Source organism: Carettochelys insculpta, chromosome 2 (genome assembly GCF_033958435.1).
Source record: "Carettochelys insculpta isolate YL-2023 chromosome 2, ASM3395843v1, whole genome shotgun sequence".
Lineage (NCBI taxonomy): Eukaryota > Metazoa > Chordata > Testudines > Carettochelyidae > Carettochelys > Carettochelys insculpta.
This window is the reverse complement of record NC_134138.1, coordinates 123530930-123603018: the sequence shown is the minus strand read 5'-3', so window position 1 is coordinate 123603018 and position 72089 is coordinate 123530930. Positions and strand designations below refer to the sequence as shown.

Below are 72089 nucleotides of genomic sequence, written 5' to 3'. Positions count from 1 at the left end.
GTAAAACGTAGACTTTCAGGTCATTAACAGAATAGCCCACTCCATTAAAGTGCTGGCTGACAGGTTTGTGAATCATGAGTGTTTTTATGTCTGTTTTATGCCCATTAATTCTTTGTCTAAGAGAGTTTGAAGTCTGTCCAATATACAGAGCATTTGGGCATTGTTGGCACGTGATGACATATATGATGTTCGTTGAGGAATATGAGAATGTGCCTGTGATTCTGTGACTAACCTGGTTAGGTCCAGTGATGGTATCCCCAGAATAGATATGTGGACAAAGCTGGCAGTGAGCTTTGTTGCAAGGAAAAGTTCCAGGACTGGTGTTCTTGCGGTATAGACTGTGGCTGTGGGTGAGAATCCTTATAAGGTTGGGAGGTTGTCTGTAAGAGAGAACAGGCCTGTCACCTAGGGCCTTCTGGAGTGTGGCATCCTGATTAAGGATAGGTTGTAGGTCTTTAATAATGCGTTGCAGTGGTTTGAGTTGGAGGCTGTAGGTAATGACCAGTGGTGTTCTGTTCTTGGCTTTTTTGGGCCTGTCTTGGAGTAGCTGGTCTCTGGGTATTCGTCTGGCCCTGTCAATTTGTTTTTTTATTTCTCCTGTTGGGTAATTCAGGTTTATGAATATCTGGTAGAGATCTTGTAGTTTTCAGTCTCTGTCAGTCAGATCAGAGCAAATGTGATTGTACCTAAGGGCTTGACTGTAAACAATGGATCTAGTTGTGTGTGCAGGATGGAATCTAGAAGCATGTAGGTAAGTACAGCGATCAGTGGGTTTCTGGTAGAGTGTGGTACTGATCAGGCCATCCTTGATTTGTACTGTAGTGTCCAGGAAATGTCTCTCATGCGTGGAGTAGTCAAGGCATAAATTGATGTGGGGTGCAGATTGTTAAAACGTCTGTGGAATTCTTCCAGAGTCTCTATACCACGGGTCCAATCATAAAGATATCATCAATGTATCTTAAGTAGAGGAGGGGTAACAGGGGACAAGAGCTGAGGAATCGTTGTTGCAGGTCAGCCATAAATATATTAGCATATTGTGGGGCCATGCGGGTGCCCATAGCAGTTCCACTAATCTGGAGGTATAAACTGTCCCCAAATCAGAAAAAATTGTGGGTGAGAACAAAGTTACAGAGGTCAGACACCAGAGTGCCTGTGGTGACATCAGAGATGATATTCCTGATTGCTTGTAACCTGTCTTTGTGTGGAATATTAGTGTACAGAGCCTCTACATCCATGGTGGCAAGGATGGTGGTGTCAGGAACTTTTCCGATGTTTTGTAATTTCCTCAGGAAGTCAGTGGTATCTTGGAGATAGCTGGGAGTGTTGGTGGCATAGGGTTTGAGGAGGAAGTCCACACATCTGGATTGTCTGGTGGTAAAGGTGCCAATACCCGAAATGATAGGGCATCTAGGGTTTCCAGGTTAGTGGATTTTGGGAAATAAATAGAATAATCCAGGTTGGGGCTCAGATGGTGTGTCTGAATGAATAAGGTCCCAAGTAGCAGCAGGTTGTTCTTTAAGTAGTTGTAATTTCTTTTGCAATTCCAAAGTGGGATCAGCGGAGAGAAGTCTGTAAAATGTGGTGTTGGAGAGTTGTCTGGCTGCCTCTTGTTCATGGTCTGACTTATTCATGACGACAGCAGCACCCCCTTTGTCAGCTGGTTTGATTATAATGTCTGGGTTATTTCTGAGACTCTGGACAGCGTAGCGTTCAGCATAGTTGAGATTGTGTCTCATTTGGTATTGTTTGCATATAATGTCAGCCTGAGCATGGTTGTGGAAGCATTGTACGTTGTCTCATAAAGTTTGTTTACAGCCACCAGTCCCGGCTTTCAGTGTTCTGTGCTGTTATTTAGCTGTAATTTACCCCAAATGTCACTTAAGAGCCCAGTAAGCAATGGAAGCGTTGGTAAAGAGCTAGACAATATTGATCTCCCATCATCCAGTAAATTCTGTCATCTGGCACTGGTCAGGTCCTGAGGGTGCCAGACGAGAGAGGTTCAACATGTGTTCCGTACTGATTTCCAGTTCCTCAAAGGAAATTTGTGGAAGTTAGCAGCCTGAATACCTTTGAAGATCTGGGTCTAACTCACCACAAGACAACGGAAGGGGTGACAGCCTCACCAGGCCTCTGGAGGAAGGCTGGGGAACCTGCTTCATGTACCTGGAAAGGGTGGGGCCTCAGGCAGAAGGGACAGGGCTGGAGCTAGGCAGCCCTCAGATTACCCAGACTGCAATGCCCCCCCGCGCCCTCAGTGCTGCCCAAAGCACAGCGCTCCAGCAGGAGCTGACAGTGTACAAATATCACAAAACAACATCAACGGTTCCATAGATGTAGTTCCTTAGTCCACACTTTAAAGGAGAAAAGAGGTTGGGTTCTTTTTTCATTTGTATTTTGTTTAAATTCTGGCATAAATATATTAAAGCTGACAAAAGAAGTCAGGGCGAGCTACAGCACTTCCTCAGACCAAAAATGTACAAAACATCAGCCTCTAACTAGACATAACATAATACTGGTCATCACAGTTGGACATTTAGTAACTGTGTGTCTCAGAGTGTTGTACTGAAGGTTAATAAAAAATAGCTTCTCTTGCCATCTTCCAGTTCAGGTTACTTCGGTCATAGAGGCAGAGTGATTCTGTGCACTCAAAGTCTCCAGGGGACTTTCCACTCTTGGGAAAGCCATGAGGGGCATCCCTCGGGGATCTTCAGGCTTCGGTTTAGAAGGAGCTCCACGTGTTCCTTTAAAATTATGGACAACACACATTCCCAGAAACAACGCTACTGCGCTTCCCAAGATGAAGCCGGCGATCACATCCGAACAGTGGTTTCGATACTCAGAAACTCGATTGAGCCTGGTGAGGAAGGCAGCACAGAGGGTCCCCAAATACAGCACAGGCTTTGCTAGTCTTCTGCTCTTTGTTTTAATTGTGCTTGTGATGTACATCTTGGCATAAAGGACGAGTAGATGCTCAAAGCAGCATGTTTGGAGGGAAAGGATCTCCTGGCCTTTTCAATCGCCTCCAGGTCCCCAGTGCAGATATTCCCGTTGTTTATGAACTGGTGGTGGGCTCGGCAGTCGCTCCCTGTGTAGTGGCAGCAGCTAGGAACTCCAGGCTTTTTGTATTACCAGGCTTCAGGGCAACTGCCTCTTTCCCCTTCACCCCCACATTGGCGGGCTTGCAAGGGAACACTCTTACTGTGTACTGACTGTGCTTTTGTATGCAACAAAACTGGACCTCTGAGTGCAGAGTCAGAGTGTCCACACGGATAGCTAAAGCATAGCAGCTATTTCACAGCCACTTTGTTTAGACAAGCCCTGAGCTGGTGTCAAGGCTCTGATCTGCAGGTGATCCTCTCCGCAAAATAAGGTCATGATTTCTGCGGACAATGTTATGTTCTAGGGCTGATTGGAGACTGTCTGTACTTAGGTTGCTGCCACTAGGGTACAGGTGTAGAAGACACATTTTTTGTCTTTATGACAGGGGCAGAGGTTTAAACATTCCTTATATATCTGAACACATTTCCCAAAATCATTCATCAAATTTTCTCCTTTACCAATTTTTCTCTCTTTACGATCATTCAAGCAGCCTGGTGAACAGGTGATAGTGTAACAAAAGTGCAGTCATGTCGCACTTTAAAGACTAACACAATGATTTATTAGGTGATGAGCTTTCGTGGAACAGACCCACGTCTTCAGACCTGAAGAAGTGGGTCTATCCCATTAAAGCTCATCACCTAATAAATCATTTTGTTAGTCTTTAAAGTGCTACATGACTGCAGTTTTGTTTTGCTAGACTATAGACTAACATGGCTACCTCTCTGTTACTATTCTAGGTTGGTAATGAGACAATGTGTTTCAGTGAAAAGGTGCCAACAGCAGAAATCAGGGCATGACTGTAGCTTTTCATTATCTCTTCTGCTCCTTTGCATCTTTCCAATAGACTCTGCAAATTAAGTACATTGCATGTTATTACTTAAGGAACTAAATTTCATGCAAAACATTATGGGCAGTTGTCACCTTAGCTAAGACGCTGGCAGGCAGCTAAAACAATAGAAAAGCTGCCTTTAAAACACTTTTATCTTTGGCAGTTCTTTTGCACCTCTGTAATGTCTTCCATGTGAATCTCTTGGGGTGCATCTACATTTGCATTCCTCTTTTGAAAGAGAAGCGTCTACACTGGCTTTCTTTTGAAAGCTCTTTCAAAATTAGAATATGCAAATGAGGTGCCAAATATGCAAATTTATACCTTGTTTGCATTTTCAATTTACATCATTTGCATACCTCTTTCGAAAGAGGAATGCAAGTGTGGATGCACCCTGGATGTTTTTTCAAATATTAATGAGTTAACCCTCAAAAGTAATCCTTTCTCAGTTTTGTGAACGTGAAAACTGGCACAGAGATACTAAGAGTCAGATTTTCATACCTTTGCTCTCTCTGAGTAATATCTTAGAGACCACCCCCCCAAGTGAACAGGGCCACTCACAAATGAAAATACTATTCAAGTGAATTAAGGGCATCAGAATCTGACCCTGTCTGATTTGCATAACGACACACAGGGAGTCAGTGACTAATTTAGAAACAGATCCCAGATCTTCTGACTCTCAGTCTTATGTTTAAATCAAGTGTCATCTGTCCTTCCCCCTTCTTTAAAAAAAAGTACAATTATTCTTTAAATGTGGATTTATTCTGTCAGACTTCTTATGTTTTCCACTCACGAATGATCACACTGTTTGCATGAAATTTTAAGTGTGTAAGGGCACATCTATATTTACCGGAATATTGATATGCTGGTGGTTGATCTTCTGTGGTTCGATTTTGACACGCCTAGTAGGACCATGCTAAATTGATCAATCAGGGTGCTGCTGTCAACCTTGTTACTCCTCGCAGTCATAAGGTATAAAGGAAGACAACAGAATATGACTTCTCCTGTCGACATCCCACTGTGGGGATGGTTACAAAAATTGTTTTAAAATATGTCGACTCCAGCTATGCAATTCTCATAGCTAGGGTTGTGCATCTTAAATTGATTTTTTTTCCCCTAGTGTTGACCTGGCTTAGGGGCCTGATCTTAACCCAGTTTTTGATCTGCCTTATCCATTTCAGTTAAGGTGTGTCTACACGGGCACAAATCTTTGAAATGGCCATGTTAATGGCCATTTCGAAGATTACTAATAAGGCACTGAATTGACTATTCAGTGCCTCATTAGCATTAGGACGCTTCTGGCTGCAGCATTTCGAAAGCATGCGGCTTGGCGCGGCTACACAGGGGTCCTTTTCAAAAGGACCCCACGCCTTTTGAAATCCCCTTATTCTGATCAGAGTGGGATAAGGGAATTTCGAAAGGTGTGGGGTCCTTTTGAAAAGGACCCCCGTGTAGTCGCGCCAAGCTGCATGCTTTCGAAAGCGGCGCTTTCAAAGCGCCGCGGCCAGAAGCATCCTAATGCTAATGAGGCACTGAATATTCAATTCATCGCCTCATTAGTAATCTTTGAAATATGGCTATTTCAAAGATTTGTGCCTGTGTAGACACAGCCTTAGGGAAAAGGAGGAGTATCTTCTTTCCTTTGCTGACCCACCTTCCCGACAAAAATCCAGTAACAGCAGTTCCATTTCTCCGTTGTAGATACAGCTGAACTGGTGTTAAGATACCTTGTACTGTAAATGTATGAGAATAAGTTATACTGACATAAGAATATAGTTATTACTGCCTCCACGCTAGGTATGTGGTCCACATGACTATACCAGTTTCAAATGCATTTAGGTCTTGTCCACACACAGGCCCAGCCTTAGTGCAAGGCAGTTGCCTTGGGCCCTGTACTGTAATTGACTATAGTATCTACTGCCCATGGTTAAGGCCCTACCTGCCAGCTGGGCTCTGTTTGGCTGGCTCTGTCTATACAAGAAACCTTCACTGGTATAAATTAAGATGTGGTTTTAAACAGATATGCTTAAAATGGTGTGAAAGAGTGAGCTGATGCTCTCATTTTGATGTAAGGATGGATTATTTTGGTTTATTTTAAGCTGATGAGGAACACATTTAACTAAAGCAAAGAAAGCCTGCTTATTAAACTGAAATAAGAATGATCGTACATCCTTCTGCACAGATTTAACTATATTCTGTTAGCGAGGGATTTAAATTGAACTGGCACAATTTTCTCATTAGACAAGTTGTATTTAAACCGTGTTTACAAGCCCTTACGTGACTATACTCCTGCATCATACAGATGCTCTTGAAAACCCCATCTTTTTGCACATTAATCAGCCTAAGTACCTAATTAAAAATTTTGGCTCCTCTTTCCTTAAGTATAATTAGCTTATCTAATTACAGCAGTGGTTTTCAACCTATGCACTGTGAGAACTGTCCAAGTGTGCTGTGAAATTTTGTCAATTTCCCCTCACTGTGGCAAGGCTTCCTGAGTCCCAGCTGGTGTTGGCTTTGTCAATTCCCTGCAACCTCTGCAAAGGCTCTTTGCAGAGCCACCATGAGGGGAAAAGCTGACCCTGCAGGATCCCGTTCACTCAGAGAGATAGCTGAAATACTGCTTCATGGTCTGAAGAAGCTGGTGGGGAGCCCGTCCGACTTCTTTCTTTGGCAAGTGGGGATGGAGGTGGCCAGGAGCCTGTTGGAGCTGAGACGGTTTAAATGCCATGTCCTGACTTCAACAGGCTGGCAGGGAGGGGAGCCTGCTTTCAGTGGTTACTTGTTTACTCAACATCCCTAGCATGTCATTGAGCAGATTTTGAAAATGTGTCTCTGCTCACTGTCTAAGATGGTGTATTCTGTGGTGGATTTGAAACATTAACTCATTTGATCCTTGTTTAGCTCCTTTTAGGTGCAACTATGTTCCAAACCTCTCTAGGAACCACAGTAAATGCAAGTAAGCAAATGTAAGTAAATGTGACATTTATGAGCAATTGATTCAGGTGAAAAAAGTGGGTGAGCCATGGAATTGTTTGTCTCATTGAAGTGTGCCGTATTACTGAAAAAGGTTAGGAACCACTGAATTACAGTGCTAATGAGGATCAGTGCGTTCTCCCACCACCACTCACACCACTACTATCTACAGTCAAAAGTAGCTTTGAGGTGTACCTCTACACTTATGGGAAGATCAATGCGCTGGCAGTTGCTCTTCCTGAGTTTGATTTACTGTGCATAGCGAGGATGTGCTAAATCAAACTGTCATGACATTGCCTTTGACCCCAGTACTCGCGGCAGTCATGAGAAGTAAAGAACATCAATGGCAGAGTTTCTCACATCACCCTCCCACTATGTGGACGGCAGCTAAAATCAATCTTAGATAAGTCAGCTCCACCTGTGCAATTCTCGTAGCTGGTTTTGCATATCTAATATCGACTTTTCCTCCCAGCATAGATCAGACCTTAGATACTCCTGTTCCATTTAATCTATAGTTCAAACCAGCAATGTAAACACATTGGATAACTATGCCTTATAGAAATATTATCTCCACGATGGCTATCTAAATCAATTAAGAGGAACAAACAAGAAAAGATTAGATCATGCCTGCAGGAAGAAAGAAAATAAGGAATTACAGGAATTCAGAGGCATGTTAAAACAGTTATATTGTTAGGAATTCAAATGAAAATGTACTCCAGTCTGAACTCAATAAAATATGTGAAATATGGCTCCAAAGCGTTTTAGCTTATCAGTAAATTAAAATCAAGATGTGTCCTAAAGATTGTAGAACAGCATGGTATTTAGGGGAGAAAATGAAATCAATAAAGAGAAACAGAAAATATCAGCATGATGAGACTGAATGTTCTCTAAATCTAATGGAGAAAACAACGTACAAGTATTTCATTTGAAACATACCAGAAGCAGTGTGCTGGATGACCACAGGTTATTTATATCAGCATTGCAAACATATTTGGGAAATTAAAAACAACAGCCCAAGAATAGATGAAATTAGACTATGACCCAGAGGGAAAAAATCTGCATCAATAGTTACTAGTACGTTACAAAGAGCTTGTTAGTACATTTTAGATCCACAAACTTAACACAATTACATAGAAGAAAATAAAACTATGATGAAATCAGATTGCAAATATACTGTTCTGCTATTTAGGGTTGGACATAAAGTCCATTGAAATCTATTAGGTCTCCTACTGAGTTCAGTGAGGTTTGATTCAGGCACCTAGGCTGTAGTAGGTTGGCAGTAGCATGTGGGGAAAAGGTCAAGAAATAAAGGAGAAACAGAGGAAGAGCAGATTTAAAATCAACAGTATCAGACGTATAGCAATCTGTTGTGTACAGTCCATTTTCAAACACGCTGTGCTAGAAACACTGGTAAGTCAACTTACCAACTTTGTGATGCTCAAGTTTCATTTGCTGTATGCTCAGTTTGTGAGAGAGCCAAGAGGAATAGAAATAGGCATAAGAAAGAGCCTCTACTTAAGAAAATACTTAAATATCCCTGTTCTAGAAAGCATGCAAATGTGTACTAAACCTTGTCTGTTGACTTCAGTTGAATTCAAATATGTGCTGAAATTTAAGCAAATACTTATATGTTTTTTTTTTTTCTGAACAGGAGCACTTTCCTGAATGGGAGCCCTAGTTGACGTAAATATATTTACAAAACAAACGTTCAGATGCCTTGCACTTTTGATGCAAAAAGAGCTCTGTAAATTATACAGCTTTAGTTCCCAATTCAGGAAACAACTTCCATTCAGGACACCACTGAAGCACATACGTCAATTCTGCTGGAGTCAAATGGACATTAGCACATTCTGAAAAAGTTAAGCATGTACTTATGTATTTTCCTGAATAAGGTTCCAAATGACCTCTCTCATATTCAAGCAGATCAGAAGAGTGTAAGAAGTTTGCTATAAACACAGGGCCTGAACCTCAATTCTTGTATGCACACAAGCTTTCTGCTGCAGTTAATGGGCCTTATAATGTACAAGATGGCTACTTTGACACTGTTTTTGGAGGAAGTTGTTTTTGATTTTTTTTTTGGTAACTTCTGCCTTTTTTGTAAAAAAAAGAAAAAAAAGAAAGAAAAAAAGAAAAGGAGATAGAGAGATGCTAGTACTTGGCCAGCTCCCTTCACCTCCCTCTCAGCCAATCCCAAGGCTGCCAAAGTGGCAAGTGGCAAGTACCAGCACAAAAAACCCACTGTTTGTCCATACATGTACAGAGAGAGAGAGAGCTTTAAAATTCTAGGGGAAGGACATGTTCACAAATATTAGAAGTATTTTCATTCTATAAAAGTGAAAGAATGACATTAAAAATAAGAGACTCCTTTTGCCTATTTAAATTCTAGGAGGATATTATCTATAGTTACACAGTTTCCAAGTAGAAGCAGTTTCTGTACATATGTGTGTAGGGAGATGATTAATAGAAAGAGCTCCATCTACTGGCAAGTCTTCTAATGTACACTATGAAAGGTAAAGACTATACTAACAAAGTGCTACTGGACTGCTTTTTTGTTTTTAATGTACAGTATGTTTCATCTGCTAACACAGTTTTCTAAGTTTAACAAGCATTTATGAATGTTCTTTTGGTGTTTTCATGTAACTTGTGAAATTGTTATGATATTGCTTCACTTTCTTCCTCCCCTGAATGACTGTCCAAACCTCTTCCTCTATGATCATGAACAAAGGTCTGAGCTCACTTGCAGGCTTTTGGAGAACAGATGTTAAAGAGAGAAAACAATCTTAAAATGACTCTCAAATCACAGCTGACTGTTACCACAAATTCTTTGAGTGCGTACGATTACGACATTACATATAGTGATAGTCTTACCTTACACCAGCTACACAAAAAGACTGTAAATCTATTACAGTCAGACCCCGAGATACACCCATTCGAGTTATGAGAATTCGACTTTACGAGGAGTTTCATTTAATACCCCTATTTCAGCTTACAAGACATTTCTTTGCATTTACGAGGACCGATTTGGAAGCTGGCAGCTCGAGTAGGCAAGCACCGAGGGGATGGAGTCGGCTGCATTGGTCGTGACGAAGAGGCCGTGCGGGGGGCGGTGGTGCCCTGCGAGAGGGCGGCAGTCTGCTGCGGGGAGGTAGAATTGTCCGAGTCCCAGCAGTAGATCACGCCGCTCTGCGAGACGTGGATGCTGGGCATGCAGCCCATCCCAGCCCCGCTGCTGCCGCTCACCCCCTGGGAGGCTAGGGGGCCACCACCGCCTGCCCTGTGCAGCTGTACCTCGGGCGCCGCTCGCTATCTGTGGCGCTCCCTCCCATTTAGCACCTGGCTCGCCCACCGCTGCCGCCTCGGCTGCCGCCGGTGGGGCCTCTCTGCTGTGCAGCCCCGCACGAGAGAGGCATTGCCCTTCACCAACCAGGGGCCCACTGTACTTGGCCAGCTCCCTTCACCTCCCTCTCAGCCAATCCCAAGGCTGCCAAAGTGGCAAGTGGCAAGTACCAGCACAAAAAACCCACTGGCCTAGCTCCCCACGCGGCCAGCCCCTGGCAGCGCCGCATCCCCACTTAACCTGAGCTGCGCTCAGGCCGGGCTGCCTCCCCATGCCCTGCTCAGCCCTGCCTGCCCCCTTGCACCGGATCTAATGGGATTTGGTGTTGTTTTAGCATACATGGGTGCACATTTTGGGGCTCAGGAATGCATAAAATTTTTTCCCATTGAAATTAATGGTAATTACATTTTCGACTTATGAGAATTCGCCCTAAGAGGGGTTTTTCAGGAACGAATTACCCTTATAAGGTGGGGGAAGACTGTATTTACAGTAACATTTCTTACAGACTTTTATAGGACATTCACTTTTTGACTATATTTGGATTAGATTGTCTTGTAACCATATTGAATCTCAGGCTAAATGATGACAAAATTCTATTTAGCTGCTCAGATAGCCCTAAACCCCTCTACTTCAAATAAAGCTATGGGCTGTTTCCAACTGATCATCTAGTTTGAACCTCATTCCATGTACAGTAGCTATCTTCGTAACCTTAGTGTAGCAGGAAAGCGCATTAGCAGAGCTGGAAGAAGTTAAAACTTTGTTTTGTGAAGGACTTCAAGCTTTTGAAATCTGACTTATTTCAAATTAAAATGAAGCCTGAAAATTTTTAAATCCTTAGTAAAGGAAAATCCTGGTTAATAAAAAAAAACATTTTGGATCAACTGAAATATTTTGTATAAACAATCAATATATTTTTATTTGATTTCAATTTCTGCATTTTATATTATAGTATATAATACAAAAGTTAAAAAAAGTAAAACCAAACATAGTCTCAAAACAAAAAATCAGAGGCTGTGGCTACACTGCCCCTTCCTTTCAGAAAGGGCATGTAAATGTGGCTGATAGGAAATGCAAATGAGGTGCAAATTTAAATATCTCACTCCTAATTTGCATATTTGTGCACAATCTCGATTCCAGAAGAGCTGACATCAAAAGCCAAAACACCCATGTACATGGGGTTCATTTGAAAGGAAACCCTGCTTTTGAAAGCATCCTTCTTCCTGATTTTTTTCAGAAAGAAGGGTGCTTTCAAAACCCAGGTTTCCTTTCGAATGAACCCAGTCTGAACAGCTGTTTTGAAATCAGCTCTTCCAGAATCAAGATCCCATGCAGGTATGCAAATGAGGTGTGAGATATTTAAATCCATACCTCATTTGCATTTCCAATTGGCTGCATTTTCATGCCCCTTCTGAAAGTGAGGGGCAGTGTAGCCACAGCCAGAATGTTTTGATTAAAAAACGTCAAAATGGAATATTTTGGCATTGTCTGAATTTGGGGTGTGGTGGGGAGTGTCTAAAATAAAAATTGCCACAATTTCAAGAAGCATTTTGATTGCCATGGAATTATATTTTCCAAAGGAAAATGATTTCATTAAAAATTTTCCCATGATCTCTATTCAGTAAGTCTATTAGCAATTGAAGAAATTATGAAGGATTTACACAATATAATTTGACATTTCACAATTGTTTTTTGGACAGATCATTTTTAATATTTTGAGAATGTTTAAGAAAAAACAGATTGGGGCATATCTCTTATTTTAATGTGAATTTCATGAAAGAAAGAAATAAAATAATAACTGGCTCTTTCATAATGACAAGGAAGGGGAGATAATATTTTCGGACTAACTTCTGTTGATGAAGGAGACAAGCTATTGAGCTACACAAAGGTCTTCTTCAGACTGAAAACTACTCAATTTCAATATCCGATATTAGTCCAACAGAATATTGTATTTCACCAATCTTTTCCTTCTCATATCCCGGGGTCAACATGATTCTTTTACATTGACTTGCACCCTTCAGAGAGAGAGTTGTTGTTAATCCCATCTACTGATATTGGTACAGTAATCCCTCAAAATACACGATTTTGAGTCGCACTTAATTCGCATCAACATAAGTTAGGCACGACTCAAAATCCCGCTACCCCCAGCCCTGGTTCAATCTCCCCCTGGCTCCTTGCACCCCCGGTTCAAACCCCTCTCCTCCCCATGCGGCCCTAGTTCCACCCCGCCCCTCCACATGGCCCCAGTTCACCCCCCCCATGTAGCCCTCGTTCAACACCTCCATGCGTGACTCCACTTCAGACCTCCCCGGTCCTGGTTCAAACCCCCCTTGCGACACCAGCTCAACCCCCAGCAGGGTCACGTGGCCCCATCTCAACTCCACCCCCTGCCCCTCCTCCAGCCCTAACCATCCCCAGGCTTAAAACCCCCTGCCCCACTCCCATGTCCCCAGCCCATCGCCAGGCTTAACCCTCCCCAACTGCCACCCCCAGTCCCAGGACTTATCTTTCAAAAGGAGCTCCAGGTGCTCCTGCTGCTTCTCTGGCTGCAGAACATGCATTCTGCCAGGAAAAAAGGCTGCATAATGTGCCTTGACCCCAAACCAATAAAAGGATGCACTGAACATGCTACCAGGCAGCTTGCGTGCAGTGACGGTCCTGGTGCCACTGATGAGAAGTTTCCCTCTGTGGCTAAAGATATTCAGTGGCTGTCACCCACGCAGGGAAAGTCTCCGGTGGCTGAGATATTTGGGTGTTGGCAGCTATTGGAGGAAGTCTCCCTCAGTGCCTAATATTTGCGGGCTCTCAGCTGCTCGGGAAAAGTCTCCGGTGGCTGTGGTATTTGGGGATCTTGCAGCTGCACGGGGGAAGTCTCCCTGGGCAGCTAATATTCAGGGGCTGGCTAAAGATCATCAACTGCCCGGAGGCAGGGGCTGGTTCCAGACTTGCCCTCCAATGGATCATCATTAAAGTGTACTCAGTCCAATGTGGCAGCCGTTTTTTGGGCTCCCTCTCTGTAATTAACCCCTGGTTCCCCATTACCTGTGGGCACAGAATGTGCCATTGAAAGTTGATTGGGTGGACATTCAGTGTAACGTCCATGTGTGCTTATATGTACATTTCTAGATTATGGATTGGGTGTGAGGGTGCAAACTATTGCTCTGAGGATCTTCTTTGTCAGGCGGTCTAAATAAAGAGCCAAGACTTTCCTGTGGGTCCGCTGAGAATTGGGGCAGGTGGTGGGTCCTGCCACAAGGTTTCATGGGCTCCAGCACAACGACCTCCCACAGCCTAGCTGCCATGTGGTGCAGGGGTGCAGCGGCTGGCACCAGGCAGCACAGAAACAAAGACAGCTAGCAGAAGTAGATGCAGAACCACAGACCCCACAGCCGTGCTAATAGCAAAGAAAGAAAGAAGATTTTTCAGCTTCTCATACAAGCATGACCCCACAGCCATAGTCTTCCAGGTGCCGAATTGAAACAGTCTTCCTGTTGCCTAATTCTTGTGCACCTGAGAGCAGTGCCGATGGAAGAGACCAGAGCGGAGAACTGTGGGGCACTGTGGGGCTCATACTGGACATTGGAGGCTAATGAATTAAATTTAAAGACATGCTGCTTCCTCACTGCCTTTCATTCAGAATTTTAGATTTGACCTGAACACTACACCCATCAGGTTATGATGATATTATGATATCAATATTATTTTGATTTTAGTGCTCCATAAATTGAGCTAATGAAATTTACAGTAAGGTCAGGCACTCAGTAAAATTGGGCTAAATGCCTTAAAATTGAGATTATCTTGTAGTGTAAATGCAGCCTTAAAGACTAACATGTAGTTGATGGATTTTCAGTCGAAACAGCTAAATGTAGTGCCTTGCATGGTTAGGATGAGCATATCTCCATGTACCAAATAGAGGACAGGGAGATATGGGGGGAGGGGTGGCTCTTCCTGGCTCCACAAGCCTTGGGGAGCCAGGAGGGAGGCAGAAACCACCAGCACTCTTCAAGAGCCCCGGGGAAGTGAAAGCCACCAGTGTTCCTTGAGTCCCAGGGAAACGGCAGGGACACCGCAGCTCCCCACACTCCTGCCACTTCCCTGAGGCTCAGGGAAGTGACTCCCACCAGCAGCTGCACCTGCACAGCTGCTGGCAGAAAAGGTCAGTGGGGGAGGGCCCAAGTACGGGACAATGAGTCATTTTTAAAAAAATAAGTAGGGACGCCTTTTTGGCATCCCCAGTATGGGACCATCCCACCCAATATGGGACGGATGGTCACGCAGTGCATGGTGAATTGTCACAGAGAGGTAGCCGTGTTAGTCTGTATCTTCACAAAAAGATACCGACTATCATGGCTACCTCTCTGTGGCTACGTCTACGCTATGAGATAAATCCAAATGTAAGGCAATTAGCTTGATATTACAACATCACTGTCTTCACTGAAAACACCATTAAGCTCGATTTAGTGGGCACTAATTTCGATATTATAACATCATCAAAACCAGCTGTGTGCAACATCAAGTTCAAATTTAAAAGTCTGAATGAAGGCCTGTGTGGAAGCGCCATGTCCTAAAATTGAATTTATTAGTTTCTGCAAGTGTCCCATATGTACACCACAAAGTGACAGGGTTACCTGATATGTATGGCCTCTTCCATCTCTGCTGCTGTCCAGGTGTTCAGGTTGTAGGTCACAGGAAGCCCATGAATTTGAATTCCTTTCCAGGAAGCCTAGGAAATATAAGTGGTGCCCAGAAGCTAAACTTTCGTTTGCCCATCACATCGCACTGCATCGGTAGCAGTTACACTGCATAGGTAGCCATTGCCTCGGTAGCCATCTCTTGCAATCCTGAGCACTCAGGGTAGCAGTGTGCTTAGTTCCCAGGGTCAGAAGAGAACTCCAGCATGGAGCTGTCAGTAGGTTCTAGATCTTGCAGTGTAAGGAGATGTGCAATGCTGGGTGAAGGCGAAAGAACGCGGGCAGGCCTATCACAAAGGCCGGGAAGCCAGCTGGTGGTCCACATCATCCCCAAAGACCTGCCACTATTACAAACAGCTGCATATGCTGCTTGGGGTTGGGGGTGGAGGGACCTGACCACATTGCCCATCCAGGAGCTTTCTGTGCAGACCAGAATTCCTGAAGATGTGAACATCGTGAACCTTCCCCAACCATCCCGCGTTGATGTCGGTGAAATGACCTTTGTGATATACTAATGCCTGCAACACCATCAGGAAGTACCCCTTTCTGTTCATGTACTCAGAGGCCAGGAGGTCTGGGACCATGATGGGGATGTGTGTGCCATCTATTGCCCCACCGCAGTTAGAAAATCCCATAGCAGCAAAGCCATCCACTATGGCCTGTACATCTCCCAGCATCATGATCTTCCTCGGGACACACAAAGCTGATTGCATTAATTGCCTGCATCACCATGGGCCTCACTGTAAATCAGCACAACCCAAATTGATTTGCCACTGACTGGTAACTGTCAGGTATTGCGAACTTCCACAGAGCGATTGCCACTCACTTCTGAGCCATTAAAGCCGGCCTCATTCTTGTGTTGCTGATCTTCAGGGTGGGGCCCAACAAATCACAAAGTTCCATAAAAGTGTGAATGTTCTGCACCCACTGCTGGTCATCCCAGCAGTGTGCTGGTTTCATGAGTCCAAAGCTACTGCTACACTCTCAGCAATGCATCCACAGGCAGTCAGCATTTCTGCGTTCTTGACTGTTGCATGGAGTCCAGGACATACATTCCCCTGTGGGAGCTCCAGGTTGGGAATGTCACCATGCTCCTCAGCATGCGGGGGAGACACCGCCTAACTCCTGCAGCCCTGACTGATGTGGCCGTACACTGGCCTCCCTGACCACACCCTTGTCTGTCGCAGTGTCCGGAACACGGGGTAGTGGCAAGGTGTCCTGAAGCCCCAGAAGTCTCCAGGACTCTCGATAGAAGGGCCAGGTTGTGGGATCTGCCCCAACCAGCTGGCTGCGTCATGGGCCTGAGCGTAGCCCTGCCAGAGCTCCTTCACCTTGCTCCTGACCTGCTCCTGGGTGCAGGCAGGGTGTCCCTGTGTGGTCAGTCCAGTAGCAAGGTGGGTGAAGGTGGCCACATTCTGCCACTTGCCACCGATCTCCTGCAGGACCTCTTCTTCCTTCCGCAGCCCAAGAAGTTCACTGAACTTTGGCTCAGTCCAAAAGGGTGCCCATTTTTGCGGGAGCTGTCCAGGGTCCTGTGAGGGCTGTGAAGGGTGGTCCTGGAGCTCCTGAGGTGGCTGGCTGCTGGCCATTGCTGTTTAGAGATGTTCTGGTGGTGGCTGTGAGGGTGTGCTCCAAGCAGCTCGTGCCTTTGCTGCTAGCAGGCTCTCAGCTTCCTGCTATGGAATTTCTGGGTCCATGGATCTTTAAACACAGCCAGACACAGGGAGTATAGCGCTCTGCTGCCACTAGCCAGGGAATCTCCACAGCCCAGCTGGCCAGCACCATGGTGGACTCCTCTTTCAAAAGAATGGCCTGTGGAGCATCTACACACATTTTCATTCAAAAGACTCTTTTGGAAGAGGATTATCTTCCTATTACAGGACCAGAGGCATGCTTTCAAAAGCAGTGCTGTGTTCTTTCAATTCACTTTGGAAAGAGTGTGTTTTGTGTTTGTCAGCACTCCGTGGGCTCTTTCGAAAGAGGGTCAGATTTTCCAAATATACTTGCAAATGTAGACATGGCTTTGGTGTTTGAGAAAACATTCCTGTCCCATAAAATTGCTTGATAGAGTATTTGTGAAATGTGAACATAAATAGGATGCCAACCAAGTAAAAATGAATTTGTTTCAAAACTATAAAAAATATTTTGCAGTATTTGACCAATCCTAAAAATAAGCACAATTCACTCCAATAATATTCTGGTTTGGTAGGATTTTTTTTGTTGATGCGCCTCAGTTAGCTAATCAAGGTGTGTGTATTCCTTTGCTTAGGGTCCTGTTCTTGTTCTTTGTAAGAAAGTCTCAAATGGAACCATACTTTGTTAGAATAAGTTTTCTGGACAAATTGTAGCATCAGCCTTATTTTTCTGCTGAACTCCTTATAGATGTTTATCTTTGGGTTTATACTGTCGGTTTAAGTGACAATGCATAAGAGATGCACTTACGTGTCTGAAGAAGATGGGAAAGTTTGCCTTTCCTATTGATAACTTTATATTCACTTTTAGTATTGCTCTCTTGGAAAAGCTTATTATTGGTGCTTTAAACTCAGTAAGTGAGTGCGCAGTTTGTTCAATTACAAAATACATGAGAATTTAAGTACATTTTTTTCTATATTCCTTCTACCAGAGAGGTTTATTCCACCTGGATCTTCGAAACTAAGTTTTGACATCTCCTTCTGCTTGTTCAAAACACAATACAAGAAGCCGGAAACTTTTTCTGTACAGTTAGGGTTACCACTATAACAAGGTTGGGGAGGCAATACTTTTTACTGGACCTACTACTGATGGTGAAATAGACAAGCTTTCAAGGTACACAGAGCTCTACTTTATCTGATTGATCTCAGTGCAGCAAAGCAAGGTGGGTATCAGTAGTGTTTATGAGGAGGAAAGGTGAAAATCATGTAGATGCCATAGTGGTCAAGTGATAAGAAGAGAACAATGAGATGGGGGAGAAAGAAGATTGCACAGATGAGCGGTGTTGACAAGCAAAACTGTGCAGATGAGTCTTAGCAGGTGGCATCTGACTAACTCACCATCCTTTCACGCCTAATATAATGTGATTCCTCTGGTTCCAGGTATTGGGATAGAGTGGAGCCTGGTGTTAATTCTCTGACATGGCTATCACAAGGAGGAGGAGTAGGGTTAATAAAGCTAACTTGTGAATGTTCATGGCCTTCTCCTGTGGGTTCTTCCTCAACCTTAGGAGCTACTTTGGCACAGTGACTGGGCTTCTCTGTTGTTTCACTTCTGAAATAAACAACACTGAAGACTCCCCCTGGATCAGCTTCAAGATTTGGACGGCTTCATTAATGTGTTTGGCTCTCAGTAGGTGGCATCCATTTCACACTAAAGCTAGTTGGTAATTTTATGACAGAACAATTTTCCCATGGGAAAATGCTGTTTCAACATAATGAAAATATTTTACAGGATCACCTCTATCCTGTCTAAACTTTTAGATAGGCAGCCAGCCGGTCTGGTTTCTAATGGGCTCCCTAGCTCCCTGGCCACTAGCTCTCTGCACTGTCCACCTGGTAGTCCCATGGGTTCCCTAGCTGTGCGACTTCCTGCTACCAAGGCTGCTAGGGAACTAGCTCACTGGTCCAGAATTCTTTGAAAAATTTCATTTTAACTCATCTCAAATGCAATTTTTGAAGAAGTCCATTTCACTAGGATTTTTTAAAACACAATTTTGTTCTGTCAGATGGAAATTCCAGTTACTGCACAGCTCCATTTCATACCCTTTTTAAATACATCAGAGGGACAAATAGTTAAATAATTCCTCTCCTTCCCTGTTAAGGACCAACATTGATACAAGAACAAATGAATATTGTCTCCAACCATGTTAAATTTAAAATTAGACAAAGTTTTCTAAGCATCAGAGGAGTGAACTTCTGGAACAGCCTTCTAAAGAGGTTACTAAGGGCAAAAAATGTAGCTGGATTCAATACTAAGGTTGACAGGCTTATGGAGGAAATGGTGACTATTAACAACGGGGTGGGGCAAGGGAGAATAGTTTTGTGGTTAGAGCATTGGAATGGACATCTTCAAAAAATTCCATTTGAGATGAGTCAAAATGAAATTTTTAAAAAAATTCTCGGCCAGGAAGCTAGTTCCCTAGCTGCCTTGGCAGCAGGAAGTCTGTAAGCCCAGGGCTGTATTTCAGTCCTTGAGGGGGCCTTTCAAAGGTTAACGGCAGTTTAGATTTAAAAAAAAATCAAGAATGGTGATAGGTCCTGCTGTGAGGGCAAAGACCTGGATTTGATGACCTTTCAAGGTCCCTTCCAGTACTAAGGTATAAGTATAATGGTAGTCAGTCAGCCTGAAGCCACAAGTAGGAAACAGCCGATGGCTGTGGATGGGATGTTAGATGGAGAGGAATCCAAGTTACTTCAAAGAATTATTGTCCGGGTGTCTGTCTGCTCAATCTTATTCACCATATTTGGGGCCAGTTCTCCTGGATCAGATCAGCAAAGACCCTATTTTCCTTGTTTGTTTGTTTTGCCTTCCTCTGTACCATAAGGCATGGGTCACTTATAGATTTAAACTAGTATAAATGGTGCATTCTCTAACTTGAAGTCTATGGTTACTCTACAGCGCTCTGTTAAGAGAAGTCACTGTGAGAAGAGATTTCCCAACAAAACTTCTGTTGGTAGAGTGTGACCACACACAGAAGCAAACTGGGCAAGTGCTCCACTCTGTCGACAGAGCAGCCGGACTGCCTGGCTGCTCTCCTGACAAAACAGGCACCTGGAAGCACAGCAGACAGGGCTGTCCATTGTTGTGGATGCCCTGTCTGTTGAGAGATGGCCTCCTGGGGGCATTTACAGAACTATTTTGTTGACAAAATCTGTTGACAGCAGTGTTCACTGCTGGAAAAAGTGCTTTGCTTTGTTGAGGTACTGTCAACAAATACCATTTTGTGTGGGCAGGCTCCATGAGTTTTGTTGACAAAACCAGGGTTTTGCCAGCAAAACTGGCCAGTGTAAACATAGCTGAAGACTTTAAATCATTATTGAAAGACTTCAGTAACTGAGCCAGAGGTTAAGGATCTATTACAGTGTCCTGGAACATAGAGAATTTAACAACAGATTAGAGCGAGAGATTTGTGAGTTGGAGTACATATTCAAATTTGACACATTAAGACATGGTATGAACGGAGACATCATCTACCTCACACATTACAAGGACTGCTTCTCTTCCTTTTTCCAGTCCTCTAAACTTATAAATGTCAGTCTGTATTGGAAATAAAATTCATCTGAAGAAGTGGGTGTGTCCCATGAAAGCGCATCACTGAATAAAGCATTTTGTTAGTCTTTAAAGTGCTACATTTCTGCTGCTTTGTTTTGTTGGAGCAGGTTCTGTGATCTACAATATGCAGAAGGTCAGACTAGGTGATCATGGTGGTGCCTTCTGGCCCTGAAGCCTGACTCAAAAAGAATCTTCCCTGCACTCCAAGCATATGGCATAAGGAACAGTTTGAGACTACAGGCTAATCATCTGTGTGTTAGTGCCACAGACACATCAGAGGTGGTTCTATTTTGAGTATCAGTGTTTCTATTGCAGAAATGTACAAGGAGACATCTTTCTTTTGTGAATTTTATTCTTGCATTGCATAGTTTAGTGATGGTGAACACTTGTTAGCCAGTGGCCGGGTAATGTGCGGTGAGGTACCAACTATGCCCTTGTTACCATCTGAGTCTTTAACTGCTAGAGCGCAGGGCTCCTTCACAGCGGGCAGCCTGGGCAAGGCTGATGGATGCCCCAGGGTCCTAAACACCCAAGTCTTTTACTGCTAGAGCAGGGAGCTCCTTCGCAGCGGGCAGCCAGGATTGACTGACAGGTGCCCCAATGGTAGCACTAAGAGCCTTTCCACACCCGAGACTTTAACTGCTAGGACGCACTGTCCCTTTGCAGCAGGCAGCCAGGACTGACTGACGGGCGCCCCAGGAGTCTGCCCCGTGGAGGCGGCACAACTCTACGCTAGGCTCTCAGTACTCTCACCTATGGCCAGGCTGTGGTAACCAAACGGTTAAAGTTCTTTTGATTGTGCTGGCTGTGTTGCAGTGACAAAGAGTAACAGCAGTCAGGCTTAGATCTTAACTGGTTACAAGTTTATTAAGCTACAGTTATAAGCGTGCGGTTACAAAAGGCTATTGTCTACTTCTTATATGCTAGCAGAGTACAGGTGTTAACAGGTTACTTTACAATCCAATACAACAACATCTTAATACAACAACATCTATCTATAGAGCTCTAATTCTTTAACTGTGTACACCAAAAGGAGACCTTAATGTGGGTACATCTTACCCTCCTTGCGTCTCTCGATACCAGCGTAGCCAAGCCAGGATCGGTCACTCGATTCCGCGGAAAGACGAATACGAGGTTGGGCGTCCCCAGTTGCGGACCTCGGGAGGCCATCACCTGACCCGACCAACATGTAGTTGGTGGGAATGCACTCAGAGTCAGAGTGCTGCTGGGCCCATCTTTATACCCCTTGGATCACGTATTCTCTTTCTTATCTATGGTGCCAGATCGTACTGGTCTCTCTTTTGTGATGCCAGTTTTTACAAGGGCAATTCTTACTTAATTTGCACTTGTAAGACAGGAAATAAAGAATTTTGAAGTACAGGACATTCTTTTACTTGGTTGGGGATTTCTCTCCTGGGATGGCTGTGTGGGTGCATCACTTTATCAGTACCAGCCAAGGGCAGTTCTCTGAGGCCCTTCGTTAACAGTTAGCCTGCTAGCCCTCTATCTGTGTTTTCAGTTGCTCAGGGTCACGATGAGCCAGCACATCTGGGCCCCTTTAGGAAGGCATCAAAGACTGTGCTGTTTAACTGCTGTTCAGTGCCCTGTGTGCCCTGAGGCACCTTAGAGGGGAGGCAAAAGCTGGTCTGTACTGGGGAGATTTTGTCTGGCTACAACACTGTATAGGATAAAAATGGACTCAAAATGAACAAACTAAGTAACTGCAGAAGACTTGTGCCACGTTAATTGTCATGCGTTTCTGTTGATGAACAAGTTACTTTTATGCCAGCATGACATTGCATTTTTTCATTTTAAGATAAAAATGTAATTGCCCTTCTGGAAAGCTGAGTGCTATGCAAAGCTGAGCCCTGGATGCTCTTATGGGCACTTTGCTAGGGCTTCAACATGAGGCTAGTCATGAGTTGTAATGCGGTTACTCTTCAGTGTGGCTGGTATCCCCACACCATAACCCCAGTGATGGGACAGGTGTGTGGGCACCAGGATGGCAGCACTGAGGCTAGCTGGCTTCCTCTACCATAGGAATGGCAAGTATCAGAGGGGTAGCTGTGTTAGTCTGTACCTTTGAGAACAAGTCCTGTGGCACCTTATAGACTAACAGGTATTTGGAGCATAAGCTTTTGTGGGCAAATACTCACTTCAGATGCATGAGTTGTGTGTGTGGGGGGGGTTCAGATTGGCATTTAAAGAGTGGGGTCCCAGTAAGAGGGAGGGCCAGGGCTGACAAGGTCTATTCAGTCAAGGTGGAAATGGCCCATTATGAGTACTGTGTATCAAAAGAGGAAAAAACAAGTCAGATCAGAAAGGGGGAAGTGGCCCTTTGTCAGAGTCTAATGGGGAGATGTGAACACCCAGGGCAGAGAAGCTGCTTTTGTAAGCAGCCAGCTACTCCCAGCCCCTTACAAAAGCAGTTTCTCTGCACTGGGTGTTAACATCTCCATATCAGACTCTGACAGTGGGCCACATCCCCCATCTGATCTACCTTGTTTTTTCCTTTTGATACATACTTGACTTACTTGACTTACTGTTTTTTCCTTTTGATACATACTTGACATACTCCACCTTGACTGAATAGACCTTGTCAGCTCTGGCCCTCCCTTTTACTGGGATCCCCCCGCCACACCTCATTCATCTGATGAAGTGGGTATTTGCCCATGAAAGTTTATGCATAAGGTGTCATAGGACTTCTTCTTGTTACCGTAGGAGTGGTGGCAGAGGCACAGGCACAAACTTAAGGACAGGGAGTGCCTTTAAACCAAGTTGGAAACCCTGTCTAGTACACCATGGGAAACACTTAAAGCCAGGGGCTGCAACAACGCAGGCCTGTGGTGACAGCTGGAAGACCTGCCCGTGCACGGGTACGTAGGTGCTCCAGGGCTAAGCACAGGCGCTCACACACGTGCAAGGAAACCCAACCGCGCGCTATACCACCCAGGCAGCAGCCACAGTAGGCATCGGCTGAGGAGAAAGCGCTACCGGCTGGGCGAGAGAGCGAGCGACGCCTGCGCAAAGGCTTCCTCCCCGACCCCCGCCAGCGTTGAGTCAGCAGCACGAGCGCCCCTCGCTGACGCCGGCTCGCGCATTGCAGGGGGCGGCGCGCGCGCGGCGCAGGCGCGTTTGGAGCGGCTGGACGGAGGGAGCTCGGGCGGCGGTTGGTCTGTGCGCGCCCCTCCCCCCTCAGGTGATGCTGGCTGCTGAGGCGATGCTGAGGAGGAAGGCGGGGCCCTGCCGCCTCTCGGCCCCTCGCAGCGGCTCGGAGCCCCGGCGGCCCGTGCCCGGCCCTTGAGCCCCGCGGCCTCCGCCACGCCCCCCACTCGGCCTCAATGTCTCCCCCGCAGCCGGGAGGCTGCCGCCGCCTTGGAGTCCTCCCGCCCCGGCCCCTTCTCCATCGCCGCCCGCTCGCCGCCGCCCCCTCCGGCCCGCCGCCGCCGCCTGGGCGCAGGAGGAGCCCGGCTTCCCCCCTGTCCCCGCGGGCGGGCGAGGAGCAGCGGAGGGGGCGGCGAGACCCCCGGGGAAGATGAAGGCGGAAGCGGGAGACAACTCGATGATCAACCTGTCGGTGCAGCAAGTGCTGAGTCTGTGGGCGCACGGCACCGTGCTGCGGAGCCTCACTGGTACGCAGCGCCCAGCCGGGGGGTGCGGTGCGGTGCGGTGCGGTGCGGGGTCACTGGGCATGTGGCTCTAGCTGGGGCGCGACGTGACCCAGAGCCAAGGGCTTGAGTCGGAGATGGGGCAGAGGCAGAGCGCCCGTAGGTGCCGCAGTCAGAGCTGGGTACGTGTCTCGCTCTTTGCCGCCTCTCGGGTGAGCGAGGGCAGGCGGGGAGGAGCTCCTTCCCCTCTCCGCCAGGGGAGAGAAAACGGGACCGGGTGTGGTGGTGGGGGACCGAGCCGGGAAGGGTTGATGGAGGTGTGGAGAGGCATTAAACTGTCACTCGCTGCACGTGAGCTTGCTGTCAGGGTGAGAAAATGGTAGTGTGAAGGGAAGAGGACAGGTCAGTAGCTGGTGGACTGGGGAGAGGAGATCCCCTGTTCAGAGACTCTGCTGAGACTGCTGACTGACAAAGTAATCTGGGGAAGGTGGGCCTCGTGTAGTACTATGGAGTTTGATTTGGGACTAAAAGAAAATCTACTGGGCTGTCTATGCTAACAAAACTTTTGCAGGGAACCCTGGAACTACCACAAATGCTGGACTTGGGCATTCTGCTGGACTCTGCCCATTAATGTGACTTGGATACTGAAGAGCACAGTATCACTCAGTTTGCATAGGACATCGGGATACATTAGTTGTTGTGTTTCTGTTTAAAAGGGTCTTGATGCAAGTAGTTTTGGAGGTGGTATTGGAAAAGGACTTCATATATAAGTAGGGTTGGACTAAGGGTGTGCTGAACTAAATGGAGTCTGGATTTCTGCTGTAAAGCACATTATCTAGTACAGAGGGAGAAATACTAGTGATCTGGTTTTGAAGTTGATTGTCTGCTTCTCTCCCCGTTCACTGTTTCCCATGGATGTAGTTATGGCTTGAGGTCCTAGATGCAGTAAAAGCTTGGTTATCTAGCATCCAAATAACAGGCACCTTCTGTTAACTGGCACGCTGTAGGGCCAGCAGACCTGCCAGTGGCATCAGGGCTGGTTCCCCAGGGGGTGCTTGATTTAAAAAAAAAAACAAAAAACTTTTACTATATGTGTTTTTCTTTTAAAATTGAGGATTTATTATCGTAAAATATGAATGCAAATGTAGAAAAATCTGTTTGCTGTTGGAAGAAAATACAATAATAGATAAGTTAGCATGGATTTGTAAAGAACAAATCATGCCAAACCCATCTGATAGTCTTGTTTGATAGGATAACAAGTCGTGCGGATAAGGAATGGATGTTGTATGCCTTGACTTTAGCAAGGTAGTTAATATGATCTCACGAGATCTTATCAATAACCGGGCAAATACAACTTAGTTGGGGTTACAACAAGGTGGGTGCACAACTGGCTGGATAACCATTCTCACAAGGTAGTTATTAATGGTTCATACCAAGTGGGGTTCAGCAGGGGTTCTGTTTTGTGAGTGGTTTTGTTCAATATCTTCACCAGTGTTTTAGATATTGGCAAAGAGAGTAAGGTTAATAAATTTGCGGATGATAACCAAGCTGGGAAGGGTTGCAACTGCTTTGGAGGATAGGGTCATAATTGAATATGACCTGGACAAACTGGAGAAATTGTCTGAGGTAAACAGGATGAAGTTTAATAAGGACAAATGCAAAGTACTGCACTTAGGAAGGTACAATCAGTTTCACACACAGGCTGTGGCTACACTTGGACAAAATTTCGAAATGACCATGCTAATGGTCAAATTGAAGAATGTTAATGCAGCACTGAAATGAATATTCAGCACCTCATTAACATGTTGTTGGTAGCAGCACTTTGAAGGTGCTGTGTTTAGCTCGCGTGTGGCTCGGCTACATGGGGGTTCTTTTTGAAAGGACTCTGCAGACTTTGAAATCCCCTATTGGGAATAAGGGGATTTCGGAAAGGAGCCCCGTGCAGCCAAGCCGTGTGTGAGCAAAACATGGCACTTTCAAAGTGCTGCGGCTGGCAGCATGCTAATAAGGCATTGTATATTCATTTCAGCGCCTCATTAGTATTCGATTTGGCCATTAGCATGGCCATTTTGAAATTTTGGCCAAGTGTGGCCAGAGCCATACAGAATAGGAAGCAACTGTCTATCAAGGAGTACTGCAAAAAGGGATCTAGGGGTCATAGTGGAGTACAAGCCAAATGAGAATCAACAGTGTTATGCTGTTGCAAAAAATAAATAAATAAAAGCAAACATGCTTCTGGGATGCATTAACAGGACTATTATAAGCAAGACATGAGAAGTCATTCTGCCCTATTCTGCACTGATTAGGCTTCAGTTGGAGTATTGTATCAAATTTTGGGCACCACATTTCATGAAAGATGTGGAGAAATTGGAGAAGATCCAGAGAAGAGCAGCAAGAATGATTAAAGGTCTAGAGAACATGAGCTGTGAGGAAAGACTGAAAAAATGCGGCTTGTTTAGTTTGGAATGGAGGGGACATAAGAGGTTGTTACAAGGAGGAGAGAGAAAAATTGTTCTTGGCCTCTGAGAATAGGACAAGGAGTGAGGGGCTTAAATTGCAGCAAGGGAAATTTAGGTTGGACATTAGGTAAAACTTCCTAACTGTCAGGGTGGTTAAACACTGGAATAAATAGCCTAGGGAGGTTGTGGAATTGCCGTCACTGGAGATATTTAAGAGCAGGTTAGACAGACATCCATCAGGGACAGTCTAGATCAGGGTTTGGCAACCTGCAGCTCTTTTAGGACACTCTTGTGACTCTGAGCGCTGCTGCCACTGACTCCTCTTGCAGCTCTAGAGGCTGCTGCCACTTAAAAAACTAAAATCTGTTGCACGCTGTTAAACCAACTGAATTTTTGTTTTTTGTTGAAGTGGCAGCAGCCTCCGGAGCTGCACGTGTCCGGGGGAGGTGGGGAGTCTAAGACAGCAGAAGAGCTTAAGGGGTGGAGTGGCCATCCTTGCCCCTGCCAGAGCCCCACAACTGCACTGAGAAGGAGGCAGTGGGGAGGAGCTGCATGTTCTGAGTCAAGTTAATTCAGGTGATGGAGAGTGGGGCTCAGAGGGGTTAAGCCTGGGATCAGGGAGCAGGTTTGTGGGATGAGGGTAACGCTTGGGGATGGGGGCAGATTTGGGGGCTGAGGCAGGTAAAGTCTGTAAATGGGGGTAACAGCTTTCTAACTGGTACAAATTGTGTGTGCTGTTCTTAAAATAGGGGTGGCAAAGCATACAGTGTGATGTTATTTATTAAGGACTGTCTCATATTTGCATGTATTGTTGCTCTTGAGTTATGGATTTTGTAACTGAATTTGAAAAAAAAATGGCTCTTCTCACTATTTCAGTTGCAGACCCCTGGTCTAGATGGTACTTGGTCGTGCTATGAGGACAGGGGACTGGACTTGATGACCTCTCAAGGTCCCTTCCAGTTCTAGTGTGTTATGATTCTATGAGCCAGGACTTACGGTAGGAAAGATCAAGGAAGTTTAAAGTGAGGAAGTAAAAAGTCATAAAAGATGCTTTTAAATAAAGCAAATTGAGAAGTTGATTGACAGTCAAACACGGTATATAAGCAATATTTCTCTAGTTTCTATATATCTCTGGGGCATGATTTTTGAGAGAAGAGTAATAAATAGTTTTTTGGGTTGTTTTTTCCCCCTTGGAATACTGTGCGTCAAGTAAATTTTTCAAGACTTCCAAGCCTGAATACAAGTACAGGTTGTACCTCTGAAATCGGCTACTCTGTTATCTGGACCAAAGAGTATGGGAGCCAGGGAGCTGTGGCCAGGAGCAGGAGGGGCAATATCCCACATGAAGATGGACTTCAAGCTGTTAGGTCCCACAGTATGCCAACATCTTTATGGCTGACCTGGAACAATGCTTCCTTAGTTCTCATCCCTTAGAGCCCCTCTTCTACATGCACTATACTAATGACATCTTCATCATCTGGACCCATGGGAAGGAAGCACTTGAGGAGTTCTACCGTGATTTCCACCCCATCATCAACCCCAGCCTGGACCAGTCCACACAAGAGATCTACTTCTTGGACACCACTGTACAAATAAGTGATAGTCACATAACTACCAACCTATACTGAAAACCCACGGACTGCTATGCTTATCTACACACCTCCAGCTTCTATGCAGGGCACACTACACAAACCATTGTACACAGCCAGGCGCTAAGGTACAACTGTATTTGCTTCAATCCATCAGACAGAGATAAACATCTACAAGACCTTTACCAAGCTTTCCTCAAACTACAATACCCACCTAAGGAAGCGAAGAAACAGATTGACAGAGCCAGACAGGGGCAGGCAACTAGGTGAGCTAAAAGCCTTCCCCCTACCTTCCCAGGGGAGTATCTATCACTGCTCTGGGAAGGCAAGGGGAAGGGGCTCTTAGCTTGCCTGGCTGCCAGCAGCTTCAGGCAGTTAGGCAAGCTGACAGCCCAGCAGCTTCACATTGTGGAAAAATCACGTTAATTTGCAAATGAATTGTAGCTCAGAGATTTTTCTCCATTTTATTTTCAAGGTTTTTTTTTTTTGTTGTAGGACTGCCACTTTTAAATCTGTTTACTGAGTGTCCAGGGAGATTGAAGCATTCTCGTGCAGGCTTTTGTGTGTTACCATTCCTCATGTCTGATTTATGTCCATTTATGCTTTTATGTAGAGACTGTCCAATTTGGCCAATGTAAATTGCAGTGGGGCATTGCTGGCACATGATGGCATATATTATATTAGTAGATGTGCAGGTGAAAGAGCTCCGATGGTGTGGTTAATCTTAGGTCCTGTGATGATATCGCTGGTGTAGATATATGAGCAGAGTTGGCAGTGAAGTTTGTTTCAGGGATTGGTTCCAGGTTTAGAATTACTGTGTCGTGGTCCGTAGTTGCTGGTGAGAATTTGTTTAAGGTTGGCAGGCTGTCTGTAGGCAAGGACAGGCCTGCCTCCCAAGGTCTGTGAGAGTGAAGGATCGTTGTCCAGGATGAATTGCAGATCACTGATGATGCGCTGGAGAGGCTTTAACTGAGGGCTGGATGTGATGGCCAGCGGTGTTCTCTTATTTTCCTGGTGTGGCCTGTCTTGTAGCAGGTGACTTCTGATTACCTGTCTGACTCTGTCAATCTGTTGATGATGGGGTGGAAACTCCTCACAGTAGAACTCCTCAAAGGCTTCCTTCCCATGGGTCCAGATGATGATGTCATCAGTGTAACGCATGTAGAGGAGGGGCTCTAAGGGATGAGAACTAAGGAAGCATTGTTCCAGGTCAGCCATAAAAATGTTGGCATACTGCGGGGCCTAACAGCCTGAAGTCCATCTTCATGTGGGATATTGGTGTAAAGGGCCTCTACATCTATGGTGGTCAGGATGGTGTTTTCAGGGAGGTCACCAATGAATTGATGTTTCCTAAGGAAGTTGGTGGTATCTTGAGGAAAGCTGGGAGTGCTGGTAGCATAAGGTCTGAGAACAGAGTCCACATATCCAGACAGTCCCGTAGTTAGAGTGCCAGTGTCTGAGATGAGGGGGCATCTGGGATTCCCAGGTTTATGGATCTTGGATAGAAGGTAGAATAAACTTGGTTTGGGTTCAAGGTGTGTGTCTGTGTGGATTTGTTCCTGTGTTCTTAAAGGGTGGGTCTTGAGCAGATGCTGTAGTTTCTTTGTGTGTTCCTCAGTGGGATCCTGGGATAGTGGCTTGTAGAATGTGGTATTGGAGTGTTGCCTGACAGCCTCCTTTTGGTAGTCAGTCCTATTCGTGATGACAACAGTACCTCCTTTGTTGGCCTCTTGGATGACAATGTCAAAGTTGTTTCTGAGGCTGTTGACGGCGTTGCATTCTGCACAGCTGAGGTTGTGGGATAAGCGATGCCACTTTTCCACAATTTCTGCCTGTGTGCCTCAGTGGATGCAATCTGTGGATAGGTCCAGTTTGCCATTTCGACTGTCAGGGAAGTCCATGAGGAATTCTTTTTTTTGTACTGTAGGTGGGAGGGTACCTGTGGATCAGTGTGCTGTTCAGTGTTGGGTTGCAAGTATTCCTTGAGTCGGAGACAGCGAAAGTAGGCTTCCAGATCCCCACAGAACTGAATCAAGTTTGTGGGGGTGGTGGGGCAAAAAGAGAGTCTCCGAGAAAGGGCAGATTCTTCTGCTGGGCTGAGTGTGTAGTTGGACAGATTGACAATATTGCTGGGTGAGTTAAGGGTACCACTATTGTGAACCCATGTGGAAAGTAGGAGTTTGGCTAGTTTACAGTCTTTTCTTCTCCAGAGAAGAGAAATGTGCATGGTAAATCTCCTCTCTTGTTTTAGGAAAGTCCAGCCATGTGGAGGTTTGTGTGGAAGGTTTTTTTTATGAGGGTGTCCAGATTTCAGAGTCCTTTTTGGATGTTTTCCTGTTTACTGTACAGGATGCTGATCAGGTGGTTTCTCAGTTTCTTAGAGTGTGTGTGGCACAAAAGATGATAGAGTTCACAAAGCTGACTCATTCCCGATTTATCAAGAGACAGGTTCCTGGCTCTCTGCTTCAGAAGTGACCCGATATCAAATCCTGTGGTGATGGTCCTGTGCAGCTTTGACGCAAAGGTTATTGTAGGTACGCCAGTGTAGAGTTCAGCTTATTGATGCTATTTTTCAGGTATACAGTGTGGCCTTACCTGGAACTCCATCTAGCACCACTTCACATTTAGAGAGAGAAGAGAGTATTCTTTCTCTTCCTCAGACTCAGCTAGCAGCAGGGAGATATCAATTCCTCTAGTCCTAGCCCATTTGATCTTTCTTTCAGAGCAGGGAGAGTTCAGCGCATGCCCTAGGTCTAGATGCTTAAAAGAAACATGACCCCATGGTGTCCATCCCCTAGCTTCCTAGTGCCTATCTATATCAGCGCCTTTGACCCTACTGGGTACTGTGGCCCTTAAAGGAGGGCACCATCTACACAATTTTAGCCGGAATAAAGCCTGCCTCTTCATCCATGTATCTGTGGGTAATATTGCAGGTGACCCAATCAGCAGTCCTTCCAACTGAGTAATATTAGTAACAAGACGCTAAGGCTGCATCTACATTGCAAGATAAAATCAAATTTAAAGGCAATAGGTTGATATTAAACCATCATTGTCTTCACTGTAAATACCATTAGCTCAAATTACGGATCCCTAATACCAATAACAAAATGTTGATTATTACTGGAATGCCATAGTATCGATCTCTAATTTTAAATTTTGAGTAAAGGCTAGTGGGGAAGTGCCATGTCTTTAAATTGAATTTATTAGTCTCTAGAAGTGTCCCGTATGTATCCCGCAAAGCTATGTGGTGACCCTCCATTCAGGTGCGCAGGAAGAAGGCACAGGAAGCCCGCAAATTTTTGGTTGAATTAGCATTTGAATTCTGCAGCACCCTGGCCTGTAAAAATATAAAGGTCCTAATGCGCGGTTGACAGAACCTGGCAGGAGTGGATGTCCAATGTCCACAGAGGACATGCAGCACAGGAACCCAGGCGAGTTTGTGGGAGGGCTGAAGGTACAGCTGCCCACTGTTTTGCCAACACTACAGCAGATGTGCAGCTGACGGAACCAGGCTGGGGTGGACAGGGCTGATAGCACAGCTGTCGTCTGCTACACCATGTTCACAGAGGACATATGGCACAGGGAACCCCGGGAAGGTTTGGAGGAGGTCTGAATTCTGTTACTGGGCTCTCTGAATTGCGGGATAGGGCTTTGCATTCTGGGATTCTAACATGAAAGACCCAAAAGCAACTGGGGCTAAGGCACTGTGGGATAGGTACCCACAATGCACTGCTCACACTGTCGAATTTGCATAGGGCAATGGAAACACAGAAACTCAACACAGAAAAACAATGGGTCTAATTTCAAGAAGATTTGTGGACACAATTCAATTTTTAATAAATTTGATTTTTTTAACCTAGTTCTTATGAATTCGAATTTCTTGTAGCATAGCCAAAAGGAGGATTCATAGTATGAAGAGCATATTTTTGCTTACATCTCTTCTTCGTTGTGTGATGAGACTTCAGTTCCAACACTCATTAGCATGAAGCCTGATAATTACAAAATCTTTCCAAGAGCTGTGTTGTTACTTGTCAAGACACAAGAGTCCAGAAGAAAGTTTCCAGGATGAATCTCATCAATTCTCTGACATGTTGCATATTACTTCAGCAGGACATCTTGCAATATCAGTAAATGAGAACATGCTTGAGACAGCTATAACTCTGGAAGTGGCTCATGGTAACAAGAGCCTATCTAAGGACAGACTCTTAAAAGAAGGGCAGTCACCCTAATGGGTAGTATGTTCTATTATTAGATTTTATCAAGCCAGTGACGAATACAAAGTCCTCGATTTCGTAATAGTCTCACCATGGAGCCAGTGTTCCCTGAGACATTCTAGTCTATCTTGCTACTGAGGGCAGCTGGACTTAGTGATGAATGTTCACGTGCACTAAAAATAATGAAAAATTCAAGATGATTCCAAACCTAAGAGATCAGTGACTTGCCCCAAATCAATTGGCACTTCAGATCTTACATCAGAGACTGGCAATGGCTGTGGTCAAACTTGTAATAAAGACTGCTTATTAACTAGGAAAAAGAAGTGAGTCATTTGTAGCTTAAAGCAAGCAATATACACACAAACAAGTTGAAATTTAAATCCTAAAAGTGATGGTCTTGATGGTCTTTAGAATCTATCAATTCTAAATGTTTTTCATGATGGACTCAGGGATAACCCTTGGAGTGTCTGACTTCATTTTAGTGTCTCGGTCCTGAGAGAATTCTGAGAGCAAAGAAATGGAAAATTGTCTGTAGCTTTGTTTTAGTTCAGCCTCCAGGTCCATAAAATGAGCTTCCTTGCATATGACATTTCTAAGGCATGATGTGGCCATTCACCAGTCCTTGATATTGCGATGTTCCTTGTTAGTCCTTCTGATTTTGAAGTCCTTGTGGGTGGATGAGGAGAAACACTCTTCTCATCTGCATTCACAAACTGATAGTGAGTTTTCAATGTATAAAACAGAGCTTTCATAATTTTCTTATTGCAAGTAATGCAGCCATAAATAACACCTACAGTAACTTACAAATATTCTATAGAGCCTAATCACTGAATACATTCTTATAAAACTAATAGGTATTTTGATCAACACTAACGCATAACTGAACAGATCTTGTCACCAGCTGAGTTTGTTAATAGCTAATGCATTGTTTCACAACCTCTTTCATAAATTACTCCTTCTTACAAAAAAGAAAAGAAAAAACACCCAGTACCTACAATTTTCAGACACAATTTTGTTTTGTGCCATTGAAATGTACTTGTTTAAACAACTTAATTGTAGTTGGTTGGAAGAAATTGCCTGTAGGCAATAAACTTGATATATGAAATATGATTGCTCAAAAAGGATAAATTAAAAAGAATTAGATGAACATAAAATAAGTCAATTTTTTTAGTCATAAAAAGGTTGAGGAAACACTGAGTGAATGTACCCTCTGGAAGAGTTCTGCATACCACCAGGGGTACGTATATGCCTAGTTGAGAACCACTGAGCTAATGCATGCAATCTTGACAAGAGCTGACACTTGGCTTGGCAGCATCACAGGAGCCAGCTTACTACAGCAAACAGCCACATCTCTGGCCACTTATACCTGAGTGCCCCAAGAGAAGAGATTGTTCTTCTTCGAATGTGTGTTCATGTTCATTCCAATCATTTGTGTGGGCATGGTAGTGAAAGGCTTTACCCATAACAGCTAGTTGTTTTGTTTTGTTCTTAGCTATGCTTCTTATTATATTGTGTTCAGCACTGGTTCAGCTGCATGCAGCATCAGTAATGGTTGGATTTTATAATATAGATATGACTGTAAATAGGCAATCTGCAATGATTTCTGTTAAAGACAGAACACGTTTTTACAGCAGCTCATATGGAACACTAGCTCCCTATTTTGTAGGAAGGCTTCGTGATATCTGACATACGTGCTGCTCTGGATTATAGTGAAGACATTTACTTTGTTGATATTAATATAAAATAAACCAGTAATATGGTACAACTCATTTTCGTGAGCAGTAAAAGCAATTCAATATTGTGTGGGTGGTTTCTCCCTCCCCCCCCCCCCACAAGTACAATAAGTCTTGTCTAGTTTTCTGGTAATTAATTTTTTCACAGTATTTTAAGATATACTTAATTCTATACCCAACTTCTCACTATTTTTTTTTTTAAATTGATAACTACCTTTGAAAAGTTGAGGGGAAAACTAGAGATTTCAGCACGCCAATAAGAGATGGATAAGCACCCCTGAAGAGTCAGCAGATCTGTTGATTTGAGGTATGCAGCACTAGCCTGAAAGGGAACATTTTTAAGTGGCTCTCTGATTTGTTAATAGTTGTCTTACTCCCATGCACCTTGACTGATACTTACTACTACTACTACTTTACTTTTAAGGTGATAGTAACATTTGTTTGACAGTTACGTGATGGATCTGTTTTTATTCCAGCACACGTAATACACCATTAGGAAACAAGTATTAATAGGTACCGAGCTGTAACAACATAGTTTAGGCATATTTTGAAGAAACAGTAGAAATTACTAGACTGATGTTATCAACTAGCTGCATACAAGCAATTAGAAATACAAAAGTCATTTGTATGTTGGTCCTTTTATAGACATGAGCTTTTTTATTTAAGTGGTTAAAATTTAGCTCATTTGGGCTAATTTGTTCATGAGAGCTTTCCATTTAAGTTTATGGGTAACTAGGATGTTAGCTTTCATCTTATTTTCCCTACTTACATCACTAATCCTACATTTTTAAGATTCTTTATTAATGTTAATTATTTTAATAAGCTGTTTTTCATGCAACAGTTGAATAGTTTTACTGTAGATACTGTATGTTAGTATGAAAATGTAATGAAATTTGTTTTCAGAAAGTGCTTAAAGGAAACAGGTTGCTTCAGATATTCTCTTCTCATGAAGGTAGACCCAGTTTTTACATGGAATGGATATATTGTGGCTATTTCTTTAAGATGGTCTGCTAAATTAGTATAGTGCCATTTGAGTGGGTACCACTATCTTCAGTATTTCTTCTGGAGATTGAAATAAAAATGTTTCTTAAAAATATGCCATATTTCTAAACATTTTGCTGCATAATTAGCACATCAGAAATATTAACTTTTATGATTGCTTTCTTTTCAGAGATGTGGTACTGGGTTTTCCTGTGGGCTCTCTTCTCGTCTCTCTTTGTCCATGGTGCTGTGGGAGTGTTAATGTTTGTGATGCTGCAGAGGCATAGGCAGGGGAGATTAATCTCTGTCATTGTGGTCAGCATTGGATTTCTGGGTTCTGTAACTGGAGCAATGATAACCAGTAAGTCAATTTTGGTATTTTTACATATAGTTTTACATTTTGTTTTCAAAAGAGCATTATTTCTTAATGTATCTGGTAACTGTTCATACAAATTCGTTAGCTTAGTCATGTAGTTTTCCTGTGAGAACACTTCTACATAGTAAAGATAAAAGCAGTACAGAATTGTCAGAGGAGGACTCCTCACATCTGTTTCTTCATATTTAGAAACCATGGGGAGATCTCTGTAGGTAAGAATCTCATTCCATTCTTTACTGAAACTGGAAGCAACAGCTTTGCAGTCTCCTGGGGTCCTGTGTTGAGTATTTCTGGTTTTGGGAAGAAATTCCTCTCCATTTGGCTTGCCACAGTGAGGCTGCTACTCATCCTACTTCCTTGATGCTTAAGGCCATCAATAACCTCAGTGTCTTGGATTCCCACTTTGAAGCAGTCTATGCTCTGACATGAAGCAGTTAGACTTCTGAACAGACTGATGCAGACTAAGTAGACAAGTGCCTCTCTGACAACAAAGGAAATCCTCTTTTCCAAAGAAAAAACATCTCCACTCACTCATCACTCAGTCCATGGACCCAAATAAGGAACTGAGTCTTTGTCCATGTGAGAATGGCCTCAGTTAAGCAATTCAGAAGTGAATTAGTTACGTAGATAACCCTCTTTTGTGAACTTATTTTGACTGCATTTTTCATTTAGCTTACCTCAAGTTACTTTCCAATGTATGCAAAACAAAAAGGTACTCTTCAAACAAAATAAGAGTCTCTGCAAGAATATGGAACTAAATTAACAAAATCAGTTTCTAAACTGATTTCAGTGTAACATTGTCATGCACGTAAGGCTAACAGTTGGATTAAAGCCCCCATCCCCGGGGGGCAGTAAATGGGCAGAAGTTTGGTTTTCATTCATTAAAACAATGCCCATATAAGCAATTTCCAACACTAAAGTGAATTTGTAGAACAGAGTAGATAAGGAACTAATCTCAACTAAGTTTTCAGTATCGTCAGCAGGATGGATAAGTTAGATCTAGATCTCGTAACAAATTGGATAAACTAAAGTCAAAGGTTCCTGTTAAAGTGCAGGAACCCAGAATTAAGTTAATAGATTCCTTATCTCAGCCATAAGCAAAACATCATCCTTATTCCTTTTTTTTCCCCATTAAACCGTCCAAAGATTGGTCAGGATATCAGCTGAGAGAATGAGTGATGTTTCTCGCTTTGTTGCATTCCACAGCCTTGACAACATAGTTCTGTTCTTCATAGTCACTATTGAAAAGTATAAGCCTGTTAAATCGGGCTGTCAATCACTGCTAATTCAAGTGATTAATCAAAACAGATTAACTCTATTCAAATTACTTGCAATTAATCCAAGTTTACTTGCACTGATAGGCAATAATAACCATTTAAATGTGTGACAAATATATTGGATTGTTTTTTTACATTTTAAATATTTGTTTTTTCAATTACAGCACAATACTAAATATATATGGCTCACTTTTTATTATTTTTCTTTCAAATAATTGCACTTTGACGAAGATAAAATAAATATTCCAGTAGTGCAGAGAAACTTGAGAGTCTATAGGTTGCATCAGTACTACTTGTTTAGTCAATGACCACAACAGATTTGTTTACATTTACTGTAGATATTGCTACTTTCTTATTTACAGTGTCACCTGAAAGTAAGAACAGACATTCACATGGCACTATTGTAGCCATTTTTGCAAGTTACTTTCATGCCAGACATGCTGAACATTCAGGTGCCCCATTATGCTTCAACTTGTAAATTGTATTTTCTTTTGTTTATCTTTTTTAAAATACAAATAGTTGTAATAAAATAACAATATAAAGCTCTGTACGCTTTGTATCTTGCATATTTGAAAATGCAGAAAAACATCCAAAATGTTTGTTATAAATTTAATTTTTTTGTTTAGTGGTGACATTAAAACTGATTAAAAAAATAATCATTTGACATCTCTGCTTCTCAAACATTCTTTTTCCCCAACATACTCCCTGTCCCATGCAACAATGGCATGTTTCAGGATGGCACTAGTTCAAACTTTGCTGTCCAGTAAAGGCAATATAATAAAGTTGCAAAAAGTGTGCATGCTTTGTTCGTATACTTGATAGAAATCTGCAACCCCATTCAGGAAATTACTGGCAGCCATAATTATTGCAAGCATTTAGATTCGGCTGTCTTAAAGATTTCATACCATTGTAGTTTACCTCCCTTTCCAGAACTGCCATTTTTTAGACTGATGAAGATGGCACTTACTGTGGGTCACACTTAGCTAATACGTTTTAAACAAACTTGTAATAGTTGAAGCTGAAGGGATGTAGTATTGGGATCAAAACTTAAAAATGTTATCTTTTTTTATTGGCACCAATTCACTTAATTTGCTTATAAAACAAGGAGTAACTCTTGTTTGGTTGGCAGCTCTCTTATGAAAAAAGTTATAACAAGTTAGCAAAACTTGTTTTTCTGTAAATGATGGATTTCCCTGTTTTCTGAAGTTCTGAAATCCTCAAGCCTTTATTGCATCTTTTCCAAGGGCTGGCTTAGAACTCTGCATCACTAGCTGCTAATCAAGATACTCGCATATCAAAATAATTTTATTAGTGGGTATTGTCTGTTTTGCAAATACCAGAGAATGGCTGCTTAATCTGCACAGCTGGGTGTAGTTATCTTATGAAGAGCAGAGGGTGGCCATTGTTATGTCTAATCTTTTCCATCCATGTTTGTATTTTTTCTGTCCTTGTGTGGAATAAATATTTTTGTGCATTGAGGCATGTGTGAATGTGCACCACCAGTAGAAACAAAAAGCTTAGCTGTAGGTGCTCTGCTAATCCGCTGGGCCTCATTTTAATCTCTCCTGATTGGCCACACAAGTGCACAGCTTACAAGGAACATAGGCTATAACCATGAATCTTTTTTTTTTCATTCTTCATTGTTACTGCATTGCAAGTTGCTATGTGAATGGAGGTATTCCATTTTTTTTTCTGGTTTGTTTAAATTTAACCTACTTTGTAATGTAATTCAGTTTGAATTTCTGTAGTCCAGTTCCTGTGGGACCTGATCAGAGCCAAACGAGAGAATTTGCTGAGCTACATGAGGTCAGTGTTGGCTAGCGGCATTACCAACATTTCCACTGCATACTAGGCTCTTAACAGACCTTTAGGGGTAAATTTAGAGCTAAATAACAGCACAGAACGCTGACAGCCAGTACTGGTGGTTGTAAACAAACTTTATTGGACCACGGGAAACTTGGCCACAAGCATGATAAGTCTTAATACGTATTAATAGTCTTAAACAAAAAGTCAAAGCAGAACTTTGTGTAATAATTTTCCTTTTTTTATCCCCTTGTGATTCTAGGTGCAGCTGTAGCTGGTATTTACAGAGTAGCAGGGAAGAACATGGCTCCTTTAGAAGCACTGGTATTTGGAGTTGGACAGACAGTATTGACGTTAATTATCTCATTTTCAAGGATTCTTGCTACACTTTGAGACTTCTGTGAAAACTGTCAGTTGATATAAGGAAACCTTCTGTCTGTGGAGAAGTTTTCTGGAAGTGGCTTCAGTGGCCGGCTGAGGTGAATTAGTACACTAGGTGTACTTCAAATATGGAAGTTCAGTCAAGTGGGAGAAGACTGTCCTCTTATGTCCATACTGTTATATTGCACCTGATGTGCCTCAGTCACAGGGAAGGTGCAATTTGTGTGAAGTTGGGAGATAAAGTACCTCGAAGAGCTGCCGATCAGGTGAATATGTGTGATGGAATCATTGTTCTTAACTGTGCTGTGATAAAATACAGGGACATTTTTGAAGCATTGAGACGTGCCAAACTTGAAGTTTATTTTTTTTAACTATTAATTGTGTGAACATTTGACACTGTAGTAATAGATGAGTGCTGTGAATATATTCTACAGTGATTCAGGTACACTTATAAAGTACTTGCATTTGTTTAGCTGACTCCTACCCCATTCAGCATATATGGACTGCAGCAACTCTGTTCATAAAATTTTAACATGTTTAGCATGTAAGTAGGAGATCTTTAGCGAAGCAATTCTCTGAAGATCTACCAGCTCTATAAAAGAGATTTAATTATTTTATTTCTGCATACTTGGTATTTTATCAGTCCAAAAATCACCACACACATTGTGTGTAGGGCAAACTAGCTACAATCTATTATACACAGATGAAGTTTAAATTATTCCTTTACTTGTAATTGTTTTGCTCAAAATGTAAGTGTTCATGTACTGTTTGGAAAAAAAGTACTTACTGCTTATCTTCAAGGAAAGACGTTGCTTCCACCATGATGTCAGAGAAGTTACTTGTTGCAGTTAAATCTTCATTTTAATTATATTTAAAAACCAGAAACAGTCTTTAATTCTGAAACATCTAAGCTGTGCCTAGACTAGCCCCCAACTTCGAAGGGGGCATGTTAATTAGGGTGTTGTGAGATTACTAATAAAGTGCTGTACTGCATAAGCAGCACTTCATTAGGCTAAATCTCCCCCGCGGCAATGTTGAAGTGTCAAACTTCGAAGTGCCGGCTTGCATGTAGCTGCGAGTACTTCAAAGTGTACTCAGAATTTTGAGGAGTAAAGGGACTTCGAAGTACCCACAGCTGACCCAGGGCCACACGCAAGCTGGTACTTTGAAGTTTGACACTTTGACATTGCCACGGGGGAGATTTAGCCTAATGAAGTGCTGCACATGCAGCGCAGCACTTTATTAGTAATTTTCCAACACCCTAATTAGCATGCCCCCTTCAAAGTTGGGGGCTAGTCTAGACACAGCCCTTATGTTTAAAATAAGGCCTTATCTACTTTCTGAAAAAGAACAAAAAGACAAGTAAAGAAACTACAAATAAAACTGAAAGGAAGGAAAAAAGATACAAGATTTTGCAGGTATTCTTCTGAACAAAGATAAGTTTAACATTAAGACCTGGTTCATCAGTATCAAAACTGGGATCTTAGCGTAATGCATGTACTTCCCCATTTCTGAATCCCTTTTTATCCTGAGGAGGAGGAGGAGGAGATGTGGAGTTTTCAGGTACTTCGCTTTCATTAGACTTGCATTCCTTCTAGCTTAAAAGGAACAAAATAGTGACGTGCATGTATCAAATTTTTGAAGTGAATAGAAACTTTTTAAAATATTACAGGAATGTAGAATTCAGAAGGGCAGGAAGGTCTGTGCGTAGAAAGAGGGAATCACTCATATCCAACAAAAAACTTCCAATGGTTGAATAAATGTGTTCCTAGAAAGGAGAACTCATGCACCAGAAGTGTTGCTGTCATTAATGCCCAAAATTATTGCAGGCCTCCTGAAACAGCAGTACTTGCACTACTACGAAAAGATCAGTCAAAGTGATGACTCAAATTATTTCTCTCGCTTCAAAACACATCACATTAAAATTAATTGTACCATTATTTTTCTCCATATACATTTTTTATCTGTTGTTCATAACTGGTAGACTGCGGGTATTAATACCTTTTTTTAAAAAAACACTGTGTGTGTATATGGAGAATACACAGAGATACACGGACTTTTCAAACATAGAGAACAAATCAAAATAAAGTTTAAAAACTTTGACAGTGTTCATTTAAGAATTTCGGCTTGGAATCTGCTTTTCAGCAGACATACAGACACCCAGTGTGTCATGATTATTGTGAATGACTTCAAATATTAATTCATCGTTCACTTAATTTTTTGCAAACAATTTTTTGTTTCCCTGGTACTTTTTGTCATAAAAAGATGATGCAGTTTAGTAGACAGACTATTTTCCAGGCAATATTGAATTGTTCCTCCATATCTGTAGATAATTTAAATTTCTCCCTATTATCTTAATTTATGAAAAAATAACAGATTGCAGTTAGTCAGCTGACTGAATTTAATTATTTGTATAAATAGCTGAAAGTATTATATTCCTTTTAATTTTATGTGCCTTGGAAAAAGATTTTAGGGAAAGGAATTTAAATCATTTCACTGTCCCCCTACTGCTTGTTCTAATGTTGCTTTTACTAACATTTGGTTATTTGATGCAGTGGTTTAATCAACAGAAGTACTAGAAGGAGTAATGAATTCTTATGACATGACATAATCTGAAACCATATTTTATCTGAATCCAAAAAAGTTCTTTTCCTGAAACAGTGTTTTGTAACTTCAGTTACTTCAAGACTTTTTAGCTTATCCTGGAAAACAGCATCTCTGACTTCAGGGTTGGTTTTTTTGGTACCTTAACTCTGACTTTCTGTTCTATTCACAGTACAGTCTTTTTTTCTGATAATTTGAGCTTTTTGGTCTCATAATGTGAAGCCAGTGACTGCAAAAGAGGCCATTACTAAGTTGCAAAGTTGGAATGAAAATAAAAACTTAACCGAAGAATGAACTGTGCTTTTCACCACAGTTGAGATGCCAGTAAAGTGTTTGCTTGTTAGTATGTGCCTGGTTATGATATAGGTCAGTATTTTTAAGATAAAGGAAACCTCTGCAGTATTAATACCAGATGCTGAATGATCTTTACCTCAGACAAGTATTTGATTTAAAAAAGTGTGTTGCATACAGAATTCTCACCCTGTAAAGTGTAGCCTGAATTGCTCATTTGTCAAAATGTATCCTGTGGTATTAATGCATAGGAACAGTAGTCAGTCAGTCCTTTCAATATAATGACCAATTGGCTCATCAGATGTTGATAGGACAAAACTATCTGATCTGAGGGAGAACTTTTGTTAACTGTTTTCTGAGGGGTTGTGGTGGGGAGATACGAGCATGAATAGCTTGTCACAAAGTATTAACTTACTGCCTTTCCATATTTAAAGTACAGTATTTGAACAGTTACCAATAGTGAAAAACTATTAAGTCACCTTATGGATTTGAAATAAATAGATTAGTTTCAGCACTGAAGTTTAATTCCAGTGACTGCTTTTAGGACTTGGATGGCTGTTGCACTCTTTGGTCCTTATCAAAATTGGCTGTAGTCAAAATGTATGCATGTAATAACTGGGTATGGTCTTTTTATAATCCATTTTATGAAAATTGTATTGCAGAATTTATACATTCTGATAATCCACACAACCTCCCAGGGTCAATTTCTTGGAACAATGTCATTTCTTTTATTGTAATAGTACTGTGCAGTATTTCAAGGCAAAGCATCTTTTGTGTGAATGGCACTGAATGGTTACCCAGTGATGGTTATTGTTCAGTAAGAAGTGTAAAAGTGCAACACATCTACACGATTCTGGTCTTTTGAAAAATGACTGAATGTGGTAATTGATGTGAAGAAACTTCAAACGCTTGTAACTTTAAGGGAGAAACTCTTTGGGATTTTCAAGATTAAATACCACCTGAGTTCAATGAATAACCAGGCATTGCTGAACAGAACTGCTGTATTATATGAAGAAAATGTTTCAAATATTTCCTAATATTTGGTTATAATCTTACTACATTTGTGGAACTAGTCTTGATGTACCACGGTTAGCAGTGTAATTCTGGGCATACTCTTCAGTTGTTTACAGTAATAGAAGACAGTAGTTAAACATTTTAATGTATAAACACAGGGACCAAAGAGTGATATATATTCCTGTCTTTATCTGTAATTTTACATGGCAGTATAAACATATTTTTAATGTTCATTGCATTTTGGCCATTTTAATCTAAGGGAAATAGTGATCCTTTTGATAGTTTTGCACTTTGCTATTTATTTGAGAAGGATGTGTTTTAGTACAATCAGTTGCCTTTTTTAATTATTTGCATTTGATTTGTCTTTTTTTTTTTAAGTTCGTACCATCTAGTAAATAGTTTTTGATATGGTCATAACTGTTGATTTAGAAGTTCTGTCATTGTGTTTGAAAGCTTTGCTGCTTTTTCACTTGCATGTATGTTCGTTCACTGATCATATTTTAATATGCCCTTAATACATTAAAATTTAAGATTGCATAATTAAAGTTTTATGGCTTTGTGTATAGTTATCCGAAGTAGTTTATGTATAATCCCGTCTCAGGGGCGTCCAACCTTTTTTCATTGGGAGCCACATGGCAATTTTTTTTAGATGTTCCGGGGCTGACCTCAAACCACCCCCACCACCAACTTCCAACTGAACCCTGAATATTGAACAGGGGCAGCAGCTTGCCATGCAGAAAGAATAGGACTCTGTTTAATTGGTTCAACAGCCGGATCCCTCCTACTGGCCATTAAACCAATTTAAATTGAGTTCTACTCCAGTGTGTGTCAAACCTTTTTTTTATAAAGTACCCCTCTTTTAAAAGAAAAAAAAATTGTAAGTACCCCAGTACTCTCAATTTTCAGACATACAGAATCCTGAATCCCCCCTCTCTCTTGAGCTGGGCAGCCCTAGCCCTTTTCTTTAACCCAATCACCTTCTCCCAGAGCCAAGCACCCTCAATTCCCTTGCTTTAACCCAATCTCCTTCCCCACACCCTCCAGAACTAGGCACTTGCGTTCTGCCCTCCACTATAATTGAATCCCAGCAACTCACTGGAGCTGCCACTGCTACCGCTATGACTACTGCCATGTGCTTCTCCCTTCAGGCCCTGGGGAGGGACATGTGCACAGAGCAACGCACAGCACTCCTGCAGCTCTAAGCATTTTATTGCTCAGTGTCACATGGCAGGAGTAGCTCTCCATGCCCTGCCACACAGAAACAATAGGAATTAATTTAATTGGTTTAATGGTCATTAAACCAATTAAGTGCTACGCTTTCAGTGCAGCAGGCTGGAGTCAGGCGACAGTGATGTGAGCTTCCTAAAAAGTCCCATACGTCTCAGAGCCACCAAGCCACCTCTTAAAAATGGTGGCATTGCCTGTGTCATGGGCCAGATAAAACGGCTCCATGGGCCGTTGGACACTCTGTCCCATATCACAGCAAGATAAACAGAAAAAAAAGACAAAGGAATTTTGCTCTTTGGTAGCATTCTGGATTGTAATTAAACATGGGCAGATCTCTTCTTAAGTAAAATAAACTTCCCAAATTGCACCAAAACTCAGAAGATTTATATATCTAATATGTGTGCGCAGGCAGAGACAAATTCTCTTTTGTACTCTTTCTCTCAGATTTTGTTCAATTGCTATACTCACTTTTGAACTGGAAATAAAGGTAATCTATTACTGTATTTTGCCCTTGTCAAAAAGTCACTGAATTTTTCAGACCGTTGTATTTGAGTTAAGCTGAAATCTAAAGCCATGTTTACACACCCCATCCCACCCCCCACCTCAGCACAGCAGGTTTCAGTGCTATGAAGAGCTAGTGTAAGGTCTCACAATGCAGAAAGCCACTTTTTTTTTTTTTTAAATTTAGACTTAGCCTCAGTATGCTTATCCAAACTACAGTGGTATTGTGTATGTGAGAGCTAGCAATAATAGTGAGGCACTGAGTGTTTCCTGGGGATTAATGATCTAACCAGTTAAATTCTTGATAATCTCTTCCACTTTTATTCTCTGTTGAATACACTTAAATATTTTGTTTCCGTTGCTGCATCTTTAGCGTAGTTATCTGCTTTTTCCTATTTTCTTCCTGTAAATTTTTTCATGAAACATTGCAACAGCCTTAGATTCACTTGCTGAGTTGCAGTGATTTTTGAACATTAAAAATGCATCTGCACTTCTCCCTTATCTGAATTTTCTGAACAAGGAGACTTTTTATTAATTCTCCTTTCAAATTCTTTGATGGTCAGATTCAGATGACTTCTTCCCCTGGCCTGCTAGGATATGTCTACACAGCAACTTTAAGACTAGGGTTAATGGGATTTGAGTCATCTGACGCAGGTCAGGTAATCCCCAGCTTGAGCAGCTACACCATATTTAAACCCTAGGTTAAGGATTTTTTGATTGTACTTGAAACTAGGGCTATCCCAGAGTGCCTAGGGCCTTTCCTGCCACTATGTCACCACTCTAGTCCTACAAATGTGTGGCACTATGTACAGACTCTACTTTGCACTCTGTTTCCTAACTGGTGGTGCTATTGCTAGGTCTGAGGTGCCTACAGAGAGCACGTGGGTATGCAATTTGTATAATTAGCTGCTTTGGTAGCCATTTTGGTAGAATGCAGTTTGAGCAGGCTTTATGCTGAAGTGCCTTCTCATCTGAGAACTGGGCTCTCCCATGTATACCTGTTTGGAGGATAATTAGGATATCAGTCTTCAGGGCTGCCAGGTTATTAAACAGCAATTTTGCAGTTCTTCATTTTTAAAATTGGATGTTCAATGAAGGCATTTTTTCACTTTATTTTTGTCTGATTTTTGAAGTTTGACGTAAAAAGTAGTCTTCAGAGGAAAAACACACAATTGCCTGATCTGCTAGTTGTGTTGTACAGAATGATCCAATAAAGATTCCTTATTCCTGCCCTGGTGTAACCCAGGTGGCAAAAATAAGAGATCCTTGTGAGAGTGTGGGGAAGTTTGGGTGCCAGCTCCCACTCACTGTCCTCATGCATACTGCCTGGATACCTTTGAACTTGTAGCCCAGTAGGATTTGAGGGGGCAAGGGACAAAGACTGTGGCAGGACTAACTGGCTGCACTGCATGGAAGGAGCAGTGAAGATACTGTCTCAGTACAACTGGGGAAGGATGACCGCCCCCCTACCCGAGTATCCTGGGAGCTGCCTCATGTTTGCTCCCTGCTCCAGGCAAGCTCTTCACAACAGTGAGGAGGTGCTAAAGCTGGATCTAATGCTGTGGGAGGCTGCAGGGAAATTTTGGGACTGGTTCCCACTTGCCACCCTGATGGTGCATGCTGTCCAAGTGCTTGTGCACCAGCAGTCCCAGGGAGGGCAGGGGAGACCAAAGAGTGGATTGGGTACCAAGAGGACTAAGGATGTTGCCTCTAGAAACTAGAATACATCTGGGGGACTTCTGAGAACCAAGTCAAGATGGGACCCTGTGCACCTGGGAAAGGAACAGGGCTTCAAAACAAGGTCACATCTTAACATGGACTCAGATCCTTCAGCCCTGCAGGGTCTTGGGCTCCTAGGTTAACACAGGTGGGCGTTACGCTTGGGCCTGAACTTAGATTGCTGTACAGATACACTCTTAGTGGCTCAACATGCAGAAGAGAAGCCTCAGTTCTGCACCTGTAACTATGAGACAGGTTTCAGACCTATCCTTTCCTCAACCTTTGACTACAGGGTCTGGGGGAGGAGATGCCCTAATGAGCAGGGCCTCGTTTCATCCCAGTGAAGTCTTCAGTCATTTGTCAGGTGCAAAGTCGAAAGGGGGGACCACTCCAAAAAATTCCAAATTGGAGAGATGAGGTTTAACTTGGAACTGTTTAAAGGGACTCTCAACTTGAATAATCTCAATAATTAACTAGTTTTTTTTAAATTCTGCTTTCTGGTAGAACAACTTAAGTAAATATTTAAAATGTCTGCTATTAAAGAGTTTTTCTTCTAAAAGATCTGTTAAAGGTAAAGCTATTTATATGCAAGCGTGTCAAACAGACAACGTAAGTAGAATATTTTTTACAAACTTTTAGTCAGTCAACTTAAATGTAACTAACGTACAGGATTTTTAGAAAAACCTTTGTTCCTTTCAATTGCAATGCAGGGTATTTCCTTGGTATGTCAGTTTTTGAAATATCCTTGCTAAACTAATGGAATAATGTAGTTAATTAGGCCATGAGAGAATATCCCAAAAGTTATTTGTAATTGGCAAATTTGGAATCTGGAAATAGTTGACACACTTGGACAGCGGGTCTACTTTTTAGTTCCTTCAGTATGGTCCATGCAATAAGAAGACACTATGCAAAAAATGATTAGAGGGCAGAAAAAGAGAGATACTAACCAATATATCAACAGCATGGAAGAACTAAGAGTTAACTGTTAATCTTATTGAGAGTATCAGGAGCTAATATTTTTGTCAGCATGGCATCTTACTCCTTCACAAATGTGTGTGGAACAGGATATGATTTATATCATTTTCTTTTAACTGCTGATATAATGGAGATTGTTAAATATATCAGTACAGGAAAGAAAAAAAATCATCCCTATGTTAAAATAAGGTAAATTGAAAATCAATTTTATAATCCCCTTTTCAATGGCCTATGCTGCAAGGTATAGGAGTGGGAAAGGCTTACTCTTAATAATTATAGGAAGACTAGGAGATGCAACTTCTCCAGGCATTAGAAAAATTGAAGTGGAAGAAGTGTATGCATGTGATTCTTGTTCCCCTTCTAGAAATAGGGGCCAGATTCTCAGCCGACACAAACTCACACTTGAGGAAAATTTGGCTTGGGGTTTATTAGAGCAAGAATAGTGAGAGTTGAGTTAGAAATTATTCATACACATTGTCTGAAAGTAGTATTTTTAAAGTTGTAATTATGTCTGTATGTATTGCATGTTATACAAAAGTTTAGGTCTAATTTAAGATTAAAATATTTTCATGGATGGTACTTACTGAGCTGTAAATATTGTATACTTTTAAAAATTTTGTATAAACAACTTCTTATTTTCTGTTCATGTACAAGCCTTAATATATATGTCTAGTACTTTTAGACAATAAAAGTTTTATAGTTAACTTTCTGTATTTTAATTGCAGTAATCTTAATGCATGTCCATACAGATGTTCTTTTTTTATCCCCCTCATAGCACACTCATCTTTCATTTTCTTTAAAGGGCAGCAATTAAAGTTGGCATATTAATTTAGAGTAAAATTTTCTGCATATATTTCCACTTCATTTCTTCAGCTACAATACAAGGATGCACTATTAACATTGTTCTGTCTAGTCATAACATATCAGAAGTCTTTATGCAGTTCTAACCTTAGTAAATATTGGAGGAAATATTTGAAAATGACTTACGGACTATAACTTACAAATGAACCCGGTATGTAAATACTACTCATTGAACAGATTTATGATAAGGGTATAAAGATGCCCAAACCAATAATTTAATAATTTTCTGTAATCTGTTTCCTTTACTTATAAATAAATTGATCATAAAGCTGTATATATTGCCATTTTCTTTATGTAATAGCATGCCTGTACAATGGTTGACAAATAATAGTATAAAGGGATCAAACCCAAAATAACCACTTAAGTTTTATATCAGTCTGTGGTGCATATTCTTCCAGACACACAATGTTCTCCTACTTCATTTCTCTGATTTCTGCTCTGTAGCTGCAGAATAACCTCAGCAGGAATTATATCTTCACAAGATTTAAATGTTGATCTGACTGCATGCGTGTTCTGATTCAGCTTCTCTAGTCAAATATTCATGAATACTTGCTCTCTGTATGTGGAATTATCAGCTGAGGCCTCATTTTCTAAACTCTAACCTTTCTGATCAAATTTTCACATCCAAATACAAATTATTTGTGTCAATGACTAGCTGGACCCATAGGTGGCTGCATGCCACATAAACAGTGTGATGGGTAATATTTAGTGAGTATGTATGAGTAATATTCTTACGACTGATGACTTAATTGCTAAACAACGTAGCAAAAACATTTTTGATAATTTTGATTAATAACTAAATCACACAGTATTTTAATATCATGCTGCAAAGAGTGGCGGGAGACGCAGTAAGGCGCCACAGTCCAGGCATTACTGTACAATAAAAAAGGCTGGGTTATTTTCAACTTCTGGTCCCTATTTTTATTTCACTGTGAATACACATGCCATGTCTCATACTAGCATTTTCTTGTGAGTAATGTCCATTGTCCACATCTGGATGCTCATATTCCTCATGCCACACAATATAAAAGAGGTGAGATGGATCAAGCACTTCCCCAAGTCCTCCTTTACCACTACATGGCATGAGAATTCTCCAGACCGGTGTCTTCTGTAAATATTCAGGTTATGCTAGTGTCAATTTTTGTTAGTTCATATTTTATAGTTCCCTGGTACTTGTTAGAATTTCCTGGCCAGGGAACGCACCATGTCTCCTAATACAGGACTTAGATTATGCTCAGGACACCCTTCTTCAAAAGCTGCCTCTCCTGCCCCTGCTTGTTTTCAGTGTACCAGTGTTCTCTGCTTGGTGTGTACGATGATGTCCCAGTCAGACCCTAGACCAGGGAAATTCCTGCTTCACATTGTCCTGGTTCACATTGACTGCAAAAAGCATGCCCCTGCTTCTGTGTCCAATTTTGGGGCAGAGAGAAGGACCCTTTGGCTCGGCCTCTTCTTGAGAATATGGGCACTCACTCAAATGTAAAAGCAGATCTCCTCCTAGATTTCTAAAAGGAGAGTACTGTCCAGACCCACTTCCCATTCAGATGAGCTTTTAGACCCAAGCCATAAGGACTTAGGCCCTCGTAAGCTACATGGGAATGTTCAAAAGAATTGTTGGAGCAAGGGTTCTTTGGTACCAGTCTCCATAACAACTTTAACATCAACTGTGATAGGCCATCCAAAACACTGGGACATGAAGCATTGGGAACCACCAGTACCATCATAAGCCTTGAGGTCAGAGACGCATTAATTCACTGGCAGTATCATCATAGCAACTGCTATCTACACTTCTTGTTCTGGGCTAAAAGTGCCTTCTCTGGTGGCACACTGTGACAATTCAATCGCTATAGGTGTCAGTGACTTATCCTGCTCTGGAGAACATTATTGTCTGGACATATGAGCGCCTTTGTTAATGGGACACTGAGTCTTGCCAGAGAGATACAAATGGCTTCAGGAATCTAGGAAGAAATATGTCCCCATCCTGTCCATTAGCTACAGTTTCCTCTCAATGGTACCAATGGAGCTAAATCTGACTTTTTTTCATCATTTGGACAGTCAGCTGTGCCAAGCTTCTCATCCAGGTCAGTCGAGACAGAATTTCCTGGAACTAGTCCCAGCGATACAAACAGGAGCTTTCTTCTGGGGACCAGTGGTACATAATTCATTAGAGGTCATTACATTCAGCTTTGACCCCCTTGTACTGACCTTATGTACATTATATACTAGCATGGGGACCTTTATGCACATTAGTCAGTCTATCCATTCCAGTATGGAGTCATACCTCCCCTCTCCCCCCCAGGGTCAGTTTAAACACCCAGATGCTGTCAGAAGAAGACAAGTTGGATCTCCTCATGCCATTGGTTTCAACTGAGATTTAGTCTTTGTCATGCAATTAGGAAGTTGCTTCAGCTTCTCTTTCCCTGCCCCCTTAGAGGATCAAAGTTTGAAGACTTGTTACAGGAAATGGCAAAAAAAAACCACCTAATCTTCTTAGAGGAGGTCTGGAGCCTCATCCTACAGTGTACAGCATTTGGTTAGCTTTATGTTCCTGGTAAATTTATATGAGAGTTGCTGTGTAGGTCTGGTTGCAGGCAGTTAGATCTAGTGGTCAGAGTTGGAATCCACAGTCAGGACCAGAGGCAGGACCAGAGAGTGAGGCAGAAAGCAAATGAAAGCTCAGAATCCTAAGTCAGAGGTCAAGAGCTAAGCCAGGTCAGGATGTCAAGAAGTCAAGCCAAGAGAGCAGGAGGCACAAGTTACCCGGTTAAGAGCAGGGTTGTGTTAGTTGTTACTGCAGCTTCCTGATTTTTACTGGCCACTTGGTGTACTTAATTAGTTGCTCTGGGACTTTTGCTAATCTGTGAAGTCTCAAACTGTTTCTGGGCTTCGGGTCAGCAGTTGTCAACGGGCTGAGAAGTGGAGGGTTGAACCAAGGCTGCTCCTGTGAACATGAAGTGGAGGCCTGTGGATCATGGCAGCTGACAAAGGGACTGTGTGGCATGTACCTCTACTGCCCAAAGTGTCAGAGGAGCAGTACTTTGTCCCATCTAAATGAACACACATTCTGTTCACCCACAAAACTCCTTGATGGCCCAGGCAAGATCCATGGAAAGATCTAAACACCAAAGAGCCCATTCTTGAGAAGGAGAGACCAAGCATCTCAGTCTTGATGGGTGGGGGGGCGGGAATCTACTTGTGTACTGTTTTGAATGTCAAACTATCAAGCCCTTCTAGTCAGTAACTAATTTGTGAATTACTGAGTTCCTGGACTTTAGGAACAAGTTGCTTCAGGAGGACACATTGGAGATCATTACAACCAACTTTGACCCACTCGTACTGGCCTTATTTGCTTATATACTAGATTCCGCAATGTGGGCCTTCTCACAGATCTTCTATAAACCCTCAAACATCAGTTGTGATATTACCTTGCTCTCCTAGACCATATGGCATCGCTTGTGTACATGCATGTTAGATTACATCTCTGTTGCCTGCAAACTCAGCATTACAGATCACTTCATCTATGGCTTTCTTCCCATCCCACCACCATCTTGTGTTATACAGAAGATTTGACTAGCCAGTTCACTCTAATTGCCCCCAGATATCCCAGAAAGTTGTTTCCAGTCTTCCTCCAAATGTCATCCCATCTGTCTATCAGCAAATGGACTTTGTGGATCTCCTGACCCAGAAAAATGGCAGCATCAGGCATCCCAACTCAAAGGCTGTCGCTCTGTTATGGCTTTGTGTTCGGATGGTTGACAAATACAGTTGCCAGTTTTAATTTAGACATGTTCCTGGAAGTTTTATCACATGATGTATTTATTGAATTCTTTTTTTTTTAATTCCTGGAGATTCCAGAGCAGTCCTGTAGGTTGGCAACCCTTGTGTTGAGCCTAGAATGTTCCAGCTCTGAAGCAGTGCAAGGCATTCTTAAAAATAGTAAAAAAGGATTCTATCAGAAAATGTTCCCTAGCAAATGGAAATGTTTTTCTATCTGGGCCTGGCAAAACCAGGTATTTCTAGAGATAGCAGATAGTTCCGAGTAGAAGAAATATCTTCTTGACCTCATGGTGATGGGACTTTCCCTTAAGTTGCAATGGGTTGACCTGGCAGCAATTAGTATGTCAACTGCCAGCATTTGAATATTCAACTTTACTCATTTGGTAACAGTCAGGTTCTTGATTTGCCTGATCAGTATCTTTCTATTAGTAAAGAAATTAGCCCTACACTGAGATTTTACTTAAGTACTTTTGTCTCTCATTAAGACACTCTTTGAACTGCTAGCTATATGTTCAACCTCTTTCACTTGTCAGCAAAGATTGCCTTCCTTATTGCCATCACCTCAGCTACCAGGTTGGGTTAACTTAGAACTTTAATGGCGGATCCACCAAACACAACATTCTTTAAGGTCTAGCTATGACATTCCCAAGGTAGTTTTAAAATTTTACATAAACCAGTCAATATATGTACCTTTTTTTTTTCCTTTTTCTGAAGCTTCTGAAGGGAAGTGAAGAAAGAGGCTTCATTCCCTCAACTTGCTTCCATAGTAGGACAAGGACAAGATATCTTCCCAGTGGATGTCTGGCTGTATCCTACTCTATTACCAATTTCCACAAGTTCCTCCTACACACCACATAAGAGACCAAACAACCTCAGAAACCTGACTTCGAGGTACCCATGCTTGATATTTGCAGAGCAGCCACATTGAGCTCCACCCCTTGCATAGGCACAACATTGCACCTTAGTCCAGGACTCCACAGTTGATGCATCCTTTGAGACAGTGGTTCTCCAAGCAGTTGTACTCTCTGCATCCTGTCACTGCTTGTCAGTACCTCACAGTGGAATACACCTAAGGACCAGTGCTGAAAGGAGAAGGAAATTTCTTATCATGGTGTAACTAGTGTTCTTTAAGATGTGTGGTCCCTAATAGTGTTCTTGTACCTGCTCTCCATCTCCTCTGTGTTGAGTTATGGTTATGTTTGGAATAGAGAAGAAAATGGCAAGGTAATCAGTCTGCCCTGCCCCTTTATATGCTTGGTAGAGCACACAAGGAGAGCTGGGCTGTAGGTATGAACCAATAGAAACTACTTGCAAGAATTCTCCAGGATGTATAAGTTCCATGAACCTGAGCCCCACAGTGGAATATAGGTAGTTACAACAATTAAGTAAGTAACTTCCCTTTTTCAGATTTTCAGATAGGCTTATAGCATTTTTCTTCTAAGAGTGACTACTGAAGTAATGTTGAAATTAAAGTGATAGAAGCACAGGGGAAGGGAATTTAAAGGTCAATGGTAACATTTTTAAATGCTCTTAAAGCCTATTTAAAAATGGCTTAAGCTCCTAATTCACATTGACTTTAATGGTACTTGGATGCCTAAATCAACACAAATTAGCACATAGCAATCTAGGGTGTTAATTTATAGAGCGCTGACTTCCTGAACATGAACTGGCTACATGGGCCCTTCTTCAGCACACTTTGACATACTCATGTCTGAAGCATCAGTGCAGGTAATAGTGCGCCTTAGCAGGATCCTTGTGGGCAGTGAGTGCATGGTAAGCTAATGCTTTGTAGATTTACACCCATGCTAATTGGGCATCTGGACAAATTCTGAATCCCAAATTTCACCCTGGCCTGAATGTCTTTTTTTTAACGCTCAATTACTCATTTTAACACTTCGGAAGCCATGGAATACTTTTTTTATGCATAAGTCACTTTAGAAAATAGGATCTTGCACTCTGAGTCATTTAAGCATATTTGAAAAGCTCATATTTTTCATTGTATAAATTGAATGGATAGCAGAAGAGTAAGACTTCAATTTCTAAACACAAGGGCTGGGTCTGCACTTACCGTGAATATCAATGGCTGCAACCCAATTTTAGGTACACCAATTGCGTACCAAAAATTGATTTTGCAGCAGTCAATATTCATCCCTGTTCCCACTGCAGAATGCAGACGGGAGCACTCCTCTCATCAGCATTCCTTAATCCTTGCAGCTTGCAAGGAGTTCCAGGGTCAACATTGACCCTGGAACATGCCATTCTGGAACTGCACCCTGAAAGATTGAACCTAAGCATACAATCTTCTGTGTCAAGTGTAGACCCAGCTTCGGACGGGGAGATGTGAAATAAGAACCTGGATGAGAGTGCTAGCTGTGTGGTTGAATAGGGAAACCTATAATTGAGAGAGATGTAAAAAGAATCAGCAAAATTTAGACATAGCATCACTTGTATATGTATTCTAAGGAGGAGGTCTGGGTTGGCTGATGTGCCATTTATGGATCTGAGTGACAGGCAGAATGGGGTTGTGTCCACAGTAGTTGAGAAAGACATGAAAGGGGAGAGCTGGGGAAAGACTGATTTCTGTTTTAACCTGGTTAAGCATGAATTGATGGCTAGAGATGCACAGGGGGATGCCAGAGAGTCAGGATGAGACGTCAGTTTGGACAAAAGACAAGTCTGAAATAGGTAGGTCTGTGAGTCATGTTTTCTGAGACCCTAGATGGACAAAATACCATCATTACTTTGGAAATTTGAGTAAACTATTCTTAACAGTAAGTATCAAATCATTTTAATGAGCAAAACAAAGCCCACACAGGGAACAGTTATTGGCTCTGCTGGTAGAAAGAGGACTAGTAGGATGTCTAGAGTCCTTCACACCCTCTTAATCTTAAAAGCAACCTCCTAGGGACATGTCCATGTACCACTTTATCATGCCTCTTTCAAGGAATGATGCTGCAGAGTGATGCAATAGCTTTTGCCACCATTTTACCAATATCCATGGAAAATGTATAGGTGACTAGTTCTTCAGTAAAAGTTCAGTGCTAAGGGAGAACTATCTCAAATACAATATAAATATGAAGTTGTTATAGCAGGGCCCATTCTATTTCAGAATGAGGGATGGTTCCCAAGAAGTAGTGCTCCCACTTTGCTTTTCTAGTGTTCCATTACTTCACCTGTCACGTCATCAGAGTGTTAAAATTGCTCACTGAAAATCACATGCAACTTACTGTTCAGAGAATTTAAGTGTCTGACAGGTTTTTCTGAATGTCTACATGCAAAACTCAGCTGTAATTGGAAGATATATCTAACACTGCAATAAACTGTGCTTATATTTCTTAGATTTTGAAAACGTTGGCCCTCCTGTCTCCAGATTTTCACTAGCCCAATAATTATAAAATCAGTCTACCACCTAAGAAGGAGAAATCCTTCATCAATGATACAAACAAGCAATTAACATTAACAACCACCAAAATTAGGAATTGCTTTACTACGCTATCATCTCTAGGAATTGTTCAGGACAGAAGGAAGCACAAATTTCTAGGATGATGATAGGTCAAGAGGTTTGAGTGGTTCTTATGCAAAACAGGAGTTCTGTCACTAGGTGGTGTTCTTGGCCTATACATTCTCTTTTTTTCACCAGACTGGGCAGCTGCTAACTAAAAATTAAAGTGCCATCCTCACCTTCAGCTTAGTTTTAATGACTATGACTATATTAGCTTTGTAGGTTTAAACAAGAATAACTAGTATTAGCATTTCTCATGTTGAGCTGTCTCATCTCTGTAGCATACTTGGTCATTCTCCTGATCAATTTTGTGCCATAGTTTACTATCCAGTATCCTAGGAATTTATTACTAGTTAGTGCCGAGAATGTTTTTGGCATTGTACATTACATTATTCATGCGTGTATAAACCAAAGGAGACAATGCAGGACAACAGAAGTCCTTTTTTAAATTTAAATAGTGAATTACAAACTGGGTGTTCAGGAGGATTGAACTGACATGAGTGTGGTGGCTTTGGAAACTAGGACAAGCCAGAGTGTTTCAAAAGAAGCAGTAGAGGAAAAGCCATAGGTTTTAGAGTAAGAGAGAAAATAGACTACACAAAGAATAGTCTCTGCTTTTGTGTGGCTTGTCACTACTCATTTCTCCTTTGTTCTGCCCTTTCTGCCATACCTCATTTTCTCTCTTCCCATCCCCTTACTTCCTACACGCCACAAACTTAAATCTTCCCCTCAAAGGGTACCTAGAGGAACTGGGAACATTATAGTCCCTAACCTGTATCTAATAATAAAGTCTGCTTTCTCTTTGCCCTCTACAACTTCACATCTGAACTTGGGCTTATACAGCTCTTCACTGCAAAACAGATCCAGGATTGGGCCTGAAATAGGCAACTAAGGGTGAAGGAGGAGAGTTCTGTAAAGTACCAGCTAAACTCCTCAATTTCTGGATTTTCTAATGCTCGTATTTTGATTTTGTGTCCATACTAAGGTTTTTGTTCAGACACAAGGACATCTTAACTGTTTTTTCAATACTTTTGTTTTGGGAATTCAGACTCTTAGATGCAAGGAGCAAAAGATGTTGTTCAGCCCATGCAACTTCATCATAGAATTCTAGGGCTGCAAGGGACCTTAGGAGATTGTCAAGTCCAGCCCCCTGCCTAAAGTAGGATCAACCCTAACTAAATCATCCTAGCCATGACTGTCAAGCTGGGACTTAAAAACCTCCAGGGGTGGAAATTCCACCACCTCTCTTGGTAAAGCATTCCAGTGCTTCACTGATGAGAGAGTTTTTCCTGATATCCAATGTATACTTCTCCCTCTAACTTCAGACCATTGCTCCTTGTTCTGCCATCTGCCCCCTCTGAGAACAGGCTCTCTCCATCCACCTTAGAGCCCCCTTTCAGGAAGTTGAAGGCTACTATCAAATCACCCCTCCTCCTTCTCTTCTGCAAACTAAGCCTAAATCTCTCAGCCTCTTTTCATAGATCATGTGCTCCATCCTCTTAATCATATTTGTTGCCCTCCACTGAACCCGCTCCAATGTGCCATCATCCTTTCTGTGCTGGGGGGCCCAGAACTTAACTCCATATTAACAAAGGAAATGTAAGAGTGTGTGTGTGTGTGTGTGTGTGTGTTAAATGGTGATATTGGTATGCACATAAGTGTTCAAAATCCACCACATTTAATTTTAGAGCTAGATTGCTGGCATGTGATGCCTTACAGAGATTTGAGGCATTTGAAGGAGAAAAAAGTATGTCATCTCACCGAAATTCCAGTTCTTCAGTTGTGTATGTACTCCTTTTAGATTTTTCTCTGGGATTAAAACAAGGGATCAGCATGCAAAGAAAATGACAAGTTCCTGGAGAAAAAACTAATTATTCTTTTCTCCAAATTGAGTCTCTTTTTCAAGTATTTGTTCATGTAGATCAAACAGGCTTGGCATATTACCCAATGCACATGAGATCAGATTCTTTGGACCAGTTCAGGGTCCTTCCCTTTGCTCTTTCCATAACACCAACGGTGTTCACCAAGTGCATGACAGTCATAGTTTTTCAGCTGTGGAGATAGGGATCCAGGTCTACACATGTCTCAGTGACTGGTTGATCTTGGGAAAGGTCACCCCAATAGGCAACCAACTCAATTCCAATAACCTTAAAGCTCTTTCCTAAAAAGAGTCCCAAAGTTCACTGACTTAGTATATGTTTTTGTCTAGCTATAGTTTGTATGACCCATGTTAGATGCCAAAACTCCGGGAACTAAGCTTCCGTAAGAAGGATTCCAAACTATAATGGACATCAACAACCCACTTGAATATCACCCAAAGACATTGGTAAGAGCATGCCCCAAGCTTCTGGTACATAAGATCTCGTGCACCTACGTGATGCAGTTTTCCAGACTTCTCTGCTTTGTACAGGTGTAATTGAAATGAACATATCTATGCAACAGACTTCAAATGCATATCACGGTCACTATCCCATAAGAAGTTCTCCCGTTGCTAAACTGATACACCCTTTTCAGTGTGCAATCAAGTACTGTACCCTGTTCTGCAGTGCTACCAGCCAAGACTTTGGTGAAAGATACTCCACTCAAAGGTGTGGGAGAGCCTTCATCACCTTAAATTACAGGACTTACAGTCCCCTCAAGATGCTTGTCTGCACGTACATGTTCTGAAACTCAGAGCCATCTGCCTGCCACACAGACTGCTTCTACTGCAGGGATCCACAGTTAAGGTGCTGACAGAATACACATTAGCGATGCATTATGTCAATGTGAAGGAGAGACCAGGTCATCTCTGCTCTGTCAAGGTGCTATTCATCTCTGGACTTAATGTGTCACTGGATCACATCACTCATCTTGCATCTTCCCTGCTGCTATGACTTGTCACTTCCTGGGCAAGATTCTTACTCAATGCCAGAGTTTCTGGATCACCAGTACAACCTCTTCCCCTCTTTAATCTTTTTCATGAGACACCTGACTGTAAGTATTGGGCAAGCTTGTCTGTTTTACTTGATTTTGTTGAACATGCAGATCTCTGCAAAAACAACTGACGACACTTCCAAATACTCAGTTTGACATAAGGAGCCAACTGCTAGTTTTTTAAATTCACCTCCCTGACCCAAGTTACCAATGAATGTTCTGGGTAGCACTTCCATCTTGGAATCCAAGCCTCTGTGACTCCATGCCCCTATTGTGGGAAGCGGGAGGGGGGTTGTCTTTGTCCCACAGCAAACTTTTATCATGAAACATTTTACAGTAGCTCATGTCAAACAATTTTCCAGTTGGCATAATTGATATCTACTTTTTCTCATTTGAGTGCCCTTCCTTACTGGGATCCCAAAATAGTAGTTACAGTGCTGATGGGGGGCTTTCAGTTGAACATTGTGGATGAATGTTAGGTCCTAACATAGTAAGAAAAGGGCAGCTGTGCTTATTATATTGTTCATTATTGCAAATTCCTTTTTAATGGACAGTGTTCAAGAATTTCTATTTTCTGTATCAGACTAATGCACAACCTTCAAAGTCACTCTAGCTAGGGGGACAATGTGGTCTAGCAGATCTGGCATCAGATTTGGAGCCTGGAGACTAGGGTGGTGTTCGTGGTTCTGCTATTGATCCTGTTTGGGATAGGCAATTCATCTCTCTTTTTTATCACCTTTTCTATTTCTTTTCTCATGCATCTGATGAGGTGGGCCTTTGCCCACGAAAGCTTATACTCCAAAATATCTGTTAGCCTATAAGGTGCCACAGGACTTCTAGGTTCCATGGCTTCGTCAGATGCATGAGAAAAGATATAGAAAAAAGGTGATTAAAAACACAGAGATGAAAAAATAGAGATGAGATGCGTAGCTGATAGAGACGAATCGCCTAGCCCAAGGCCACAAAACAAGATCAACAGAAGAGCCATGAACAACACCCGAGTCTCCAGGCTCCAAATCTAGTGCCAGATCTGCTAGACCACATTGTATGGCAGCTGCTATTCATCCTGGGGAAATGGCTGTCAATAGTTAATGCTTGTTTATTAACAATATATGCTTTACTTCTTAGCTCTGAAGACAGGTGTTTTATTTGCTGGTATTGCAACAGAACATGGGGAAAATGTGAACCTGACACTCAGGGTGCATCTACACTAGCCAGCTACTTCGAAGTAGCTGGCACAACATCGAAATAGCACATGTTGCCTCTACACATGCCGTGTGCTATTTGAACGTTGAAATCGACGTTAGGTGGCAAGATGTTGAAATCGCTATTCCTATCTGAAGATGGGAATAGCGCCCTACTTTGACGTTCAATGTCGAAGTAGGGTGTGTGTAGACGATCTGCGTCCTGCTACATGGAAATAGCGGGGTTCTCCATGGCGGCCATCAACTGAGGGGTTGAGAGACACTCTGTCCAGCCCCAGCAGGGCTCTATGGTTGCTGTGTGAGGCAGCCCTTAGCCCGGGGCTTCTGGCTGCTGCTGCAGCTGGGGGTCCATGCTGTGTGCACGGGGTCTGCAACCGGTTGTCGGCTCTGTGGACCTCATGCTGTGCAGGCCGAGTGTGTCTGGGAGGGGCCCTTTAAGGGAGTGGCTTGCTCTTGCCCCATATGGGCTAGTCCAGCCTGTGACCCCATCCACAGGCTTTGCTGGACCCTTATTTCGATGGAGAGTGCTTGTGTGTATGGACATTCCACATTTCCTTCCCAGGGCATTCCAGGGCAGCTCCTTTCAACGTTCCCCATTGCTACTTCGACGTTGAACATCGACGGCACCAGCCCCAGAGGATGTGTAGATGATATGCGTCGAAGTAGCCTATTTCGATGTTCTTACTTTGAAACAGGCTACTTCGATGTAGTGTGCTGGTGTAGACATAGGCTCAGAAAGGGATGACAGAAGAAAGAGTGGGATAAAAAGGAACATTACAAAAGATCACACTTTGTCCCTCTGTCATTCAATTTCAGTTGTTTTTTGGATCTATAAATAGTCTCACTTACCTCCTCTTGTTGAGGGCTGACCATCTAGTAAGTAAAGAATTCAAATTCATCTTCACAATAGCTCTAGTTTATGAATCAGTTTCAGGATTTTAATGGTTAAGAAAATGTGGGGCTTTTTGTTTTGGGAAGGCTTTCTGGGAGGGGAGGGGCCATGCCAAGCACTGATCTCTCATTTGTGAGCACTTCTGCTCGCCAAAGTCATACTACTAATCATTCGAACAGGAAAAGCTGTTACACACAAGCAGGAAACATCATAAGCTTTCCTGTGGAAACCTCTGATCGAAAAATGAATGGTTACAGTAAGTCCCTCTTGTAAATTTTGCACAGAAAACAAAATAGTCTGGTCTTTGCTATGGGACCTAGAAGCACATTTTCTGATAATTTAGTAATGTGGGAGCTGGACATACCCGTTCTTGTTGAGTGAGGCCCCAAGGCACATAGAGTGCAATGAGTGCATTGTACATCTGAAGGATACTTCACATCAACTGAGAGTGAAAGACAGATTACTCCAATGATTAAACAAGGAAAGAGGACAGTAGGCATGTATTACATGACAGAAAAGTGTATGTTGTTCGATGGGCAGTTGTTCCTATTGTCAAAATATTAATTTGGAAGCGTGTGAATTAATGTGCAGTTGTAAATGCACTTAGTTTTCAATCTGGAGCGTACTGTACTACTATGGGTTTCAGAGCAAAGTTGCCTTTAAAAATCCTGATCCTTGGCATCACCTTTAACTCAGGCTCCTCCTCACCTAAAGATCTTTGCTGTACCTTAGAAATGCTGAAAAATATTGTAATTAGCTAATACTCATTCACATATTAATCATATCTTGAGTCTGAAAGTGACTATTTGGAGGATTAAAAATGCCAGCATCGCAATGGAAATGATTCGTCTTTCTTAGAAAATGAAATCCCTCAATCTGATTGTACAATATGGAAATATAGCTCCTACTGCAAGCCCTTATTGCTCTTTCTTTCTTTCTTTCAATTATCCAAAGCTTTTGATGCTATCCTACACTGGTTATAAAATCTCAGCCAGCTATTTTTGCTTATTTTAAAACAAATCCTAAACTCTGGAATGAGGGACTTTAACTGTTCATCTAGTAGCCACATACCAAAGAGAGTGAGCAGAAGCAGATGGCACTGCACCTGTGTGAAAGTATTAGCAGTTGTAATACTATCTGACCAATTACTTCCTTTAAATAATTGCTGGGTCATGACCAGGTTAAATCAGTTGATCTTTCCCTGACAATTATAGAATGGGAGCTGAAAATTTCCTTTCCGGCCTAAACCTTGCAAACGTCATTTAAGTGTAACATATTTGTATTTCTCAGCTTGTATTGACATGTGTAAATGATGGCCTAGACGCTCATATGTCACAAGAATGTTATATGTAGCGTTTTTGTAGCTATGTTGGTCCCAGGATATTAGGGAATGAAGGTAAGATCATATCTTTTACTGGAGCAACTTCTTCTGCTGGTGAGCAACAAGTCCTTTGAGTTGAAACAGAGTTCTTCTTCAGGTCTGTGAAAGGCATCCAGCGTGTCACAGCTTAATACAAGGTAGAACCAAATATTAGCCCAAGTAATTAACATATTTGAAGGGACCATTACAGGCAAGTAAGTTTTCCCAGACCTGATGAAAAGTGCACCAGGGTTTTTTTTTCCACTTTTACCTTTTACCCAGAGACTTTTAACTGGTTTGCCGCTTACCTTCTACTAGACTCCAGAACAAGTATTGATATATAGAGCAAAGCATTCTTCCTTCTATTATTCTCCTGATCTTCCAGAACAAATCATATCTCCTATACAAGCGGTTCTCAAACTGTGAGTCAGGACCCCAAAGTGGGTTATGAACATGTTTTTATGGGGTCCTGGCTGACATAGACTTGCAGAGGTCCAGGGCCAAAGATGAAGCCTGAGAACAAATCCAAAGCTCATAAGTTTATAGGCCCATTGACAGGGGATGAAGCCCTTGGGCATTAACTTTTCCCCCTCCCCACAAGGTGGCACCTGTCCCCACCACACCACCCCCAGGACAGAGGTGTGCAATGTGGACTTGGGCTTCAGTCTCTTCTGAGGTCAAGTAGTAATTTTTTATTGTTAGAAGGAGGTCATGGTGCCATGAATTTTGAGAACCCCTGCTCTATACCTGTGTCCCAGTTACGAGTTTTATTCCAAGTCCCTGTGGTGCCAGTTAACTAATTTGTAATTTAGTTTTAGCCTAATCTTCCAGTTTATTCTCTTTTGTTTTCAATATTCTGGCACTTGTGTACAGACATCTAAGATGTTGAGGTAATTTTCCTACTGATTTCCCTCCTGATGCTCCTCTGACCCTCTTGCCATTTTCCGTATGTCCTCAACTTTCTCTTAGTCAGGACCTTACACAGAAGTACAAGGTACTGATTTCCCAGGTCTTCCTAGGTGAAAGATCTTTACGTAAGGAGGTTTTTCACTTGTATTCAGCTCCCAAAGAATTCTACCCCCCTTGCTTCAAGGACCCAAATGCCTCAGCTTGCAAAAACCTTGGCCCCTTGTGTCTGCCCAGTAATGGATGCTTCCTCTGTCTCCTTCTGGCTTCTCAAACTGTAATTTGCCCCAGACTCAGGATGACCCCCATGTTGTTCCTCCCTTGCAGCTGATGTCCCAACCCCCTGCTGATTCATATGTAAATAGGACTTCCATTATTTTTGGTCACACCCTGCTTAATTTGTGACATGTAGACCGCTCTCATTCCTTTGGGAGAAAACACTTTTTTCCCTTTGGTCACATTTTCAAGCATAATAGCAGCAGGTGTTCATAGTTCCTCATGTAGTGCTAATGCATCTCTTTTAGAATGATAGAAATCAGCAATGTGTCATTAGTATTCCTATAATATCTTTCTTTTATTTACACACTTTCATAAGGCCAGGTCTACACTAAGAAAAGCAGTTGATTTCAGATATGCAATTCTAGCTAGGACAACTGCATAGCTAGAATCGACTTACCTGAAATCAACTTACCTGGCCATTCTCACCGAGCAAGGTCAAAGGGAGAGTTTTTCCCATCAATCTTCCTTACTCTTTGTGATAGTGAGGACTACGGGGTGACAGCCAAACCCTGATAGGTCAATTTGGCATGTCCCTTGTAGACACACACAATCAAATCAACATAGCCTATAACAGTAATATTGTATGCTATTGCTTCCCAAAGTGGGGTGTGCATACCACAAGAGGCACACAAAAGGATTTTAAGGGATTTGCGGCAGAAAATAAATTACTAAAAATCAGGAAATAAGTACTGAGATGGCTCTGTGAGGGGGGTACACCAACAAGGCTGAAGTCCCAAAAGGGGTACGCAAATGTTTTAAGTTTGGGAAACACACTGCTGTGTGTAATATGTTTCAGTTAAATATCAATATGTTTCAGTTAATTTGATGTTCAGACTCCTGCAAGAGTCTCTTTCTCCCACCTACTAGGTTGATGTCTTTGCTTATGTAAAGGTGCCTTCATTTTCTCTTGTATCCTACAGCAGCATTTCCCACAGTGTGGTCCGCAGCCCAGTACAGGTCCTTGGGGAAAAAAAAAAAATACCGGTCCTTAGAAAATATACAAATTATTGCTATGTACTATAATCATTGTGAATAAATAATGAACAATGAAAATTTATTCATTTTTCATTCTTTTTTTTTCAGTATGCGTTTATATTTTTGGGTCACAAAAATAGGTACTGAAAAAAAGCAGGTCCCAACTTTATAAAGTTTGGGAAACGCTGTCCTACAGCATTGACTTGACCATCAGCAGTGGCACAGGGCTTTTGTGTTTGTAAAATGTCCACCAGCAAGGTATCCACCAGGGTATTCTTTGTTACAGGCAAATAAACAATGGTTAAGGGAAAATGTCCTTTGGATAAAACTGCTGAGTGATGTATTACTGTGAAAGAAAGAAAAGAAAAAGCTGATGATTTAAACAGAGAAATGTTACAGATCAGCTCTGGCAGAAATTAGCCTTTTCAAACTAATTTAGCTCTCAACAATTTGGTCTATGTTTGCTTCCTAGAAAATTGATATCTATGCTAATCCTACTTCTGCTTTCCTTGGAAAACAGGTTTGAATGTACGTGACTTTGGTACAAGAAATAATCATCTGCACTAAAAATGGAAAGTCTAATAGTCAGTTAATTAAATCTAGACAGTAAAATCAAACCGCAAAGATACAATCACTGTCTTTTATCCTCTGATTACAAACACTGATGTCACTGCATGAAAATCAAACACGGAGAAACAAATTACGGACTAAAGCACTTTCCATACTACATACCAGCTGGTTGTTTCATGGCTATTGATTTTGCATGTTGGAGAGGTGAGTGTAAAATTTTGACAACTTGCAGTATTATGTATACATCCCTGGGGGCTGATCCTCAACTAGAATAAATTAACATAGCTGCATTGTCTTTAGTTGTGAAAGTTGTGACAATTTACACAGACTGGTAATCTGCCTCATGGATCTTAGCAGCATGGTCAAAACTACTAACTGTGAGGTTCTTAGATGGCTCCATGTTGTCTTAATGGATTACTCAGGGGCCATTGTTCCCCATTCGTAACTGACTGGACCATCACTCTCTCTGTTCACCATCGTCTGTCTTCCCTGGCAACTATTGTGATTGCTTCCGTGGGAAAGTAATAATAGAGGAGAGTATATCTTTAGCTGTCTTTAATGCAACAAGTGTGCAGCATTTATGTGCCTTCTGGGTTTTTACAGGGAAGCAGCTGAAACAAGGATGAGCCAGCCTGCTCTCTAGGGAGAATAAGTGGTCCTCCACATGATGCAGTATGGAGACGTCTGCCCCAATCTCTGTCTTTTGCTTGAAGCATTTTATGCTAAACATTGTCAAGGCTCAGTCATCCTGTTAAGTCCTTGGTTAGCTGACTTTTCCCTGGGGTTTTTGAAAGAATTGGCATGTGTTCAGTAAAGGGTGGGTGAGGAGAAGAGTTGCATAAGAAATGATTGTTTATGTGGGAGGTTTCTGAATGTACTGGAGGGGGTGGTAACAGAGACAGGTTTACATTAGGCCTCAGATGAACATAAATGCTAAGCAGCAAACTATATCTGACATAGGAGGTTAATTCTTGTTTCCATGGCTTTTATTATTCTGTTTAATGTGAAACTAATACTCAAAAATAGGTCTAACCTGGAATACCAGATCTGGACCGGTCTGAGCATCACAAAATTTGAATTCAGATCCAAATCTCAGCTGGGACTCAGGCTGTTCTCCAACATATGTAACACTGAGGGAGATAGGATCATTCTGAAGCTTTGAATGTCCATAGAAAATAAAAAGCAAATCTCTAATCTCCTCTGGCTGGTTGACTACTGTAAAATTACTGTGAGATGGAAGAAAGAATGGGGAGATGTATTGCTAGCATGCTTTTCTTGTTCTTTCAGTGCAGTTCAGGCATTCATAAGGACCATTTGTTCTTGAACAATGGAAAAAAGTAAAATGCCCTAAATTCCTGGCACGTCTCAGTGCTCTTAGCTAATAATTGGAGTGATATTTTTCTTATGGAGCTGTTATAAGGACCAACTTTGTTTTATTTTCTTTTTCAGGAGGCAGAGAAGGGGACATTTTCTACAGGTGTAAACGACACAAATGTTACAGTTTTCTTTAACTCCTGTGGATCTGCATTCCTGCAGAGATAAATAGACAGACAGTTTAAACAGAGGAAGGATGCTTTGGCAGCATGTGAACCATAAGTGGAACAAATCATAAGTGCAAGCTTAAAATAGGTAACAAAAACAAAGTTATTGGCAACATTTTGCCTTTCTTCAGGAGACACCTGCGCAGAAAAACAGGATTTTCTGTTGTTGCAGATCCCTTCCAGAGAAAGTTTTATCGACAGAAGGCCATTGCTTGCATTATTCTTGATTTTCATGTGCATTTACCTTTTCTGTAAAAGATACAGCCCCATTTATGGTAGTTAGTCAGTATGTACAGGTACTGAAATGAAGTTCTTTGTTTAATGTTCCATTTTCAGAAGAACGCCTCCTTGTTGATATTATTTTTAATGGAAATTAAGGACACTCAAACCCTGAGGCAAACTGACTGCCCTTCAGAGTGGAGCTTGTTTTTATGCAGGGAAGGTGGAACATGGATAGTAACAGAGCTAAGCTCCAGAAAAGGATCCTCCCTGTGCAGTTGCACAACCCATTCAGTGCTTGGTTTCTCTGCGGATAGTTCTGACAGCGAATGGAGGCCCTTAATTTTCAGATCTACTGTATTTTTAGTTATAACTCCATCAGTGTTTATTGCAAAAAAAAAACCAAAACAAAACCAAAGTGGGTTTGCCAGTTTTCTGGGTAAATATTGCATAAATTTTGGGGTTGGGGAGGAAGGCCAGGAAAAAAGCAACATCTGTTCTCACAGAGTTAAGACATAGGGGCTGGCAGCAGTGTTCCCTGTAGGCTGAGCGCTTGGGCAACCACCCAGGAAAGAATCAGGTGCCACCCAGCAGCTTAGCAGAGTGCCCACAGTGGGCACCATGTGTTTATAATGGTAGTGCACATCCACGCATGCCTGGATGAAATTTATTCCACTCATGGATGGAAAAAAATAGAGGGAACACTGGCCAGGAATCAGGAGCGACTGGGGAAAGCCAGGCAGTGGGAGAGGAAGAACAGGAGAGTGATTGCAGCGAAGGGTAAGGCATGAATGAACAGGAAATCATCCGTCCATCACTACCAAATGCTGCTCTGACAGATCCCTCTGAGACACAACTGCCATTCTCCCCACCCATGTCCTATGTTGCTCAGCTCCTCTCCCTGGGGCTGTGGGGGATTGGGGTGGAGGTACAGCTATCACTTTCTTTCTGGTTTCAGGACAGATCAGCCAGACTCAGGAGTGGCCTCTGTTCATCAGGGGACATGGATTGGGCTCTGTGCCCTAGCATGCCCAGTGGGGGTGCTCCTGCAGGCTTCCTGCTTGTTCTGACACCACAGCCTGCACTGCCTCTTGCAATGGATCCAGCTGCTAGGCAGGGGTGGGAGGGTACAAAGAGTTCCCAGCCAATGGGAGCTGGGGAGCAGTGCCTGTGGGTGAGAGAGGTATACGGAGCCAGTTGCATGTCTATGCTTAGGAGCCAGACCTGCTGCTAGGAGTGCAGCACAGTTTGTGGTGCTGGGACAAGCACAAAGCCTGCTTTGGCGCCCCTGCTCTGCTGCTGACTGGGAATCCCTGAAGAGGTAAGCCTGAACCCCAATCCCCTGCCTAGCCCTGACCCCACAAATCCAGAGCCTCTCCTACCCTCCAAACTCCTCATTCACTGTCCCTCCCTGGTGCCCGCACTCCAGTCAAAAGATAGTTATGTTCAGTTGCAGGAATAGCAAATTTTCCTCACGAGTCATGAGAAAACACAAGTTTGAAAGCCACTTCTCTAAAACTCCTCTTTGTGTAAGTGTCATGTCCTTCTCTAAAGCCATGTTGAAAGGTACTCAGTGAGGCTGTTGCAGGGGTCAGTAGTCATGGGGTGCAGTAGGCCGTGTGGTAGAGGGGAGAGGCACTGGGTACTTGTGGGTGGAGCATGCAGTTCCTAGTGGGATCTTGATACTTGCAGGTAATGGTGGCGGGGGGGTGTGCTAGGTACTCATGGGAGCAGCGGGGGTGGGGGTCTGAGGGGCACCTGATGCTCATAGGGGACAGCAGTTGCCGTACACGTTGGCGACAGTCTCCTTGCCACTGTTCTGCATTACCACAGTGCAGACGCCCAGGTTGATGCTGAATGTGGATCTAGACATCCTTTGCAACTAACCCTCGGGGTGGCAATAACATACATATATTTTTGACACAGATGATACTGTATGCCAGCCACTTTCTGGAGTGGGAGTAACTGCTTGGCATTCTTTTTATAGTATTTCTTCTGTTCTAATTTCTTGGTGTTTTATAATAACTTAAGAGTTAGTTGTCTTTGACTTTAGATTCTGGCATTAAAGTTTTTAATCTTCTGCCGCTCAGCTTCTGGCCTGGTGATGCTACTAAAGCTTAGTGAGATGCATTGAGGTTTTCTAATCAAGGGATGTGAGGATCTTTAAATATATCAGATATTTAAAAAAAAATCAAATCTTTGCTATTTGCACTGACATTTCCACTAATTTATTTGTCAATATATGGTTCACATGGTGTGCTTAGACTGATTGAACAGAAGACATGAAATGATTCTCTTGTGACTTTAATCTTCGTTCTGTCTCCCCAGGTGGATCCTGTGGGATTAGTTTAGCATTTCAGAACTCATGCCATATCGTGACACTGTTCGACAAAGTCCTTTGAGCAGGATCCTACTGTTAGCAGCCATTTCATTTCTGTGGGCCTAGTGAGTTTGTATGCTTGAAGAAGACTGTCCCATGCTACAAAAAGAGCAAACATTGAATAGCGAATACTCATTTCGACCTTCTCATGGTAAATTCCTCCCTAGATAAACATTTGCTTGCAAACTATTCAGTGAACAATTACCCATAATGAACAAGTTTGCAAATTGATCCTCCATCACTGGCAATTTTTAAATCAAGATTGGATGTTTCCCTAAAAGAGATGCCCTTTTTCAATTCAGAGAAGTTCTATGACCTGTACTATACAGAAGGCCAGACTAGAAATATGATCACAATGATCCCTTTATAGTCAGTGAATCTGCCTCAGCCTGTTCAATTAGTTCACAGATGGAAAAGAACGGCCTCCATAATTGTGAAATGCGTTGCAGTAGGTGACCAAATAGACTATGCAATAAGTCTTGATGAGTTCATGATATCCCTCTTAGTCCTAGAAGATGGAAATTATTGCATTAAGAACAGTAGTTATTTGTAATGTAATGTACTGTAAAACCATTTTCTAACTTCTGTTTTAGCATATATCCCTGATCATTTACATTACAGTACATGTTTATGTTATTGTTTGCCGTGTTGTAGCCATCTTGGTTCCAGGATACTAGCAAGACAAGGTGGGTGGCATGTTATCTTTTAAGTTTTCAGTTGGTCCAATAAAAGATAATGCCTCTCTCCCACCTTGTCTCTCTAATACATACAGTACACTGTGTTATTTTCATATGTACATTTCATTATTTTCAGATGGCTGAGTTACCTGTTCTGAGGAACGATACCATTTGCTAGAAATCAAAACTGAGTGAGTACTGCAAATATTTTCTGCCATTATTAGCTTAAATTGCTACATGCATTAACTCTGTCTGCTTTTGAGCTCCTTTTGTTTTATTTCAAACGTTCAAGATGATGAACCTTAGCAAAGCTTATGCTTGAAAGCACAGCTGTCTAAAGAGCACTAAGGTGCAAGTGCTTTGCTGTCTTTGTTTTTGGCTGTTCTGGAATGTGACACATTGTTATTGCAGTCGCTTAAGGAAGGCTTTGGTTGAAGGTTTATCATATGCTCCGGGCTCAGCAATAATTTCCCTGGAGACTAAGCTGCATTCTTGATTTGCATGGCGTCTCTGGTACTGGCTGGCCAATTCACTTCATGTCCTCTTGGCATCCTGTCTCAGAGAATGGCCTTCTATTCTTCCTTACTAGCTCCAAGTTTCTATTGAAAAATGCCTGCTGCTCAGGAAGGCTTTTTATGGCGCCTGGCAAGAGAAAACAGCACCGGCTTCAAGGAAGTATCAGTGATATATATATATATATATAATATGTATATACACACACACACACACACACACACTCATATATATACCCACAAAATCATCTAAGGAAAAGCAGAGATGTTTGGGTTCCTGTCTTTGAAGTGATTAAAAATATGCAAAAATTCCAAATATGTACAGTATGAAACAGGTGTAAAAGAGCACAGCTGTACATAATAGGCAATGCAGAAACCCAGCTTTCAAAACACCAGCTGCAGTCATTGCAAAGCATAAACTTTGGACTTTGTTACCCCAGTGTTTTGGGCAGAAGCCAAGTTTTTATATTGGGGAAGGAAAAAAAAACAAACAAACCCCTGCTTTCAGAGGAAAACGAAAAACCCTATAACATTTTTTCATATTGAGAATATGCTCCAAAGCTACTAGGGCTTTTTAGCATTCCTGAATACTAGAACAGTAGAAATTGACTTGACATTTGTAAAATTGGCAAGGTTCCTATAAATATTTTTATGCCAGCATTTAGTTAAAATCTTAACTGAACATAAAGTTGTCTGTTGCATCATGTAGTCGTACTGAAGTTTCCAAGAATGTATGTGGTAGAATTTCCTCTAAAAGTCACAAATTGCAGTTTGTGCTAAGAAAGAGGATTCTTGATTCCATGGTAATTTTACAAAATACACATCAAATATTCTTTTTGTCTCTTGTTCTAATTCTTAATAATTTGAATAACACTACATTTCTTTTTTGTTGTTTTGCCATCCTTTCCCCTCCCACCCAGACACATTTTGGAGGGAAGGGAACTGAAGATGTAGGTATTAGTTCCTGATAACTTGTGTGCCTGGGACTTGAAAATCTTGTTGTCCCTGATTCAGCAAGATACTTAAGCACATGCCTCACTTTGACTTAAGGAGATCGAAGTTAAGGTTAGATGAATGCTGGTACCTAGATGAACTAGGAGTGGGGAGTGTCGAATTGTGAAAATTTTCTTTTCTGTGTAATTTTTGTTCAACTTACCTTCTAGATATATGATGCATCATGTGTATGAAGTACAAATTCAATACGCACGAAAGGTATGAGAGTTCTCTGGGAAGTGGGTTCAGATAGATTGTATAGTAAGATTATGCTTTCAGTAGATGTAAAGTATATGTTGCAGATCAAATTATATCCATGTAGTTCACAGAGTACTTACTCTCTGCCCAAAAAGACTTGCCTTCATCTGATGCACCCATACAGGAGATACCCTACGTTTGGCTGCAGATCTGGAGGAATGGATGAAGGCAGCTGGTTAACCTTGCCACATATGTTAGTGGTCCAAGACAAACATCATATCAAGCTGGGGTGATAGTGCAATGTGTTCTTACCCCTTTGCATGCAAGGATGGCCACATATTTTAAGGTGCAGTAAGGGAAGTTTGTCACTACACATTCCATCCAGTGCTTCCCAAATTAAAATGCAGCACATCACTTCCCATCCTTTTCATGGCTCAGTCCCTGAAAAGGCATCTATTGTGAGTGATTGCAAGGTCTGAAACTTGTCAGATTTAGCTTGGATCTAGTGGGGTTTGGAGAGAAGCCAGGAGTGCTCAGTTGCTTTTTCAAGGCAATTGGTGAGGTTGAGGGGCAGTAGGTCTGCCTGGTATGCTAGGCCACTGACCAAATTCCCAAGTAGTAAGACCATGGTGCCAAAAATAACTAACTGCAGAGGTGCCTTGTGGTTCGATTCTACCCCACCATATAGGTCACCTGTACAAAACTCATTTAAGCTTTGGTGGTGGTATTTAGCTGTAAGGAATGTGCCGGCAGGAGCTCAATATTGCTGAAGGATTTGGGGAATGTGTCCTTTAGAGATCATTTGCATGAAAATGCAAAGGTGTGCATATGTCATACTTTGTAAGCAAAGCCTGATGGAAGCAGGTGAAGCAATGATCTTTGTATATTGTAAACAACATGTTATTGTAAAGTCACGATTTATGCTATCATCCAGTGTAAGAATTGTGGAGTCTCACGAATGATTGAAGTTGTTGTGGGGTTACAGGGCAGTCATCACTGCTGTATAAGATATGGATCGCACAGGGGTCCCTCCATCTAAGCATTGTGAGGTGGAAGTGGGGAAGGATAGTGGTTGAACCATCTGGCTGGGAGCCTTTTGGCCACACAGCTGTAAGACTGGTTTGACTCGTTCTCCCTGCAACTGTTCAAAGATAGATCTAAACCTGGGTCTATGGCTATTTTGTGAGAATCCACCTTCGTGGATACTGAGATGCTGCGGCTAGGCCCAGAGCTGCATGCCGCTATGAGCTGAAATCACTGGTAGTTGAAGCCATAGGGAGCTGGGATCACAGGGTTTTGCCTACAGCAAAACCCACAAGACAGCAGGCAAATGGCCAGCAGTGCACAGCGAGCGGGTGACTGGCAGGAGCAAGCGATGGGTGGCTGGTGAGAGAAGCAGCTGGCAGGAGA

The 72089-nt window shown here is 42.2% G+C and overlaps 1 protein-coding gene and 1 pseudogene across 2 annotated transcripts; one reads left to right on the top strand and one right to left on the bottom strand.

Moving 5' to 3' along the window:
* Positions 1–2449: 2449 nt before the first annotated feature.
* Positions 2450–9828, bottom strand: LOC142008277 (phospholipid phosphatase-related protein type 1 pseudogene; annotated as a pseudogene).
* A 13580-nt stretch (positions 9829–23408) lies between these two features.
* TMEM170B (transmembrane protein 170B) lies at positions 23409–70664 on the top strand. 2 transcript variants are annotated; one of them, XR_012644199.1, is made up of 5 exons: positions 23409–23799; positions 34942–35112; positions 38470–38854; positions 69113–69167; positions 70652–70664. XR_012644199.1 is itself a non-coding variant. In XM_074985909.1 (3 exons), the coding sequence occupies exons 1-3, from the start codon at positions 23703–23705 to the stop codon at positions 38598–38600; spliced, it is 399 nt and encodes a 132-aa protein (XP_074842010.1). In that variant the 5' UTR covers positions 23409–23702; the 3' UTR covers positions 38601–39506. The 2 variants fall into 2 exon arrangements, 1 of the variants encoding a protein (XP_074842010.1); XM_074985909.1 differs by lacking the exons at positions 69113–69167; positions 70652–70664 and having other exon boundaries at positions 38470–39506.
* Positions 70665–72089: the final 1425 nt, after the last annotated feature.

Excerpts from the sequence above, each read along its gene's own strand:
- TMEM170B (XM_074985909.1), top strand. The coding sequence starts at position 23,703 with ATGAAGGCGGAAGCGGGAGACAACTCGATGATCAACCTGTCGGTGCAG. Across the intron at positions 23,800-34,941 it reads CGTGCTGCGGAGCCTCACTG|AGATGTGGTACTGGGTTTTC; the intron begins GTACGCAGCGCC and ends CTTTCTTTTCAG. Across the intron at positions 35,113-38,469 it reads AACTGGAGCAATGATAACCA|GTGCAGCTGTAGCTGGTATT; the intron begins GTAAGTCAATTT and ends TTGTGATTCTAG.